This window comes from Rosa chinensis, chromosome 7, assembly GCF_002994745.2.
Source record: "Rosa chinensis cultivar Old Blush chromosome 7, RchiOBHm-V2, whole genome shotgun sequence".
Taxonomy (NCBI): domain Eukaryota; kingdom Viridiplantae; phylum Streptophyta; class Magnoliopsida; order Rosales; family Rosaceae; genus Rosa; species Rosa chinensis.
Genome location: NC_037094.1, coordinates 55,365,477 through 55,437,565, shown reverse-complemented (window position 1 = coordinate 55,437,565; position 72,089 = coordinate 55,365,477). Strand labels below are relative to the sequence as shown.

The following is a 72,089-nucleotide window of genomic DNA, read 5'->3' as shown; positions in this document are numbered from 1 at the left end:
TTAGTAGGACACTAACAGATTGCGAAACCAGATATACTCCAATGAAAAAGCTGTGTCTCACGTTGTACTTCTCAGCATGCAAGTTGCGGCACTACATGTTATCCTTTACTACTTGCATCATCACTCAGACCGACCTAGTCAAGTACATGTCGCGTCCAATTCTACGAGGCCGCATTGGCAACTGGGTATTGGCCTTGTCCGAGTTATCGCTACAATACGTTCCCCAGAAAGCAGTAAAAGGACAGGCCATCGCAGACTTCCTGGCACATCACCCTATCTTGGCTATCCCGACAGTGAGGGAGTTAGAGATAGCGACCGCAACTACCACCCAACCAGATTTGGCGCGCATTCCAGAGTACGCCATATGGTATCAAGCCACAGTCTCCTTACAGCCTTGGGTATTGTTTTTTGACGGCTCAAGAACTGAAACATTAGCAGGGGCAGGAATTGTTCTGGAGAACCCAGCGGGCGATCGTTTCTCTTACTCTTTCCAATTGGAGTTTAAGTGTACAAACAACCAAGCTGAGTATGAGGCCTTTATTATTGGCCTAGAAGTCTTACTGGAACTGGGAGTCAGGGATGTTCAGGTCCGCGGCGACTCCTTACTTGTGATAAATCAGCTCCAAGAGAAATACAGATATGTAAGCTGTTTGCTCGTCCCATATTTGAATCGCACCATCGAGCTGCTGGATCAGTTCGACGACGTGGGTTTAGAGTACATCCCTCGCGAGTGCAACTTCGCAGCCAACGAACTCGCTCAACTGGCTATAGGCATTACATTAAAATACGGGGTTCGCGAGCGCATTCTGAAAGTCGAGCGTCGCACATTGCCTTCATGGCTCATGCGGCTTGATCCGCCTGATGATCCGGTCGTCACGGCCCTAGAGCCTATTGACGTCGATTGGCGCATTCCGTTGATCGATTACCTCAAACAGCCAGACCAGACAGCATACAGGAAGACTCGTTTCCTTGCCTTAAACTACTTCCTCAAGGGTGACGAGCTGCGACGGCATGGGGAAGATGACATAGACTTCCGATGTGTTTATGGCCGCGAAGCGAAACGATTGATGCGCGAAGCACACACAGGAATATGCGGAGCCCATCAAGCGGGACCCAAGATGCGGTGGCTCATCAGAAGACATGGGTATTAATGGCCCAGTATTTTGAAGGACTGTATCGCTTTCGCCAAAGGATGCCAAGACTGTCAGGCAAACGGGCCAGTCCAGCACATTCCCAATATTCCCATGCAACCTATTATTAAACCTTGGCCTGCACGAGGCTGGGCACTGGACTTGATTGGGATGATTCACCCCCACTCTTCTCTCCAACACAAGTTCATCATCGTCGCTACTGATTTCTTCACCAAGTGGGTCGAAGCTGAGCCTTTGAAAGTGGCTTCAGGTCCTACCATTCGTCAATTTATTTTTCAGAACATCATCTGCAGGTTCGGTATCCCGGAAGTGCTTGTTTCAGACAGGGGGGCAGCATTCATGGGAGGTGAGGCCGAGCGACTTGTCAACGACTTGGGCATCCAGTTCGTCCATGGCACTCCATATTACGCTGAATCCAACGATCAAGCGGAGGCCAGTAACAAGATTATTATTACCCTGCTAAAAAAGATGTTGGTTGAAAACCCTCGACAGTGGCACGATACGTTATATGAGACACTATGGGCTTATCGCACCTCCAAGAGGAATCCCACTGCTTCGACTACTTATGCACTAATGTTCGGCCATGATGTCGTTTTATCCTTGGAAATCAATGTTCATTCCTTATGCCGTTTTATCCTTGGAAATCAATGTTCATTCCTTATGCGTGCAAGATCAGCATCACTTGATAGGTGAAGATTATGTCCAGACGATGTGGCAAGAACATGAAGACTTGAGCGAACAGCGCTTAGCGGCTTTGGATAATTTAGTGATGGAAAAACAGCGTATCGCCCGCGCCTACGATAAGAGGACGCGTGGTCGTAGTTACAAAGAGGGAGACCTTGTTTGGAAAGCTTTTTTGCCCTTTGGTGAGAAATTGACCGATCGCGGTATATGGACTCCACGCTGGGAAGGACCCTTTATTATTCACCGCATTTTGGAACGCGGAGATTTTCACCTCAAGGACTTGGATGGAGAAATCCATCACAACCCCATCAACGGGCGGTTCCTGAAGAAATATTACCCTAGTGTTTGGGAGTTCGAAGACCCACCGGCGCAACCTTCGTCCCAGACTGGGGGGCAACCATAGTTTTCATCGGCTCGCATCATCTCTATATTCAGGCCTTCTTTTGTGGCCTTAGTCTCATGTGTTTGCTTCGCCTACGAACACTGGGGGGGGCAACACTCTATACATTTAGGCCTCAGTTGAGGCCTTATTTTTGATTAATTTCCAACTTTTGTTGTAATTCTTTCCTTGACAATGCGAGTTAAGAACATACATGATGGCCTGTACATGAGGCCTTATTTAATAACAATATTTTTATTTGGACTCAAAAGCATTCATTCATAAAGTGGCTTTGCGGCCAAAAGCAGTACAAATTGAAACGGTTACATTTACAATTATAAGGCCAAAAGTGGCTTGAAAAATCATAAGGATTGCAGATCTGCTATGAGTTTCTGGATCTTGTGGCGACAAGGGGAGGTGATGTGATCGCTCATGCACTTCCTCTCTTCACCCACATCCCTCCTCCGATCTAAGTCGCAGCTGCTATCATTTGTACCAGAGGAAGAGGGAAGGAAATAATCCATCACAACCCTTCCAGTTGATTATCCTCCGGGATGGAGATGGTCTTCAGAAGAGCGCGACTCACAACCACATCTACCTCCAGGGGAAAAATGGAAGCCTGACACTCAGACCCCGGAGGTAGGCTGCGGAAGAAGAACAGTCGGCCTCAAAGTGGCCTTCCGCCCTTCTCCCTCTTGCTCCACGCGAGCAGACTGAGGAGAGGAATCCCTCAGAATCTGGTTCTGCCGCGTTAGGAGCGCGACATGTTCTTCAGTCTAACTGAAACCGGTGAATCCCATCCAGATTTCCAGAGACCAAAGACATGCCGCTGGACCTGAGATTAGGCCATAAGACCTCTTCAGGTTTTGAGATTAAGCCATAAGGCCTAGGATTTTTGAGGCTAAGGGTGAGATCGTGAGAAGAAGATTTCAGAAACTGAAGAAAGAGAAGTAAGGATCGTGAAACTATCTCTGGGAAAGCCATATTTGCTTGTGTTTATCACTTCTCCAAAGTACAGGTACTTATAGGGTCAATCATAGTGGCCTTAACCGTGCGATAGGCAGTTGAAATCTTTTCGACGCCATCAATAAGAGTATCAATGGAATTGAATGCTAGGATCTCGGAAATGAAGGAAATTGAAAACGCGTGGGAAGAGGGGCAGTCTTCAAGGAGTTGCAGCCGCTCTGTCATTAAGCCGTTGGGGGAGATTCTGTAGCAGTTCATCTATCTCAATGAACTCGTCCTCAGTAATGGCGTGCCCACGACGAAGAACCCTTTAATACTCCAGAGCCCGCACAGATGCGCCAGGCAGCAGGATTTCAGGACTCAAAAGACGGTGAAGTCCGTCCCTAGCTTCATCTATAACTCCGGGAGGAGTCACCTCAAGTACGCTAGCTAGTCTGTCCAATCTAGAGGAAGGCACAGGCATTGGATTTGGGGCAGCAGCAGTTGGAGCCTCAAGAGGCTCCACAACAGGAACCTCTTCCAGCACCGGCTCGACGTTCACCTCTCCTTCTTCTTCAGGAGCAGCAGGGGCAGGCTCTTGGTTAACCACGTCTTCAGCAGCTGGGTCAGCGGGAGTAGCACCAAGTTCTTCCACAACGATAGCTGTTTCCTTGACAGGACCAGGAGCTTGGGTTTGAGGAGGAATCATGAGAGTGCCCAAAGAATCAGGTAAAGAGTCTGGACATTATGTTGGTTAAAGAGAAACGTACATCTACAGCTGAAGGCTCGCAGAGGATTGCTATCGGCACGAGTTCTTGGGCCACCTCGTCAGGGATTGGATCAGGTGCTATCTCTGCCAGGATAGGTGTGATGTTTGGCTCCTCACGAATTGCATCTGAAAAAGGCAGTCTTTCTTCCACTTCAGGTGAGCTATCATCTATGACTTGTACCGGGATCAGGGCCAGTTGTATATTGGTCGCAGTACTGACGGGAGGTGGAGGATTATTGGAACCAGTGAGCGCTTGAGCTTGTGAAGCAGATGTGCCTTCACCGACGGCTGAGGAGCCTTTCCCAGTTTGTCTTGAGGATCTACGACGAACCTACAAGCGAGGATTGTTATGTGATTGCATGGCATAAAAAGAAAGTTCCAATGTGCATTCTTAGTTTCTTACCAGTCGGTCAGCGATTGGTTCATCTTCCGCCTACGGATCAGTTCGAGGGTCAGAGCGACTGCGGTTGAGGGCCAAGATAGCGGCGATCTGCCAGATTCAAAGGAAAGGATTAGACTCGACTTGATGAGAAAACACTGTTTGTATAATCAACAAAGTTCTTAACATTTGCGGGTCATCCTCGTCGAAAGAGGAACCTTCTACTTCAGGCTCCGTTATCACTGTCTTTTGCTTCCCGGACTGTCCAGTGGCTGGGGAAGCATTCGCCGCGCAGCTGCCAGAAGGTGGCACATTTCCCTGGTGCAGCAAAGTTTGAGTTAAAAGGAAGAGTGAAAGAAGGAATAAAATATGAACTGAGATACTTACATCTTGAGGGGGCTCGCGAATTACGATACCAGCCCGGGCTTGGCGCGGGGTCGCGCCGGTTGCGGAGCCAGCCCAGGAGGAGGCGGAGGTTGTGTAGCGTCTTCAGGGAAGTGATCAAGTAGGTCAATATCAGCAGCATAGGGGCATCTCAATTCCCCAAAAATGGTCGCGAAGAGTTCATCATCCCGCTGGCTCCAACAATTAACGGAAACTTCTGCCCACCATTCCTCGTACCCCTCCTCAGTCCCATCCACAGCGTCGATATCCTTAGCCCAATCAGGAAGATCAACCAGTGTGAGCATGCTTTGTACCGGCACAAGCCCAGAAGGGGGCCCAAATCTACGCCAGGAGGTGTTGTAGTTCCAAGCATCATACAGCGGGAATGACACTAATTGGACGAGGCCGAATTGGCGAGCGAAATGGTTAGGAGCGTAAAGCTCATAGCTAAGTTCCTCAGCAGCAATTCTGATGTCTGAACAGGAGATCACGCGGCGAAAAGCCAAGCGCGCGCGATCGCTGTAGCGAGGAGCGCCAGGGAGGAATCCGTTTTCAAGCAGAGCCGGGAATCTCCTGCACAGTACTGAGTCGCAATAGGGCATCTCATGCAGAAGGTACAGGTATCTAAAGCACTCGGAGTAAGGAGGAGATGAGTACTTTTCTTCGCGGCTAAGCCATTGACCCAAGAGTTGGTCAGCCGGTGGAAGCAGCGGGATGTCATCGCGACGAAAATATGGGAAATAAGTTTGGATCCAAAAGTTAAGAATCCAAAAAGGGCCAGAAATGCTAGTCTCGAAAGGATGCATAGTGGCCTGGTAGAGAGTCTGATAGAGGGCACCCAACACAAGTTGCCCGAGCCTGACACTGCGGCCGTTATAGAGGGCTGTTGCCAAAAGCGTCCAAGCACCAGTGGGTTTGCATGAGGAAATACAGAAGATGAATTTACAGAGCCAGTATTCTAAGAAAGCAATTCCGCCTGTGGCATTGTGCTCCCGGCTGTAATAAGACAGCCACCGTGGGTCGGAGCCGTTGTGGGCGCTGCGACCATGTTGGGCCATGGTCGAGGTGAAAATGATAAAGTCTAATTGGCCATGCAGATAAGGCTCGCCATCAATGGGTAGACCAGTGATGGTGAGGATATCCAGTAAAGTGATAGCCATTTGGCCGAATCGAAAATCAAAGGTGTTTGTGGCGGTATTCCAAAAACACAAAAAGGCAGCGAGCGGTGAACGATTGCCACCACGCGGAAGATGAAAACAGAGATACCTGCCGTGTTCCAGCTAGCTAGATCTCGTGTTCGTGCTTCGCGATTCCAGGAGAGCTCTGCCGCACTGATAGAGGATGGCCAGTGCCCTATCTTGGCTCGATGATTCTGGGCACCCCAACTGGTGAAATCTCCAAGAGTCCTTCGGAGGACCGGGATGGGTCAACGAACGGGCAGGCCATAGAAGGCGATTGAGTCGGCAGGGATAGAGTCTCGCGGCGCTGGGCCCAGTCCAACATGGTGATTTGGGAACTGGAGGAGTAGGGGTCTTTGAATATTGGTATAGAGGCGAATGCAAGCGCCGATGCTGGTTCCCCAAGTGTGGGCGGCCTGTTCATTCAGTTCTTCTTCTTGGTCGATGACTATCTTCTTTGGAGGAGCCATTTCTGGGTTTCTAAGAGGAAGATATTGGCAGTAAGAGGGTTTCTGGGTTTTAGGAGACTAAAAGAGTTTCTAATGTGACAAGTCTGAAGTGGCTGCGGGTTTAAATAAGAAATTTTGTGAGGGAAACGATACGACAGAAAGGCGTTTTCGCATGCGAAAGGATGCAATCCTCATTAATGATATCGTTTCGAGCAATCGGTGTGTCATTTTAGCCCCCTTCAATCAGTTACATTTTCGCGGGCCTGCTTTCGGGGCCTGGGGGGCAATGTTTGAGTCCAAAAGTAATTTTGGCAAGATCCTTTAGTAGATTTAGCACAACGGGCAATAACTGCGGCCCAAAAATAAGTCTGCTTGGGTTTGGGTTAGAGCTTCGCCCATTCTGTAATCCATGAGGAAAACGAAACCTTATTGGAATCAAGTAGCAGAGATTGAATAGGAAACTTCAATCAATAATTCTTCTATAGCAAGGAATAGTCGAAACCCTAGGTATAAATACAAGATTTCAAGGACGAAAGAAAGACCTCTCAAAAATCAATCAATCCCAGCGATTACAAAGCCTCCCCGGAGCAAACCTTCAACCTCGTTGAAACCAGGTGACCGGGCGCCAGTCCTAGTCTCTCCAAGAGCCGACTGTCAGCATCACCAGATCAACCCGGCAACCGTGCTTCCAGTCTTAGTCTCCCCGCGAGCTGACTGCCAGTACTACTGCCACCGATACAACCAGCGAAGCAAGGGTAACGCCCTCGCAACCCAGCGAAGCTAAAGTCAGGCTTTAGCAGAACCCGTGCTTTCTCCCAAACTCCCAGTGATTGCTCTGCTCAGCCTACAACGTTGAGTATCGATTCGGTGACGCGAAGAGATCACATCCGAAGTCCTTATCCGTAAGGCAAGAAGTCCTTTCTCGGAAGGCTAGAGAAGAACTTTGTGGCGAGGTTGGTGCTCTCCTCGTCCACAACGCTTGAAGAAGAAGTCAGGTCAAGGGACTCCCCCGACGACTGCACCCTACGGTGCTGCAAACCAACTGGTTTTGGAGCCAAACAGCAACCACTGTAGAAGAGCTCGTCATCATCCTCAACCTTCAGCCACCATCGTCGTCTTCAACCTCCAAACCTCCATCTTCTACCTCATCGCAGTCATCAATTCCTCATCCTCTATCTTCTTCTATTCTATTCTTTTGCTGGTATGTTTTCCATTGACTTCTCAATTGCTGAGATTTCCGATCGCCGCCGCTGCAACTTGCTCCAGTCTCCTGAATCAATGAATCTAGCTACCTTGCAACGTAGATTACTCGTTTCACATCCAAATTTGATTTTGACGAAATTTGCATTCAGATGTCAACAAATTTCATCTGCAACTCTGTCTCTCACTTCTTCTTCTTTTTTTTGTTTTTTTTTTTTCCTGATTTAGGAGTCAGTTCTACGTTAAGGGAAAGTTTAATATTTAAATTTTGAAATTTTATTTAATTAGATTTTATTGGATATATATCAGATAAATCACGTCTCCTGTCCAATCTTGTGCTGTAGTGCCAAACACAAGATGAGATTTAGCCAATCCATTCCCAATCTAATCTATTCCAGTCATATATCCTTCTCCAATCTAATCGTGTGTGCCAAACACGGCCAAAAGGTATTGTGTTGTTGATAGGTACTATCAGTTGGTCTTCCTCAACTTGTCGGTTAGTGTAACTATAAATTAGTAAATCGTAAATGGTACATAATAACTGAAGGTCAATGTAATCTTTTCGTGGCAAAAGGGCTATTTTTGCCAATATTTTCCAATATTAAATCGTAAATTGGGATCAATAGTAAGTGAGGTACCCACTAAAAGTGACAATTGCTATAATTAATTTGGTGCCCCACAAGGAACGGCTGGGGCTATATATTCTTGTCAAGTCATCGTTGTAATTAACCGAAGCCAAAGTCATAGAATTGTCAAGACATGGTGCATATGATAAAGTGGCTGAGTAAAGAACATGATTCGATTCATAGTAAGCCGATAAGAAATGAGGGACCTAGCTTCTTTTCCAATTGAGGTGCACCAAACCCTTTTTTTTCTTTTCCAATTGCGATTCAGCAGGCTAGCAGCTGTAGTTTTTATTTATCCTGCATTATTATCATTACTAGGTAAAATAGTTAAATTACTCCCTGACTTATACCATGATTATCGATTTATCCCCTGACATTTTAATTTTAATTATTTACACCTTCACTTTACTAATTGTTGCCGATTAACCCATACCGTTAACTTTTAGACATTTCATCCAATTTCTCCTTTAACTTAGTTAGCATGTGAGAAGCATTTTGTCTTTCCAATTGTCTGTCGAAAAAAAATTAAACAAACCAACAATTAATGTCAAATTTTAGGAGAGAGGGATCTGGGGAGAGACGAAATCTGTCACCAACAATCCTTCATTAATATATGAGAGCTTTATTGGACTCTTACCTTGAGTTAATATGTGCCCAAATTATGTTGGACAGTAAATATTATCCTCCATTGATGAGAGAAATGAACCTAGAAAGCCAACAAGCCTTCAAGTGTGATGGAAATATGATGCAAACGACACTTGGTCTATAAAATGGATTATTTGTTCCAATCCTTTTCCAGATTTTAACTTAAACAACTAAGCAAAGATCACACCCACATACATAATGCTGGGTTTGCCAAATTCATTGGCTCCAACAATTGAAGAAGTCCCACATCGAAAAGAACATAAACGTCGAGAAAAGAAGAGAGCACTGCCATTAGGTTTTCTGTACTCATATTGATGGGACCCAACCCAAAATTTCACCTTGAAATCCGAGGTGACCCTGCGAGGTCCATTTTTCAAGAAAATTCAACAAACTTTCCCTAAAAATGGACAACCCTAACCTGGAAAGAAGTAAAACCACACTTCTAACAACCATTCTTATACTCCTGGAGCCACACTGCTCCCCAAATACCATCAACTGCACTTTCACAAATAAACACATTTCAACTTAATAATAATTCCACAGGTTATCAGAGCAATTCTAAAAATAAAGATAAAGATGATGAAAGATCTATAAACCCTACAATGCGGAAGCAATGACAATTATGCCTCAACTCCATGTACACCTGACCTCAACTAATCTAGCCTGCAAACTGGGCATTTGAAACCAAAGGCCCAGGGGAAAGTAATTGAAATACACATTAGAGTGAGTGGATAAAAATAAATAATCAAGATAATTTAAATTAAATAAGCTTTGATACTTTCCCACAAACAAATTATTTCCAAAGTCTCTCGATGCATGCAATATTTATAAAATAAATATCTCGCCACACGAAAGATAGTGAAAACATATCAGCCTTGCTGGTTATATGAAATCGGACTAGCCTCGTTAGTCAAATAACAATATCATACGGGGAAGCAGTTATCACCATACGGGTACAGGAGCCTCTTAGGCTCTACCCTCAAAAGAAAAAAGTTTTTTTTTCTCTCTCTGCCGGCAAACCCCACTGGCCTTCTGCTTGCATGTCCTCACACACAGCAGCTCATTGCCGGCAAAACCCATCAGCCTGAGCTACTGCCCGCACAGCCAAGCAGATCCGCGCAGCCCCGCCTGCTCATCCTCCCTCTGCGCGCACAGCCTACTGCCCCAACGCAGCCTCTGCCCTGCGCACCCAGTCCACATGGGCCTGCAACACCGCCTCCCTTACACCAAGCACTACACCTGAGCCTCACCTGCAGCCTCGACCCACCTGCAGAACCAGATCTCGATCTCGATCTCGACCTCAACGATTGAATCTGCTCCAAAACGAATTCCGGCATTCATCTACCTGCCCAGATCACTGGCATTCATCTTCAGACTACCAGCAGGTTTTTTCGGCGATCCGATCTGCATCTGGTTCTCACACTCCGACCCGACCTGCATCAGCAACCCCGTGCCTGCACAGCCAGCCAGACCCCCATCACCTCACCGGCCTCAGACCAGCGCCTCCACCTTGCATGTCTTAGGATTCACACCGGAGCCTTCGACCCGACCTGCGCCTCGGCGCCTCCGCCCCGATCCCAGCGTGCCTTGCTGCAACGCCCCGAAACCCGCAGCAGTCCTGCCACCACCTGCAATCCAGACAGAGGAGGAAGAAGAGAGGAAAAGAAAAGAAAAGAAAAAAAAGAGAAAAGAGAAAGAAAAAAAGTGAGCCGGCCCAAAGAAAAGGTCCGGCCCAGAGAAAAAGAATCCCAGTCCAATTAAAAAAAAGATAGAAAAAAATCAGGCCCAAAGTAAAGACCTGGCCCAAACAGAACAAATGGCAGGCCCTGCTGCCCAGGAAAAAAAAAAGGGTCCAAAGAACAGACCCAACCCAGAAAAAAAAACAGAAACAAAAAAAAAAAACAAAAAAGAGAAAAAAACAAGGTCCATGACCCATTGCTGAATAGAGAGAGGAAGTGCCCAGTTTTTCTCAAGCCCAAAAACATCGCTACGCACGCCTGTATCAACAAGCGCGTGCATTAGAATTATTATTATTATTTTTTTTCGAAACCAAGTATGTTCTCTTTAATTTATTTAATTTCATACTATGGTATATTTAATTATTTATTTTTTTAAGCATGCTTTGTCATTTATGCTTTATATAATTATCTTTAAGCATGATTATATATTTTATTTTTGAGCATGCCATATATATCTATATATATATTGTTATATATTATTTATGAAATTTTGAAGCATGTTTTTATTTTATTTACGCTTATATAAATTATGTCTACGCATGCCTTGTATTATACTATTGTTTACATTTTATTTTATGCATGATATATTCTTGCTATTATTATATAATTTGCTATGATTATGTGTAGTATATAATTTGTTGTATATTTATGAAATTTGAGCATGCCATGTACTTTATTTCTTATATATGCTATGTTTAAATGTGCTATGCTTATTTTTAGAATGCAATATACAAAAATTGCGTTTTGCCATGATAATGAAAATTCATGCACATTATACACACAAACTTACTGTGATAAAGTATTTTCACATAGCATCGGAAAAAAAATGTGACCATTACGAATCTTGGTCTTGATATCTAATTCATATTTTTGGAAAATAATTCACGTGGATGTCTTTATGACTGCGTAATTTATATCTTCCCTATTGTTTTATGTAGATTGCTGATCCAACTCGACCTAAATTTGACATTTTGGACTCAGACTGACTTGAGTACCACCGTTGGGTTTCCGATGTAGAAACTGCCTTTGTGGCAAGAGATTACACTGCCACCATTACCGACCCCAAAGACAATGGACCGTCTGACAAGGTGAAAGCAAATGCATTAATGTTTCTAAGGCGACATATTGATCCTAGCCTCCGCTGGAATACCTTCAGTTGAAGACACCCAAAGAACTGTGGGATGCCCTTAAGGGACGTTTTGGGAACATTCATGACACATTGCTCCCAGAACTGACTGTTCAGTGGAATGAAATCCGCCTGCTTGACTATAAAAGGGTAAATGACTTCAACAAGGATATGTTGCGCCTAAAAGCACGTCTAAATTTCTGTGGAAAGGAACTCACAGAAGATGATATGATCCAGAAGACTCTTTCCACTTTTCCTACTTCAGCAATTATACTAGCGAACCAGTATAGGCTGGAGTATGATAACAAAAGAATCACAACCTTCAACAAGATGATCAACCTACTGCAAGTAGCTGAGAGGCATAATGAGGTTCTTTTGAACAACAATGCCAGGCCTGTTGGGACAAAGAAAATTCCTGAGGCTAATTATGGCAAAGTGAAAGGTGGAAAGAACCCTAATACAAAGGGGGTTGGACGTGCTGATCCCTACCCACGTGGCAACAATGCACCACGTAGCAAGGGACATGGGGGTCGTGATATGGGCCGTGGATGCCCTCCCAATGTATGGCGCAGAGATGGTGATGCTGGCCTTAGTGGTTATGGAAACAAGGTGCAAAGGGCACCTAAGAACCCTTCAGTCAAACAGAATAGAGTTGGCAATGAACCATGCTATAGGTGTGGAGTCATTGGGCATTGGTACAAGAACTGCCAAGCAAGCAACAGAGTAGCAGCCAATTACAAGAGGTATAGGGAGTCTAAAGAACAAGAGGCTCACTATATGGAAGAAGGAGGCCATGACCCAGACGTCAACCTCACAATTGCAGACTTTAATTGTAACGTCCCGAACTTGAATTTACCGATTTACTAGTCATTTGGACGGTAAACGACCTTTATTTTCACTTTTACTATCGTTTTAGTACTTTTAGTGGCCCTAAAAGTTGACTTTTTGTTCGGGTCAAAATTTGAGAAAATTTCCTTCATGAAAGTTGTAGGGGATGTTAAACCGAACGCGTGCATATGTGGTATGTAGAAATCGGAGTTCGTATGCGAAAGTTATGAGAGAAATAAGGAAGTTACTGTTCATGGTAAATTTGGTATATATATGGAAAGTTACCACTGTAGGTTTCCATTTCTGGAAACCCACAATAATTTTTCTCTCTCTTCTCCCCCGATTTCTCTCTTCATTTCCGTCAGCTTCTTATTCCTCCGTTCGAATCGCCACCGTCCGGCCACCTGACGGCGTGCCACTGGGCAATACAGGATCGTCCCCTTCCGCTGCACACGCCGGTGGTAGTAAATCACGGTGATTTGGCCGGAAAACCCCGAATCGAAGCAAGGTTTCTCACGGGGGCAGTTTGAGCTTTTCCGGCGATTCAGCCATTTCCGGCCGTTTCCGACCACCAAATTAGGTTAGTAGGGGCGCCTCAAGCCTGTGATCATTTCCCCTAAGGTCTTTCACTTCAATTTGCAGCGTGGAGGACGAATCGAAGAAATTCCCAAACCTAGGGTTTTGAATTTTTGGGTTTTTCTTCACTGGTTGATTTCGACTGTTTCAAGGTAAAATTAGATTGTGTTGTAGTTGAGAAAAATGTTGGGCGTGTTGAGTAGTTGTTGCTGCCAAAATTTTGTGACCATCGGAGGTGGTGGCCTCCGGCGCGTGGGCCACTGTAGGTCGTGCGTGGAGCAGGTTTTTAATTTCAATTTTTAGCCTATCAAATTCTATAATTGTTGTAGAGGTTGAAAATGTGATTTTAGTTAATTTTGGGAGAAGTTTGACATGGATTTTGAATTTCCGAAGTTTGGGAGTTTCGGTTGTCGATTTGTGGGAATCCGACCTTCGGATTTCCCTTATTCCGATATGGAATACATTAATCGACGGATGGATATTAATTGTTAAGTTTTGCATGAATCCGGAAAGAAATGGAGATGTTGGAGTACGTAGGGTTTTCAGGATTTGTTTCGAATCGTAAGTATTTATCGAATTGTTGTTTACGGAATATAATTGTGTACAGGACGAGATATCGACCTATCGCTCGACGAGGATCCTTATGCTTGGATACCACGTTAGCCATATACTGTGAGTGGACCTTTGCTTTTAAATAAGGATGCATGCAAATGTTTTTCCCTAATTAATTATTTAATTATTTAATTCCATGTTATTATATTTTGCTTTCGGGAAATTATTGCTGATTTATCTTTATTTTGATTTAGGAAATGGATTAGCGATTTAAATTATTGTTTTAAGTTATCGAGCATATTAATTGGATTTGAGTATTCATTACCATCGATTGGAATTTCAAATTGAAGTTTGTTATGCTCAATTTGAAATTATGATTATGTGATTTTCGATGAAGTATTTTTCCTAGGTAATTTCCGGAATTAAATATTATTTTCATTCGTTGGTATTTGAATTTCCCAAAGGATCTTGGAAAATGGGATTTTTGTTGGGATTCATGAAATTACTTTAACCTTGCATATTGGTTTATGAATTCGAGAATGTTTTGGGTGTGCGGGGCCACGTCCTTGGAACATGTAATTTTTTTGTGAGATAATGGGGAAGCCTTACTGATTTTCGAGTTTTCGTATGGTTTTAAACCACCATACTTGGGTCGTCATATTTATTGCTAGCTAGCCTATTAGTACTCCTCCCTGCTTACTATGTGTTCATGGGTGAGTAGAGCAGAGCATGGGATGCTCCAGAGCGTGGGACACACTGACCCGAGTCTGGGAGGCTTCCTTATTAGTATGGTGAGAACTTTTTCCCCATACTTTTCTACTACTTGACTAGCAGGGCTAGTCTGCTTTTCTTTGTTCAACCAGCGGGGCTGGTCTTATTTTTCTTGAGTAACGGAGTTTCAATCTTTTTACTTGGTTGTTGTGACTAGCGGGGCTAGTTGGTTTTCTTGAACTGAACATCAGTTGGTTTGTGTTTCTTAAGTGTGCATGCATCAGATTTTTAAGAGAATAAATGTGGGAAAGTATGAAATCATTTTTCTTTTAAATTGTTTATTTTTGTCCACTCACGCTAACGTTTTTATCTACTTTCCCCTGGGCCCTTTGGTTTCAAATGCCCAATCTGCATAGTAGGATTCGAGGCATAGCATATGCAGCAGTCGTTTTCATATTGTAGGTTAATCGTTGAACCTACATGTATTATGAATTCCTTCTCTCTTTTAGATTGCTCTGATAACCTGTGGGATAATTATTGTAAAGTTTGGGTTATGTTGTATTGTTCGGATTTTAGTTGTAAATTGTAAATTGTGGAGTTGTTGGATTTTGGGGAGCAGGGTGGCTCCAGGAGATTATGGATGATTTGTTAGAAGTGTGATTGTAATTCTACAGGTTTTGGGTAATCCATTTTTAGGGGTAACTCTGCTGAATTTTCGGTAGAGTTATTTCTAAGGTGTGCCCCACAGGGCCACCTCGGATTTCATGGTGAAATTCGGGGCGGGTCTTGTCATTAATGGCAACAAGGAACTTGCTCAGTCAACCGATGCCTCATATTTTGACTGATCTGCTTTATTTACTTTATTTTCCAAAAATAGTTGTGAAGGCATAATGCCTCATTTTTAATTAAACTATTACTTGGTCTTAAAGTTTATTTCAATAATGGTTTGATGAATTAGAACAAGACCTTGATTTGATTATCGTTGGCTTATTAATAAATTTTGAATTTTATTCTGAAGCACTGAATTTATTCAAATTTATTTCCTATACACATATTTACATGGTTTGAAATAACATTCTATAGATGTAAAGTAATACATCTAGAAAAAGAAAAATTATTAGAATGCAAAGATTATCATTCTACTAAAATAGAAATACTCTAAAGAATATGAGATATGCTCTATATGCACCAAGAGCTAATTGAACCTTGTTAAGTTTCAAAAATATTCGTGCCAACGATTATCATGTAAAAACACACCGTGAGAATGGAACTGAATACCTTTATATTACCTGTAATGAATGTGGAAGGAAACACATCTTAGAGAAACTTATGAGTCAATCTAGTGGAATGTACCTCACTACGATTCGGATCATTGAATCCTATACTGTCACCAATAATGAAATGTGGGACACTGACTCATACAGGCTTTGGCATGACCGCCTAGGGCACCGAGGTCTTTACATGATGATCCGTATTTTAAAGAACTCATATGAACATCCCTTCTTTCGAGTGAAAAAAAAAATGGGAGAAAAATCTGTCACACTGCAAGGTGTCTGTCCTAGTACTGCTCAAATGCAGTTATTGCTTTCTGAAGTACCAGAAGCACTACCTCCCATTATACCTCATTGACTATTTCAAAGGCACATCACTCATTTTTGCAAAGCCTGCTCTTTAGCAAAAACAGGATCGAGACCTTTCTATGCTAAAGATATAAAATAAAACATTCCATTCTTACAAAGAATATAAGGAGATATCTGTAGACTCATCCATCCAGAATGCGGACCATTTTAAGTACTTTATGATTCTGGTGGATACTTCAACACACTGGTCACATGTCGTTTTATTTTCCACAAGAAATGGTATATTTGCAAAACTCCTAGCACAGATTATACGTTTAAGGGCTCACCACCCTGATCACCCTATCAAGTTTATAAGGCTTGATAACGCTGGAGAGTTTACATCAAAAGCATTTGATGATTGTTGCATGTCAATTGGGATCTACGTAGAGTATCTTGTACCCCATGTGCATACACAAAATGGTCTCGCAGAAGCCACCATCGAAAGGCTACAGATGGTGGCTAGGGCATTGGTTATGCGCACCAACCTGCCTATATCTACCTGGGGTTATGCCATATTGCACGCAGCTTTACTTATTCGTTTCAGACCCACAGCTAGCAAACCATTTTCTGTGTACCAGTTGGTAACTGGATATGAGCCTGACATTTCACACTTACGCATATTTGGTTGAGCAGTATACGTGCCTATTGCGCCCCTACAGCGCACCAAAATGGGTCCTCAGAGACGATTAAATATTTATGTTGGATACGAATCCCCAACAAACTATCCGCTATTTGGAACCCTTGACAGGCGATCTCTTTACCGCTAGATTTGTGGATTGTCACTTTGATGAGACAGTCTTCCCGTCGTTAGGGGGAGATAGGAAAAAAGATTTTGGGCTAAATACTGATTACTACCCTGTAGTTTGGGTCCAAAATCAATTCAGTCCCTGAACTTCTAATTTCATCAAAAACACCCCTGCACTTTCTATTTTGATATAATAGGTCCAATTTGTTAGTTTTCCAATAATTGAAGTTATTTAACTTGTTAACGTGGCTCATATATGGCCTATGTTTTATGATGTGGTGTCGAGGTGGCCTGCATAGTCAATTTAAGAGTGAGTCCTACTATAAAATAAATAGTTTTTTAATAAATAATCCAACTATAACTTAAACTCATAACATAATATTAACGAATTGGACTTATTAGATCAAAATTGAAAGTGCAGGGGTGTTATTGATGAAATTAGAAGTCTAGGGACTGAATTGATTTTGGACATAAATCACAGGGTAGTAACTAGTATTTACCAAGGGAACGACAGGAATTGTCGTGGTTTGTCCCCACTCTGTCTCATTTTGATCCCCGCACTTCACAAAGTGAAAGTGAAGTGAAAAGAATAATCGATCTTCAGAACGTAGCAGATTCGAGGCCTGATGCGTTTACTGATATCATAAAAGTGACGAGATCATAAATACCAGTTGCAAATGTGCCTGCAAGGTTAGAAGTCCCCAACAAGGGGCACGGTGCTGCAGATAGAGGCACTACAACGGCACTTAGTGGAGGTGCGGTTGAGGCCGTGGCTCCCCAAAGGAAGAGGGGGAGGCCACTTGGTTCGATTGACACTCACCCAAGGAAGAAGAGGGCGAGTAAGGCACAAACCAATCATCAATGTATAGAATCCCTCTCATGAGATTGTCTCTGGTTATAGTTATGTCCATGAATCAATACTGGAGGACACTCCGATGTTTAAAATGATTCCAGAGAACAAAGAAATCTCAAAGGATTATGAGAGTGCGTATGAGTTGATAGAAAGATCTTCCATACACATTGATGATATATACTGTTGCTTAAGGAATCATAGAGCACGATGATATCGAACCATGCTCTGTTGCAGAATGTCAACAAAGAGCAGATCGGCCTAAACGGAAAGAAGCAATCCAGGTAGAATTAGATTCTCTGACAAAGAGGCAGGTATTTGGTCAGATAGTGCTAACCCCACAAAGTGTAAAGCCTGTAGGACATAAATGAGTCTTTGTCAAAAAGCGTAATGAGAAGAATGAAGTCCTGAGGTACAAGGTTCTCCTTGTGGCGCAAGGTTTCTCACAATGCCCTGGAATTGACTACGAGGAGACATACTCTCCCGTAATGGACGTTATAACGTTCCGCTACTTAGTTAGCTTAGTAGTTTCCGAAGGACTGGAAATGTAGCTCATGGATGTGGTTACTACATATCACTATAGGGATCTAGATTCAGAGATATATATGAAAGTGCCAGATGGCCTTACATTACCCAGGTCAAGTGACTCTAAACCAGGGAGTGCGTTTGCAATTAGGTCGAAACGCTCACTTTACGGATTGAAACAATCCGGGCGGATGTGGTATACTCGTCTAAGTGACTACTTGATTGGGAAGGGATATAAGAATGATGAATTATGCCCCTGCGTATTCATAAAGAAAACAAGTTCCGGATTTGCAATTGTAGCAGTATATGTTGATGATATGAACATAATAGGTACTCTTAATGAAATAAGAGAAACCGCTAGCTATTTGAAATCTGAATTTGAGATGAAGGATCTTGGGAAAACTCGATTCTGTCTAGGCCTTGAACTAGAACACTGAGTTTGTGGAATACTAATCCACTAGTCTGCGTATGTCCAAAAGTCAGGCAATTTAACATGGACAAAGCGCATCCTGCTAGCACTCCCATGATCGGTCGAAGCTTGGATGCAAAGAAAGATCCATTTCGTCCAAAGGAAGATAACGAAGAGGTGTTGGGAGCTGAAATTCCCTATCTAAGTGCAATAGGCGCATTATTGTACTTAGCCCAATGTACTCGACCAGACATTGAATTCTTAGTGAACTTGTTAGCTAGATTTAGCTTAGCGCCAACGCAGCATCATTGGAATGGTATCAAGAATATTTTCTGATACCTAAAAGGAACCATTGACTTGGTACTGTTCTTTCCCTATAGAGAGACAAGAGGGACCGCAGATGGAACTGCAATTCCTAAAGGAAATGTTGATGGCGAAAACGCCACTCACTACACTGAAACGCCAAATGATGTTTTGGTCAGTTTTGTTGATGCTGGATACGTGTCTGATCCACATAAAGATCATTCTCAAATTGGTTATGTATTTACCAATGGGAACACGGCGATATCTTGGAGATCAACCAAGTAAACCCTTGTGGCTACCTCCTCGAACCACTCAGAGATCATTGCTCTACATGAGGCGGTTCGTGAGTGTGTATGGTTAAGAACTATCATTCCACATATTCGAGGGACTAGTGGTTTGAGTTCTACCACTGAAGAGCCTACTTGCATTTATGAAGACAATGCAGCTTGCATCGAACAAATGAAGCTAGGTTATATTAAGGGTGATAACACAAAACACATATCACCAAAGTTGTTCTACAATCAGCAACAATAGTCTCTCTTCAAGATTCAAGTGAATCAAGTAAGGTCTGAGGAGAATGTGGCAGATTTGTTCACCAAATTATTGCCCAAGACCACATTTGAGAAACATGTGAAAAATATAGGAATGTGAAGTCTTTCCAAACTCCCTTGATTAATGCAAGTATCAGGGGGAGGTTTAGACGTCAGGGGGAGTCTAACACACACATGTCAGCCTCAAATGTAGAAGGTGCGTTGTGCTCTTTTCCTTCGACTAAGGTGTATTTTTTGTCCCACAGGGTTTTTATTGTTACTTGGCAAGGTTTTTAGTGAGGCAACAACTCATGCACCATTTCGTCTTTGACTTGGCACAAGGGGGAGTGTTAAAGGAAAAACATATTGTGTGCCTTCGTCAAAGCAACTGATGGAGAGGGAATCAAGGAATCAGTGATTACTATCAATCAGTGCAATTACGGATCAATCAACATTTAGTATCATTAATGTAATTGATATTTCCGTTGTAATTCTATCCCTATATAAAGGGACTATGAAATGAAATGAGTAGACCAATTCCAATTCCAATTTTACTTTTACAAATGATAAATTATAAAATTTTTGTCCAAAAATAAAAAAAAGTTGGAACCTTCGTAGATGTAATGGTTGAAGTTGCCCTTGCCCAGGCGCTGCATGTTGGCCTGTTGGGTATAGATGATTTGTTTACCCTCTTACATCTGGTTCGTGTGGTTCAGTTTCTTTGATCATTCCAAATGATCCCTTGATCCTTTGAGACGAGAAAATTGAATTCATCTAGTTAGTGAGGTGCTGCTGGAGAGTGACAATTGCTATAATTAAAAGCTTGGGGCCTAGGGCTAGATATTTTGTCGGAGCCAAAGCCATAGAATTGGCACCACATTGGGGGGTCGCTCACTTTCACAACATTATTTGGGTGGGGAGGGGAATATTGAATTCAATTACTTCAATATGCATGATTGGGGTGGTAAATAAGATTCGTGATGGTAATTAACTACCGTGGACTGTGGAGCCATGCATCAAGATGACAAAGTGATGGTGTCCCTATATTAACTGATGTAGGACGAGATTTTAGCCAACTTCAACAAAGAATCTCGAAAAGAAAGAAGCGTCTGCACATTAAGAAAAATGATTTGAATATTGAAAATTGGTATTCAAATAGGCTTCTTAATGATGGAATTAATCATAAATTACTCTTTTGGATATATCGGGATTCTCGAGCGAAATCTTGATTGGGATTCCAAATATTTGTTTGCGTAATATTCTTTAATATCTAGGATTTTATTTCTGATTTTGATTTAATTAGGTTTCCTAGTTTTAGTCTATAATAAATTGTTCTTTTTGTTTTCTAGTTGTATTAGGTTTATTCTATGTGCCCTATATAAGGCACGTACATCTTCGATTGTAATTTTGATTCAAGTTATCAATAAAAACCCAAATATTAGAGAAGTTTCTCTATCTTTCTTACGGCAGTGCCCGTAATTGCTAGTGGATTCTAGCTCATCTCATATGGCTTTCGACGCTTGACGGAGCCTCTTACTATCGTGTTCACGCTTCCCGCATCATTAACGAACTCGGTACAAGAAAGAAGATATATAGCTCTACTCTAGCTTGCTTTCGCTGTTTCCACTGATCATGAACCAGTCTGCAACTCGTTCAAGAAATGGCCGAGGCACTCGTCGACCTCCTTGTTGAACAATTGGGTTCAGTTGTTTACCACCAGACAAGTGAAAGGGTAACATTAGTCTTCAATGCTGAGGACGACGTTGACAAGTTCAGAATCACCCTCAAACTTATCCAGAATGTGCTTCACGATGCCGAGAAGAAGCAAGTGTCAGAGCTTGCTGTGAGAGACTGGTTGTATCAGCTCAAAGACGTGTCGTACAAGATGGATGACGTGCTGGACACTTGGAACACTGAAATTGGGAAATGAGAAGCTGAGAAACAAGAAACACAAGGTTCTCATGGGAAGGTACGTTTCTCTTTTCGTTCCAATTGCGTTTGTCTTCCCCAATTGAATGAGGTAACTCGTCGTTATAAGATTGGTAGTGCAATAAAAGATCTAAATGAAGAGTTAACTCAGATTTACGTTGACAAAGACAAGTTTAGCTTTCAATCCACCATGCCAGCTGCTGCAGTTAATTATGTTGAACAACCTAATCCACGACCTATAACTTCATCTTTCGTCGATATATCTACCATATATGGGCGAGAAGTTGAAAAGGAGAGGTTGGTGAGTGACTTGTTAAGGAAGGGGAGGCCCGGCCTTGTCATCCCTATTGTAGGGATGGGGGGATTGGGGAAAACAACTCTTACCCAATTAGTCTTTAAGGATGAAAAAGTTCAAGCTCATTTTGATATCAAAGCATGGGTTTGTGTCTCAGAACCTTTTGATGTCATCAAGATTGCAAAAGAAATCCTTGAACTTGTCAGTATAGAATCCCAAAATAGTTCAATTAGCTTGCAAAAGTTATTAGAAGATACTGAGGAACATATCAAGGACAAGAAGATTCTTCTTGTCCTAGATGATGTGTGGACAGAATACCAAACAAAGTGGGAGAGTTTAAGGTTACTAGTACTAATGCAAACCTGTTCTGAAGGCAGTAGAATTCTAGTGACCACTCGAAAGCAGGAGGTTGCTCAAATGATGAGAGCAACTAGTGACATGATCACTTTGGGGAAGTTGAGTCATTTAGATTATTTGAAACTATTCAATAGTGTTGCATTTCTGGATAGGGAACAAGATAAGTCCAACAAGGGGTTTGGAGATATTGCTGAGAAAATTGTTAGAAAATGTGACGGTTTGCCTTTGGTTCTGAAGACTTTAGGCAGTCTCCTATTGCATAAGCAAACAATTAGAGAATGGGAAGAAGTTCTCAACAGTGAGATATGGAAGGTAAAAGTGGTTCAAGAAGAAGTTTTTCGACCATTATTACTCAGTTATTATGATTTGGCTATGGAGATTAAGAGTTGCCTTATGTATTGTGCTACTTATCCCAAAGATTTTGAGTTCCAAAAAAACACTCTTATCGAGCAGTGGATCTCACTAGGCTATTTGAATATTGGAGGAAACAAAGAAGAGGCAACACAAGGTAGAGAAGTTTTTACTAAGTTAGTAATGCGATGTTTCTTCCAAGATTTCAGGCAAGATGCACTTACCAAGGAAATTGTTGGCTGCAAAATGCATGATATTGTGCATGATTTTGTACAATATCTTACCCAGAATGAGTGTCTTACTATGGAGGCTAAGGGTACCCATGGAATAGAGACACCGAGTGCAAATGATAGGGTTCACCATTTGACCGTAATGTCAGCACTCGAGGATCTACTTCCATCTTTTATATCAAAATTAGGGAATGGCAAAATTTTGCGTACCCTGACAACTTTTGGTTCAAATATTACTGCCATAGAGTCAGATTTGATTTCACAGTTGAAACGTCTAAGGACTTTGAATTTGAGTGACAACAACATGCAGCAGTTGCCGGAGGAGATTGGTGATTTGATACATTTGAGATATCTTAATTTGTCTTATAATGATAATTTGAGGAGATTACCCGACATCGTGTGTAATTTGTACAATTTGCAAACTTTGAGGCTTGATTACTGCCCCCTTGAAGAGTTGCCAGACAATATGGGAAGTTGATTAACTTGAAGCACCTTCATGTTGAGTATTGTTATTTGCTTCACTACTTACCAAAAGGGGTTAGGCGTATAAGGAATTTGCGCACACTAGACGGCATTCCATATGTTTATTGTAGTGAAGATGCCGAAGCATTGACATTAGGAGATCTGAGAATGATGAATCAGCTTCGCTGTCTTGACATCAGTATTTCAAGGGTTGGGGAGAATGCTGGAAGTGAGGCCGAGAAAGCAGAATTGAATCAAAAACTTCATCTTTTTCTTTGTCTGTGGGACAGCGACAAGGACGCTAGTGCTGGAGTAATGAATGCCATGCGACCACATGAAAATTTGGACTCTTTGGTAATTTACTATTATCAGGGCCTCACCTGGCCCAATTGGATGACGACGTCGTATTTAACCAGACTGACATTCTTGCATGTTAGTTACAGCTGCTCCTCTGTTTTGCCTCCTCTCGGGAAACTGCCGTCCCTTAAAGTTGTAAAGCTAATGGCCATGTTTTGTCAGGAAGAGATTGGAGCTGAATTTTACGGAGTAGAAGAAGAAACATCATCATCATCATCCTTTCCCAGTTTGGAAACACTCTTTCTTGGCGAATAGCGGAGTTTAGAAAAGTGGGAATTAGGTGGAAAGGCAGAAGAGGAGGGTTCTTCTAATTCCCCAATGAAATCAATTTCAATAATGCCACGCCTTTCTTCCTTACATATTTTGGAGTGTTCTGGACTGAAACAACTGCCAGACTTCCTCCTGCATAATGCACCACTGCAGAATCTTCTCATCGATCGTTGTAAGAGCCTTCCTGCCTGCAGCCTTCCTGACGCGTTCATCTCTCGCATCCCAAACGTCACAATTGATGGATCTGGAGTTGATCCCTTTCTCAAAGGAAATAAAATAGATACTGAAGAAATATTATGGTATGTAATTAATTGATGAATGTATATATATATATATATATATATATATATATATATATTCATGTATTCCTGCACCATATTTTGTTTTTTAATTGTGACCTTTGTTTATTTATGTTCTTTGGAATCTTCAGATACTCGCTAGCCGAGACGCACTGATTGATTTCAAGTTAAAGATTTGAAGCACCCTATAGGAGGCTGTTCAAACCTGCCTCAAGTTTGCAGTGGCTAGATTATTGCCCAAGACATGATGACGTTACTTAGGTAGGATCAGACACTAGTTGTATGCATCTTTCTGGACTAGAGTTTCACGCTTTTGTAATGTAGTATAAAATTCATTTTTTTTTTTGGTAGAATTAAATCTTACAAAAAGTTATGTACAGGTAGCTTTAGGCATAACTGACTCCAAATCACAATGATCGATGAGGTTCTGCAAATGGAGCAACTAAGGTTTGAGAAATTTGCTTTTGTAATGTTAATATTGCACCTTCTTATTCAATCCTATGAGTATATATGCTGGTTTCTGATTTCTTTTACCCTCCAAACATAAATTTTATTAGCTCCAACTTGAGAAATGAATTCCATCTTGATCAACCCATTCTATGCACTATGCAGGAGGATTGCTGAGCTGATTTGACTGATTGATGTGATTTTCATGAGAGGTAATATATCATTGTGTATCTGAAGTAACCCTTCGTAAGAGTTCAAAAATCTTGATGAATTCTAGTATTATAATACATAACTGTACCGTTAATTTAATGAAAGTTTCCGGTTGTGGACAACTCAATGAACTCTCATACTTGTAATTTGATGAAGATAATTTGGGAGAGAACTCATGTGTGTACTGTATCTTTAAATTTATAAAACTTGAAATCTTATTTTCTATTTGTATCTGTCAATGTTGCATGTCCATATATAATATCACAAGCTACTTTTATTTACGGTCAGGACTGTTCCTTGAATGAGGATATGAACACAATGGCACCTCCATATCAAGAGGATAAAAGTATTGAAGAAAATGAAAGAGATCCTTTGTGAAAGGTTTTCTGGTATTACATCGTGAAGAAAGCATATTACAAGCTAAAACTATATATACAAGATGAAAGCAGATTGCAGCAAAGTGGAAAGCATCTATGTACAGCACGAAAGCAGATTGCAGCAAAGTGGAAAGGAAGGTGGTATGTGTACTGGAACGTGGACAGCAGCTATGTAAAGGAAGGTGGACAACAAAGTAGACAACATGTGATATAACAGCTATGTACTGTTCAGAAAGTGGACAGCAACAAAGTAGACAACATGTGATATATTCCAATATTCCAATACTCCCCCTCAAGCTGGATCAAGGAGGTTCATTGAGCCAAGCTTGCCAAGAATTCGATGGAACTGAGCAGTGGAGAGAGATTTGGTGAAAATATCAGCCAGCTGGTCATGACTTCGAGTGTAATGAGTATCAATAATTTTGGATTGAACTTGAGCTCGAATATAATGGCAATCAACCTCGATGTGCTTAGTTCTTTCATGAAAGACTGGATTAGAAGCAATGTGCATTGCAGCTTGATTGTCACAGAAAAGGGACATTGGTTGACTAGTAGGGAACCCCAAATCAGAGAGGAGACCTTTTAGCCAAATAAGCTCACAAGCAGTGGAGGCCATAGCTCGGTATTCAGCTTCTGCACTAGAACGAGCAACAACAGTTTGCTTCTTGCTCTTCCAAGTAACCAGGTTACCACCAACAAATGTGCAGAAGCCAGTAGTGGATTTACGATCAAGAGAGTTGCCTGCCCAATCAGCATCAGTGTATCCCATTATGTGAGTGTCTCCATTGTTTTTCATCAAAATGCCTCTACCAACGGAACCTTTGAGATAACGAAGGATTCTCTTTACAATGTGAAGATGAGCCAAAGTTGGAGCATGCATGAATTGGCTGACAATGCTTACAGCGTAAGCAATGTCAGGTCTAGTGATCGTGAGATAAATAAGCTTACCAACTAATCTTTGATAGACAGCTAGATTACAGGGAGACTCACTTGATGCATCAAGTTGCAGCTTACTATCAAGGGGAGTGCGGGCTGGTTTGCAATCCTTCATATCTGCATCTTGCAGCAAATCAAGAACATACTTTCTTTGGTTAAGAAAGAGGCCTTTATGAGAAGTAGCCATTTCGATACCAAGAAAATATTTAAGAATCCCTAAATCTTTGATAGCAAACCTGTTTCGAAGCGATTGTTTAAGCAACTCAATCTCTTCAGCATTGTCACCTGTTACGATTAAATCATCAACATAGATAAGCACCAGAAGTTTACTGGTTGAGCCAATGCGAATGAACAATGAAGAATCTGCATTGCTTCTGTGAAAACCGACTTCATCAAGTACTGAACTAAGTTTGGCATACCATGCACGTGGAGATTGTTTTAAGCCATAGATGGCTTTGTGAAGCCTGCACACTATATTAGGATCATGAGATTGAGAATGACCGGGAGGTAACCTCATATAGACTTCCTCTTCAAGATCACCATGTAACAAAGCATTTTTGACATCCATTTGGTAGAGAGGCCAGGCATGATTAGTTGCAACTAATAACAAAACTCTTACTGTGTTCATTTTAGCAACAGGAGCAAAGGTTTCCTTGTAATCTACCCCATATGTTTGAGTAAAACCACGAGCCACTAAACGAGCTTTATGTCTCTCCACCGTGCCATCAGAGTGAAACTTGGTCTTATAAACCCATCTACAACCTACAGCTTTCTTCCCTTTAGGAATTCGAACAATACTCCAAGTATTATTATCATTGAGAGCTTGAAGTTCATCTGTCATAGCCTGCTTCCATTCAGCAAGATGATTGGCTGCCTCAAAACTTTGAGGTTCATGAGTATTATCAATGGCACTCAGAAATGCAGAATGAGCAGATGAAAATTTATTATAAGAGATGAAGTGTGTCATCGGATACCTTGCATTGTAGGTTACATAGTCATTGAGCTTTGATGGAGGACCTCGTTCTCGTGGAGGGCTTCTACGAAGAACAACTGCAGATGGAGAAGTGGACTCATCAACAGATTGCATATCAATCTCTAGATCAGAAAGGACAGCTGGAACTTCTTGAACTGGAACAGCAGGATTGATAGACGGATTGCAATCCTCAACAGTAGGGAGAGCTGGAGCTTCTTGAACTGGAACAACAGGATTTATAGAAGGATTGCAATCCTCAACAATAGGGAGATTTGGACTTGGGAACAGATCAGATAGGAACTCCCCCTGTCCAATATCACATGATTTCCTTGTGAAATAAGGAGTAACTTCATCAAATCTTACATCCCTAGAGACAATGAGTTTCCTAGTAGCATGATTGTAGCATTTATACCCTTTTTGAGTAGATGAATATCCTAGGAAAACACATTTATCAGCTCTAGGATCAAGTTTATCACGTTGATGAGCTTGAATATGAACGAAGCATGTGCAGCCAAAGACTTTCAAGTGAGACAGATCAATCTTTCTACCTTTCAACACTTCAAGAGGAGATTTGAAACCAAGCACTCTGCTAGGTAATCTATTGATGAGATATGTGGCAGTGAGAACACTTTGAGACCAAAATTTTTTGGGAACATTCATTTGAAACATAAGAGCTCCAGTTTTTTCAAGAATGTCTCGATTTTTCCTCTCGGCAATCCCATTCTGTTGAGGAGTACCAACACAGCTAGTTTGATACACAATGCCTTGTGAGCTCAAGTACTGTGACATGTTATTGGATATATACTCAGAACCATTATCAGATCGTAAAATATGAACAGATGATGAAAATTGAGTGATGATAAGTTTATGAAAATCCTTAAAAACATCCACAACTTCACTTTTTAGTTTCAAAAGATACAACCAAGTAATCCTCGTAAAATCATCTACAAATGTTACAAAATACTTAAATCCATCATAGGACTCAAGAACTGGACCCCAAATGTCTGAATGCAGAATTTCGAAAGGGTTACTAGCCCTAGACAGAGAAGAAGTAAATGGAAATCTAGAGGATTTTGACAAATGGCAGACATCACATTGATTAACTGCCTTGTGCATATTAGGGAACAAAAAAGACAACACATTCTCAGATGGATGAGCCAAACGCTGATGCCAAAGATGATGATCTTGAGCTAAACTAGTTTGAAAAACCTTGGAGGTAAAGGAGTTTTTTGACAGGTAATAAAGTCCATTCAAGAAGAAACCTTCACCAATGGTCTTCTTGGTGATGAGATCCTGAAATATAACCTTATGTGGAGAGAAAATGACAAGACATTGCAAGGTATGTATAATTCTTCCAACGGATAAAAGTTGAAAAGGAAAGGAAGGAACATAATTAAAGAGCAATTGAATCAATGAGACTGGAAAGTAATTTTAGTTTTCCTTTCCCTAAAACAGAAACACTTTGGCCATTTGCTACTGATACTTTAGAAGGGGTGGACAATTTTTCAAAATCATGCAAGTTTTTAAGCTTATTTGTCATGTGATCCGAAGCTCCTGAGTCTATAATCCAATAATCATCCACTGCACAAACATTTAGAGCAGTTGAGAAAGATTTTAGAATACCTGAGGCTTCTTCATGTGGGACACAATCAGTTTCTGCAAGAAAGCCAGCAAATTTTTCAAGGAGTGGAGTGTGGCTTTCACTCCCAGTTATAGCTGATTCTTCTTTTTCACCATGCATCTGCCTCTTGTTGAGATAGGCAGCAAATTCATTAATCAAAGCAGCGGGATTGGAGGTGAAATTCATCATACTCCCAGTAAAAGAAGCACAGAGTCAGGCTTTGAATTCCTGCTCTGATACCATGAAGAAAATGAAAGAGATCCTTTGTGAAAGGTTTTCTGGTATTACATCGTGAAGAAAGCATATTACAAGCTAAAACTATATATACAAGATGAAAGCAGATTGCAGCAAAGTGGAAAGCATCTATGTACAGCACGAAAGCAGATTGCAGCAAAGTGGAAAGGAAGGTGGTATGTGTACTGGAACGTGGACAGCAGCTATGTACAGGAAGGTGGACAACAAAGTAGACAACATGTGATATAACAGCTATGTACTGTTCAGAAAGTGGACAACAACAAAGTAGACAACATGTGATATATTCCAATATTCCAATAAGTATCACATCAATTGAGCATCATCAAGGGTCTTGCTTTTTAAGGCACTGACAGAAGCCAAGAGCATACTCCAGGGTTGAAGATCTTACTGGTTGCTTATGATACTTTTTATGCCTCTTCCAATAGTACGGGCTCAGCAATAAACTCCCTCTCTTTAGAAAGGTATATTTTTCAGATTTTACACTACCAGAACTTCACATGTCTAATTTAAACTGCAACTACGAAAAACAGCTCGGAGTGAGTGATTAGAAACTACTAATACATTTAGCGGATATAAATTAAATGTCCCTTGTGTCTGTATGACCAGAATAGAGATGCTGGTTGCTTAACTAGAAAAAATGAATTATATGCAGGACCTGTCTGAAGCAGTGATGCTAGCAAGGAAAACTGTCTACCATTGTCATCGGTTTGAACAGTGGATGAGGCTTACCTAAAATAGGTAATATCTCTGCTGAAGGCTTGAAGTCCACTTGCTAGATATTTTTCAGATTTGAATTGATGTCACTACATAAATTCAGTATTTGATTTCCGTGGATTTTCTTATCCTATTGGGCCTGAAGTTTATAGCATGGAAGAACTGATCTCATTCAAATTCACCAAAAGGACAAATGTAGGGGATATTAAATGAGGGCTGCGGCTCAAAACAGCTTGGACATGGTGAAAACTGACATGGAAATCCTGTTGGAGTCCAGTGGAATCAAATTCTGGTAAAAATAATCACAAAAAAGCGGAAGAAAGGATGACACAGGCTTCGTCAGCAGTGGAACACTAGGCTGAAGTCTAAAAGCCAGAAAGGTATATATTTCGTCTATCATAAGGTCGTGCATGCACTACAAGTCTTTTCCAATGCTCTGGATTCTTTAAGTTTCTGTATTTGAGATTAGGAGAAGCTTATGTAAAATTAGATGCAAACTATATAAATTTGTAATGATGATTTTTTGGCAGGTCAGACCTCAAAGTAGCAGTGGAGCAGCATAACATGACACTCAGGTAATGCATGCAAAACTCTGTGAATTACCTTCAATTATGGACCGTGGAATTCATAATATTGTAAGTGAATACAAACAAATTCTTCTGCTATGGATCTGATATAAATAAAAATATACTGTGTAGGAAATGTAGAAGCATGGAGAGACTCCAAGATCGCATCGGAGTTGTCAAGCTGGTGATTAATCATTAATGAGATAAGGTACTACGAACTATAAGCTAGATATACCTCTGTATCACCATGCAAGGTTTATATGTGTTTGTGGTGCGGCTGGGATTTAGCTTGCATGACATTTTAATATGGTGACATTATTTCTAGATGTCCTGTGCTTTCTTTATCAATTTAATCAAGTCTTAAAACTTTGTTTGGGTGAGAGCGACTGCAGGTTGTGAGTTTAGTTGCAATTGCTAAAGAAGGCATTTGGGTCTATATTTTCTATTAAACTTCATCAGTCATCGGTATTCGAAGAGCAATTTGTCATATGATGTAGGCTATATCTTCCTAAATTTGTCCTGTATTCATGTTGGTTACTTTAGATTTTTCTATGCAATGCAACTCCATGATAAATTGAATTTCAAGGCACACATTCTGAATTTTGTGTTGGGGATTTTACTTTTTAACTTGTTCCTAAAAACTTCGTCTTTAATTATTTGTATGTGCGACAAGACTGTTATGTTTCAACGTGTTCAAAGATTCCAGCGTCTCTTTCATCAAGTTAGATGGGAAGGCTGCTGTAATCTATGGTCATTGTTATGGAGAGGGCAGAAGAAAAGAGTGTTCCAAACTTACGAAACCTCCAAATTTGAGATGCATGGTTATAACAAAATGCATGGTCATGGAAGTATCATTATATGTTGATCTTACTATGATCAACTATCCAAGGATTTGGTTATAACAATATCTGGTTGTATTTTTCAAGTTGCAAGTAAGTGCAATGAGTGTAACTATTACTCTTTTAAGATCCCTCTGCTGTTATTGTGAAGTGTAATTCACACATATTTTACTTATTTGGAACACAAATAAGAACTTTTACATCTGTTATAAGGTTGTCCATTAATAGCTCTTTGCAGAGCTATGAATTCCTGTAAATCCCCATAATTACTTATTCTGAAATTTATTTCTTGGCAGCAAATGATGCAAAGTCATGCTTACCCCTCAAAGTTGCAATGCTGGGTTCCTCAAGACATGATGACTATCTGGTACTCCTTATGCTATGATATATGTCCCATTTCATATACAATATATATCACCTGTACACAAGTACCTCATGCATGTATCTTCTGTATGCAAAAATCAAACCAAGTTTATGAGCAGGACAGAATGGGGAAAGGAATTGAATTAGTGCTGTCAAGCTGATTAGCACTATGGTAAATTCAGTAAGTGCTAAACCGAATTCTAATTGTTTAAATTACAAAACAATAAATATAATTGCATCTTGGATCTCGATTGGCAGATTATGCTTGAATTCTGGAATCCATTTGACTGATTGATGTAGGAGCTGATAGCGTTTTACCTTAACTAGGTAATTTCTCATCAATACATGAAGTAATCCTGTTTAAGGGTTTAAAGGCGGCAATACTCATTTTCAAATTCTGATACTCTTAGTTGGATTTTTCTTTTTCCCTTTAGATAGTGGCTGCCTCGGAACACCGGAAAGAATATGTACATGTGCATGCCCCAAAGTGTAAATTGAAATCACTTCTGAGATTCCATCAAGTGACACAAACGCTACATGAGATTTGGTGTATTTTGATATATACTTTAATTCTGTCAGATTTATTTTCAGAAAGTCCGTTTGAGAAATGCTTGTAATAAACAAATTTAGCAACCTTTATTTGAATGTAAAAGCAACTAGACAATACTTTGGTAGTTTGTTCATTCTTACTCTTTTGAAATGATCAACATTGGAGCGTGGGATATTCCTCTATCTGAGTGAGGGATTGGTACCCAGGGTTGTCATTCAAATTGATTCTGTTGCCTTTTACAGGAAATGGCATGCATAGGCGTTTGAACTCTGCAGTGGAAGCTGAAGCGGCTGTTGAGAATTTCAAACTTGTTGTTTTGTCAAACCACCAGCATATCACTTGTGGCTGACATTCATAAACTCTGCACTTCCTTTCTGATGGAGTTTGGACTAGTATTCATGAATGAAGCTAATATCGCTGCTAGTACTTATGCTGCAAATTAAGCTTGCTAAACCGAGGTGCACTGAAGGTGGTGTCCATGAACCTCCAACTTCCCTGTGTTTACATTGTATTCATTTTTTCTTTGATGAAATCTGATTTCAGACCAAAACCAGGCTTGCCAGGAGACCCATTAGAAGTAGTTTTCTATATTTAATCCTTTTGGTATTACTACTGATATTTCCATATGATCTGGTAGAAATTTTTTTTCCTCAAGCTAATCTGATTTCTTGATGAATAAAGAGCTGTTCTTATCAGAAAAAAAAAAAATGATAAACGACCATTGTTAGACCACCTAGTTGAAAAATGACCACTGCTACCACACACGTTAAGGTTGTGAAGTCTGGCAACTAAACAATAGTCCTCGCTTCCCCCACTATTAAGGTCTAATGGTTCCGAGAAAGCAATAGACGTTCTAGTTGAACCCAGCTACCTAACATCTAGTTTCTGTCCATTCCATTGCCATTACCCTCCCCCAGTACCACACTTGCATTATGGTCTCCATGTGTTGTAGGGTGACAGCACTACCATGGTACTTTAGATTATCTTTTCTAATTATCTCCTTGTAAGTTGTAATGGCTTCACAAAGTCGTCTTGAAACTTCAAAGTAATTACCATTGGTAAACAATGTTGGCTTAACTGCAAACTCTGTTTGTTTGTCCAACTCAAAACAGCTGGAGCTTCACAAAGATGGGGGTGCCTTCATGTAATCGGCCTAGAAATTGAGAGTTCACAGAGAGCTGTTTAGAAAAAGGAAAAAAACAAAGATGGGGTTGAAGGGTTATGCTGCGTGCGTGATTGCTTGCCTTCGTAGTGGGTAACCTAGTTATTCTCTCTATCAAACTCAAGGTTCTATCCATTACTTCCTTTACAAGAAAGTCTTTTTATTTTTTTATATTTTTTTTATCCTTATTGTGGCCGCACCATAGATCAGTATTTCTTGATCTTTGCAATTCATTCAATTCTTACTTGATATTTTTCTGATTCTTAATTGTGAACCAATTAATTCCCAACTCCAGAAATGCGATAAAGATGCATAAAATACGAGAAGTAAAAGCGAAAGGGTCGTGCAGATTCTTTTGTGTGATTTACGACTATCATGAATGGGGTAAAGTCAGAAGTTCGAGAAGATTGGGAGATTTTCTGATTATATTTCTTCTCTAAGAAGAGAGTATATATACATCAGATACATCAAATCCTATTACAAAAAGAGGATATTATTACAAAAGGAATATTCCTAATATAATGGCATGATTCACGCCAGCATTGCAGCATTGTCTGCCATCCAGCATTCCAGGATTGTCGGCCATCTTTGTCGGTAGGACTCACGCCAACACTCCCCCTCAAGTTGGTGCATACAGATCACAGATGCCCAACTTGTCAAGTGAGTCATAAAAGGCTTTACTTGATAGAGCCTTTGTAAGAATATCTGCCAATTGCTCTTCAGTAGGAACGAAGGGAAACAAAATGATATGTCCATCCAGCTTCTCTTTAATGAAGTGTCGATGTACCTCCACATGTTTCGTGCGATCATGTTGAACTGGATTGTGAGAAATTTCAATTGCAGCCTTATTATCACAATAAAGCGGCATAGCCTTTTGTTGCTTGAAGCCCAAATCTCTCAACAAATTTCTCAACCACAACATCTCACAAAGTCCTCGGGCTATTCCTCTATACTCTGCTTCTGCACTGGAGCGAGCCACCACCTTTTGTTTCTTGCTCTTCCAAGTAACCAAGTTACCACCCACAAACGTGAAGTATCCCGAAGTAGACCTACGATCTGTAATATTACCTGCCCAGTCTGCATCTGTGTATCCAAAAACATCCAAGTGATTGTGTTTTGAAAAGATTAATCCTTTCCCTGGAGCAGACTTTAAATACTGTAAAATACGAAACACAGCATCCATATGGACCTCACTGGGATTGTGCATAAACTGACTCACCACACTAACTGCATAGGCTAAATCTGGTCTAGTGTGGGACAAATAAATCAACCGTCCAACTAACCTCTGGTATCTCCCTTTATTTGTAGGTACTTGGTCCAAGTACTCTGCTAACCGATGATTCTGCTCGATAGGAGTATCAACAGGTCTACAATCCAGCATACCTGTTTCTGCCAACAAGTCTAAGACATACTTCCTTTGACTCAACACAATACAATCCTTCCCACGAGCAACTTCAATTCCCAAGAAATATTTCAAATTACCCAAATCTTTCATCTCAAATTCAGAAGATAACTGATCTTGTAACCTTTGAATCTCCTCAATATCATCACCTATCACAACCATGTCATCAACATAAATAATCAAGGTAGTCACCTTACCACACCGATGTTCAAGGAATAAGGTGTGATCTGAATTGCTCTGTCGGTATCCAATTTTCTTCATGAACTTGGTGAACCGGCCAAACCAAGCTCTGGGAGACTGCTTTAAGCCATAAAGCGACTTCTTCAATTTGCACACCACCTGTTCTCCAGTGGAAGTACCATATCCAGGAGGCAAATCCATATAAACTTCTTCATGCAGGTCACCATGCAAGAATGCATTCTTAACATCAAATTGTTGCAAAGACCAATCAAGATTAGCAGCTAACGAAAGAAGTACCCGAATTGTGTTAATTTTGGCCACTGGTGCAAATGTCTCATCGTAATCCACTCCATACTTCTGAGTATAGCCTTTAGCCACTAATCTTGCCTTGTACCGGTCCACTGAACCATCTGAATTATGTTTCACTGTATACACCCACCTACAACCAACTGTCTTCTTCCCGGGTGGTAATGATACTAACTCCCACGTACAATTCTTCTCAAGAGCATCCATCTCGACTGTCATTGCTTTCATCCACTTCTCATCCTTCATGGCATCCTGCACTTTACTAGGAAGAGACACAGAAGATAATTGATTCACAAAGGTTGCATACGGTTTAGATAACCTATGGGTCGACACATATTTAGCAACAGGGTATCTAGCCTTAGCACTTAGAGTAGGTTCATAGTGTTTCGGAGGCTGACCACGGGTTGAACGACTGGGCAAGATTTTGGTGGGAACACTACCTGGCACAGAAGAACTATTAGACAAGGAAAGACTAGGACATACCTCGGATGATTGAACAGGTGAGACTGTTGAAGGAGAGGGAGAGACGGAAGAATTGTTTAAAACACCATCAGAAGACTGCAGGACATTATCGGAAACAGGGTCTGAAACGACCTCTCCCGCCGGCTGGTCTGACTGATCCGGTTGACCAGTCGGTAACTCATTGCCCAAAGATTCTTCTCCTGCCAGACCCCTGTTTTCTGTTTCTAACTCGGACGATGGGTTGGTAGAGCTTCTATCCTCCTTTTCTAGCTCCGTTCCTAAATATTCCAACCTTGAGAACTCAGATGCCTGACTCCCATCTTGCCCATTGAACAAATCTTCATAATAATAAGAATTCTCCCTCTGACGAGGAGTCACAGAAGGCAAGAAATAGCAAGCATCTTCATTGAAAGTAACATCCATGGTGACATAAAATTTCTGGGATTCAGGATGATAACATTTGTAACCTTTTTGATGAGACCCATACCCAACAAACACACACTTAACGGCTCTAGCATCCAATTTTGACCTTTGATTCTTATACAGATGAACATAGGCAACACAACCAGAGACACGAGCAGGAAGAGTATTAGATGATGGGATAGAAACATAGTTAGACAAGACCTCAAGTGGGACACGACCTTGAAGAGGGGCAGATGGAAGACGATTAATAAGATGAGAAGCACACAAAACGGCCTCTCCCCAAAGGTACTTAGGCATGTTAGCACTAAGTAAAAGAGACCGAGCCATATCTAGAAGGTGATGATTTTTTCGTTCAGATACCCCATTTTGCTCAGGTGTCTGTGGACAAGAACTTTGATGGATTATGCCGTGGTGTTGGAAATATTCTTGAAAAGAATGATTAACAAATTCACCCCCATTATCGGAACGAAAAACCTTAATATGAGCATCATATTGAGTACGAACAAGACTATGAAAAGCTGTAAAGGCAGAGAAAACAGAATCTTTGGACTTTAATAAAACAACCCAGGACAATCGGGTAAAGTCATCGATGAATAATACAAAATATCGCATTCCAGAAAGGGTAGAATGTTTAGAAGGACCCCACACATCTGAATGAATTAACTCAAAAGGCTTAGTACTAGAATGAAAGCTCGAAGGATAACTAGACCTATGACTCTTAGCCAAAACGCAAGTTTCACAATGCAAGCTAGAATCACTTATTCCCAAAAATAACGAAGGCATGGACTTTTTCATAACTCCAAAAGATGGATGACCCAAACGTCTGTGCCATAACCATACCTCACTCAATCGATCAGAACTCAATGTCAGGGCCAAAGGCTGTTCCAGTGCTTATGTTTGTCCTGCGTACATGCAATCCAAGTGAAACAATCTCCCCCTCAGGTCTCCCTTGCCAATGATCACTCGATTGCATAGATTTTGAAAAACAACATACATTGGATAAAAGGTGACAGAGCACTTATTCTGTGAATTCAATTGAGATACAGATAAAAGATGATGAGACAACGAAGGCACATAAAGGACATCATGTAAAACAATGGACGGTGTAACCTGAATAGACCCAATGCCTAAGACTGGAAAAGATGCACCATTTGCATTAGAAACATGAGATACAGAAGGAGATGACATAGACACAAAGAAAGACTTGTTGTAGGTCATATGATCAGACGCACCAGAATCAATTATCCATGTATCACTACCAGTAAAGTCAGAAGCATGTAAAGTGATACCAATTTTACCTCGAGTTTCCTTAGTCAATGAAACAATATTCTTAGAGAGGTCTTGCCCTTCAACACTGTAGAAATCAGGTTCTGGCACCTGTTGGATTGCAACTTTGTCTCTCTGACTTCTACTCCCTCCAGTATTGCCCCCTCCACTCCAACCAGAATTGTTGGAATGAAATCTTTGCAACTTAGGACATTGATTCTTGAAATGACCAACTTCCTTACAATAGTTACAAGCCATTTGCAATTTTTTGTTTTTTGGTTTTTGTTGTTTTTTTTTTTTTTTTTTTTTTGAAATACTGATAATGAGAATGAAGGATGGGCGTTGGAAAGGTCGTGAGAGAGAGAACCAAAGTGATGGGCGTTTGAGCCGACCAGATACCAAAGTGAGAGAGAGAACTGGGAAAGGTGTTGTACGGCAAAACTGGGTGGTGTTGGAAAGTTTAATAAAATAAAAAAAATAAGTGGAAAGTGTGGAATGAGTTGGTGGTATATGGGTAAGTGGGTGGTGTTATCAAAAAAGTGTTATCAAAAAAGTGGGAGAATCAAGAATCATGACAGGCCCATTTCTCAATTATGCCTTTTTTTTTTTTTTTTTTTTTCTTTCTTCCTTTTCTCTCTCTCCCTCTGTTCTTCTTTATTTCTCCCTCCTCTCTCTCTTCTCTTGCTCAGTCGACCAACCCAAGCCTCAGCCCTCCTTCTCTCTCTGTATACATTGGGTTGAAAGTATATCTTGATTGTGACAGCGTGGATCTTGATTGTGGATCTTTGGGTCGAGCTCTGCACATCGTCGGGTTTGGAGGCAGAGAGAAGCTGCGGTGGTCGAGCTGCTGCTGCACTGAGGAGGAGCTGCTTCAGAAGGCTGCAGTTGCGGTGGAGCTGAGTCGGAGCTGCTGCGCTGAGGCGGAGTTGAACGGAGCCAGTCGAGCTCGGTAGGAGCAAGAGGTATGATCTAAAACCGATTAATTAACCAAAAGAGCACAAAGATTAATCGGTCAAAAGAAAACAGTGGCTCTATTATTTGTGTTTCCGGTTTGGTTGGGATTTCGGTTGGGGTTTCAGATAGTGTTTGATCAGAAGAAGGGAGTTAACCAAAAGAACCTGTAGGAACCCGAAAGAACCTGATCTGTATTAACCAAAAGGACCCAAAAAACAAGAAAAAAACTAGACAGAGTCCAAATTGAATCTCTGCTCTGATACCAAGTCAGAAAGAACGAGAAGATTGGGAGATTTTCTGATTATATTTCTTCTCTAAGAAGAGAGTATATATACATCAGATACATCAAATCCTATTACAAAAAGAGGATATTATTACAAAAGGAATATTCCTAATATAATGGCATGATTCACGCCAGCATTGCAGCATTGTCTGCCATCCAGCATTCCAGGATTGTCGGCCATCTTTGTCGGTAGGACTCACGCCAACAGGTAATTCGATCAAAAAGTAGCTGCATGTGGAGCCATAGAGATGCCAAAGTGATGGTGTCCCTCCCCGAAAGAAACGAACTGGGTACAAGAAAGGGAATTCAGAGATATATAGCTAGCTGTCGTTGATACTCCTCTAGCTTGCTTTCGCTTTTTTCCGCTGATCCTGAACCAATCTCCAAATCGATCAAGAAATGGCTGAGGCACTCGTCAACCTCCTTGTTGAACAATTGGGTTCAGTTGTTTACCACCACACAAGTGAAGGGGTGAAACTGGTTTTGAAAGCTAAGAAGGACGTTGACAAGTTCAGACGCACCCTCAAACGTATCCAGAATGTGCTTCACGATGCTGAGAAGAGGCAAGTGTCGGATCCCGCGGTGAGAGACTGGTTGGATGAGCTCAAAGACGTGTCGTACAAGATGGATGACGTGCTGGACGCTTGGAACACTGAAATTGGGAAACGAGAAGCTGAGAAACAAGAAACACAAGGTTCTTCTGATGTGGACGTACGTTTCTCATTTCATTCCAATTGCTTTTGTCTGGCCCGATTGAATGAGGTAACTCGTCGTTATAAGATTGGTAGTGCAATAAAAGATCTGAATGAAGAGTTAACTCAGATTGACGTTGACAAAAACAAGTTTAGCTTTCAATCCACCATGCCTGCTGCTCTAGTTAATGTTGAACAACCTAATCCAAGGCCTATAACTTCATCTTTCGTCGATATATCGACCATATATGGACGAGAAGTTGAAAAAGAGAGGCTGGTGAGTGAGTTGTTAAGGAAGGGGAGGCACGGCCTTGTCATCCCCATTGTAGGGATGGGAGGATTGGGGAAAACAACTCTTTCCCAATTAGTCGTTAAGGATCCACGAGTTCAAGCCCATTTTGATATCAAAGAATGGGTTTGTGTCTCAGACCCTTTTGATGTCATCAAGATTGCAAAAGAAATCCTTGAACTTGTCAGTAGAAAATCTCAAAATTGTTCAAATGTCTTGCAAAAGTTATTAGAAGACATTGAGGAACATATCAAGGACAAGAAGATTCTTCTTGTCCTTGATGATGTGTGGACAGAAGACCAAACAAAGTGGGAGAGTTTAAGGTTACCAGTACTAATGAAAACCTGTTCTGAAGGCAGTAGAATTTTGGTGACCACTCGAAAGCAGGAGATTGCTCGAATGATGAGAGCAACCAATGACATGATCACCTTGGGGAAGTTGAGTCATTTAGATTCTTTGGACCTATTCTATAATGTTGCATTTCTGGATAGGGAACAAGATAAGTCCAACAAGGGGTTTGGAGATATTGCTGAGAAAATTGTTAGAAAATGTGACGGTTTGCCTTTGGTTCTGAAGACTTTAGGTAGTCTTCTATTGCATAAGCAAACAATTAGAGAATGGGAAGAAGTTCTCAATAGTGAGATATGGAAAGTAAAAGTGGTTCAAGAAGAAGTTTTTCGACCATTATTACTTAGTTATTATGATTTGGCTCCGGAGATTAAGTGTTGCCTTTTGTATTGTGCTACTTATCCCAAAGATTTTGAGTTCAGAAAAGAAATTCTTATTGAGCAATGGATGTCACAAGGCCATCTTAATGTTGGAGAAAACAAAGAAGAGGCAACACAAGGTAGAGAAGTTTTTACTAAGTTAGTAATGCGATGCTTCTTCCAAGATTTTAGGCAAGATGCACTTACTAATGAAATTATAGGCTGCAAAATGCATGATATTGTGCATGATTTTGTACAATATCTAACCCAGAATGAGTGTCTTACTATGGTGGCTACGGGTACCCGTGGAACAGAGACATTGAGTGCAAATGATAGGGTTCGCCATTTGACCTTAATATCAGCACTCGATGATCTACTTCAATCTTTTATATCAAAATTTGCGAATAGCAAAATATTGCGTACCCTGGCAACTTTTAGTTCAAGTATTACTGCCATAGAGTCGGATTTGATTTCACAGTTGAAACGTCTAAGGACTTTGAATTTGAGTCACAACAAGATCCGGCAGTTGCCAGAAAAGATTGGTGATTTGATACATTTGAGATATCTTGATTTGTCTTATAGTAGTAATTTGAGTAGATTACCCGATGGGGTGTGTAACTTGTACAATTTGCAAACTTTGAGGCTTTATAACTGCCAGTACCTTGAAGAGTTGCCCGACAATATGGGGAAGTTGATTAACTTGAAGCACCTTCATGTTGGTTATTGTGAATCGCTTTGGTACTTACCAAAAGGGATTGGGAGTATAAAGAATTTGCGGACACTAGACGGCGACCCATCTGTTCATTGTAGTGAAGTTGCCGAAGCATTGTCATTAGGAGATCTGAGAATGATGAATCAGCTTCGCCGTCTTGAAATCTGTACTTCAAGTTTTGGGGAAAATGCTGCGAGTGAGGCCGAGAAAGCAGAATTGAATCAAAAACTTAATCTTTCTTATTTACGACTTTATCTGCGGTACGAACCCAACATCGAGGCAAACAGAGTAATGATTGCTTTGCGACCACATGAAAATTTGGACTGTTTGGTAATTTCGGGGTATCATGGCCCCACCTGGCCCAATTGGATGACGACGCCGTATTTAACCAGATTGACAGTCAAAGCAACCTCTCTGTTTTGCCTCCTCTTGGGAAGCTACCGTCCCTTAAAGTAGTAAAGCTAATATTCATAGTTGAACTGGAAGAGATTGGAGCTGAATTTTACGGAGTAGAAGAAGAAACATCATCATCATCATCCTTCCCCAGTTTGGAAACTCTCTTTCTTGGCGGCTTGTTTAGTTTAGAAAAGTGGGAATTAGGTGGAAAGGCAGAAGAGGAGGGTTCTTCTAATTCCCAAATGAAATCAATTTCAATAATGCCACGCCTTTCTTCCTTGCATGTTGTGGAGTGTCCTGAACTAAAACAACTGCCAGACTTCCTCCTGCAAAATGCACCACTGCAGAATCTTCTCATCGATAACTGTGTCTGTGACAGCTTTGGCAGCCTTCCTGACGAGTTCGTCTCTCGCATCCCAAACATCACAATTACTGAAAGCCCATATGGAGTTGTCTTTCTCAAAGGAAGAAAAATAGATACTGAAGAAATGGATGCTTGGAAACGCTGGTATGTTTTTTTTTTTTTTAAAACAGAGGATTAGCCTAGACGGCTCATCCCCCATTGAAGATTATTTCGATTAAAAGTAAAGAAAGGAACAAAGGGAGGAGGGGACATAAAACCAAACCTCCTCCAAAGAAAACAGCATAAAGCCAAAAACTCCTCCAAAGAGAACCAAAGGAAGAGAAAGCAAATGCTAAGTACAAGAAAAAGCGTAACTAACGAACACGAAAATTAGGCAACCCCAAGGAGTCCTTCCGACAATGAGAACGAATAAGATCTGGGGGTATGTCCCACCAGGTTAAACCAGTAGAAGAAAGACCCATGTTAGCAAGAGCATCTGCAGCTTGGTTTCCCTCACGATAGATGTGTGAACAACGAAATTGCATCTGAGAGATACGATGCAAACAATTATGCCACTCAATTCTTAGCTGCCAAGGTACCAAGTGAGGAGAATGAAGGTATGAAAGGATAAGAGCCGAGTAATTGATGAATGTGTGTGTGTACATGTATTCCCGCGCCATATTTAGTGTTTTTAATCGTTACGTTCTTTGGAATCTTCAGGTAATCGCTAGCCGAGACGTACTGATAGATTTCAAGTTAAAGATTTGAAGCACCCAATTGGAGGCTGTTCAAACCTGCCTCAAGTTTGCTGTGGCTAGATTGCCCAGGACATTATGACACTTTGGTAGGATCAGACTCTAGTTGTATGCATCATTCTGGACTAGAGTTTCACACTTTATGTCGGATAAAATTCTTTTTTTTTTTTTTTTTTGTGGAATCATCTTACAAAAAGTTATATACAGGTAGCTTTAAACATAACTGACTCAGAATCATAATGATCGATGAGGTTCTACAAATGGAACAAATGTAGCTGAGCAACTAAGGTTTGAGAAATTTGCTTTTGTAATGTTAATATTGCACCTTCTTATTCAATCCTATGAGTATATATGCTGGCTTCTGATTTCTTCTACCCTCCAAACATAAATTTGATTAGCTCCAACTTGAGAAATGAATTCCGTCTTGATCAACCCATTCTATGCACCATGCAGGAGGATTGCTGAGCTGTGATACACCACTCGGGAAACTTGTCTTGCATTGAGGCATCCATTTGACTGACTGATGTGCTTTTCATGATTCTGCCTAAATTATTGGTAATATATCATTCTGTATCTGAAGTAACCATTTGTAAGAATTCAAAAAGCTTGATGAATGCTAGTATTATAATACACAGTTGCACCATTAATTTAATGAAGGTTTCCAATTGTGGACAACTCAATGAACTCTCATACTTGTAATTCGATGAACATAATTTGGGAGAGAACTCATGTGTCTGCTGTATCTTCAAATTTATAAAACTTGGAATCTTATTTTTCTAATTGCTGATGTCAACGTACCAACCTATAATGTTGCAGGTCCATATTTAAGATCACAAGTTCCTTTTGTTACGGTCAGGAGTATAAAATATTACCAAGATTTATGTACAGGCTAAACTGAAGCATAACGGACACAGAATCAAATTAGTTTTTGAAGTTGTTCAGTTGGCAGCTAATCAATGAGGTTCTACAAATGGAGAAAGGTAACAGAGAAACTAAGGTTTGAGCTAATAATCTAATATTATGAAATAATGTTAACGTTGCACCTTCTTACTGCCATCCTATGACTACATATGCTGGTTTCTGATTTCTTCAACTGTCCATGCATAAATTTAACCATAACTTGAGAAATGCATTCTGTCCTGATCAACATATTCTATGCAGGAGGATTCTCAAGCAGTGACGCACCATTTCGGAAACTGTCTTGCATCATCACATCGATTTGACTGTTAATATGCGTTTTACAATTCTGCCAGAAGTATAGGTAATGAGAGTTTAAAACTGATAAATGCTCCTTATAATGCACAGTTGTACTATTAAGATATGAAGATTTCCATATGTGAACAATTTAATAAACTCTTATATTTGTAACGTGATGAACCTACTTTTTGAGAAAACTCGTGTCTATTGTATCTTTGATTTATAATGCAACCTAATTTCAAAAAATGCTGGTTGCTTAACTAGAAAAAATGAAATTCATCTTGATCAGCACATGCATTTTATGCAGGACTTGTCTGAAGCAGTGATGCACTAGCAAGGAGAACTATCTGGTATTCTTTCATCCATTTGATCAGTGGATGAAGCTTACCTAAACTAGGTAATATCTCATTTGAAGGTTTGAATATTCACTTGCCAGTTAGTTTACATATTCAAATTAATGTCCCTAGATTAATTCAGTATATGATTTCCATGGTTCTTATCCTATTGGGTTGAACTTTTTACAGCATGGAAGAGAGGGGAAGAGTGGATGTGACCCAAACTGAGCTAATTCAAATTCAACCAAAGGACAAATGATGTAGGGGATGTTCAATGAGGGTTCTGGATCAAAGCAGCTTGGACATGAGTTGAATCCTGGAGAAGATTCACAAATGTGAGGAAGAACAGCGTGACAGGGGCTTCGTCAGCAAAGGAACAGTAAGCTGAAGTCCCAAAAGCTGCAAGGTTTAAATTTCTTCTCTCACAAGAACGAGGGACTTGTTCTAGTAATACCAGGATTGTTAAGCACCTATAAATTATTAGAGAGATGGTTCCCTAGGAGATTTTAGTTTTATAGAGGAATGATGGTGAGTTTTTTCTTGGGTGTAATTTGGGCTTTTTATTGAGAGGGGTTGAGGAGTGAGATTACCTAGAGTGGTTTATGATTGTAGTATTCTTCATTAGTGGATTCATCATCATCATGGTCCCTCGAGGATGTAGGCAATTTGGCCGAACCTCGTTAACTTACTGTGTTATGGACTTATGGTTTATTATCATGCATGTGTTAGTTTTTGCTTGCATTAACTTGACCAATTTGAAATAAGTTGAACTGAGTGCACCGAAGGACTTAAAGAATCTCCTCGATCTAGATTTTTGGTTCTTAAGGATATTGAAAATTATCAGTTCGCAAAGAAAATGAAACATAATTGTTGAACACTGAGTTAAGGGATTAAAGAGTTCATATTTGGTCACAGAGTTTGGTCTTGATCTCATGTGACAATTTTGAGCAGAATAACCTAGGGGCTTATTCAAAATTTCATCCTAGAAATTCCAAATGAATTTAAATCTAACAGAATTAGATTGTCATCATCATGAATCATACTATGACTTCCACATGTCTGTAGCACAGAACCTTTGGGGACAAGTATCAGATCAACGTATTAAATCCGTGAGGCCGCGAGGTATGCCCACCACCTGTTTGATTAATTCTCTTTAGTTTTCAATTGCAGATTTGCCTTACGTTGCACTAAAATTATGACACACACATTTTCAGGCTGTGAAGTCTTGCAATTGAACCAAAGTCCTGTCTCATCCCACTCCCCAAATAAGGCCTAATGGTTCTGAAAAAGCAACAGACCTTGTAGCTGATCACAAGTACAAGATTAGTGAAGTATATAGAGATGGGAAAGGGTCTGTGATTACCAAGCTTTGTTGTCTTAATTGCGTCAGATGGGATTTGATGACCTGAAACAGTGGGAAGAGTTATGGGACAGAAAGTCTGAATTGAATTCGCTTTCAAGTTCCACCGAGTCCAAGGGCCACATGAGATTTGGATGTCCTGTTTTTATCCATCCGTACACTACAGTCGTTCAGGGTTTCTTTCTAATATTAGTTCTGTAGAAATTACTGTAAAATTTAAAAAAAAAAAAAAAAAGTCACCTAAAGATGCAAGATGGATGTTATGGAAGTCTCATTATTTGTTGATGTTGCAAATGGTATTCATCGACTCCTTTGGGTAATTGCTCAAGTGTCAAATGTACTTTCGAATTTACAAATGTTGGAATCTTATTTGTCTAATTTCATTCGAGTGTTGTATATATTAGGGATGGATATCAGGGTCAGGACTCAGGACTGCTCCACGAATGCTTGTGAACAGAGAATACCACTTGAGCATCAAACAGGGTCTTGTTTTTTCTACATCAATAAAACTTCTGTCGTGTGCTCATTTGACTGATTGGTGAGGCTCCTAACATAACGCCGTAATTTTTCATCTGCATAGAAATAGGATTATGTCATATTCGTATGGCTCAGCAGAAGATCACTAGAGGAGTACAATCTTTTCATTCTTGATGGCTTACACTTTCAGAGTTCCAGTAGGTTCCAGAGAAGGTAGAAGAGTACCCCGTAATTACGGCATCTCAAACTTCAGTTTCATTATCTGTATAAATGGTGAATCATCAAAAGCGATTTTGGTAAGTGCAAATCTCTCTAATGTACTTCTCAATTTCAAAAAGTTGGAATATTATTTGTCTAATTGGGATATTCCAACCTTTTATGGCACGTTTACTTACATGGAATTGAAAATAATTATGAATCGGATACAAGTGGAATGGGAGAAGAAATGAATCGGTATTGATTCCGGAGGAATGATTCCTAAACTCATCTCCCCCCTTCGTAATCGAATTCCTGAGTATTCAGGAATCGATTCCTGATAAAGAGGTGGGACCTACATCCATTCCGATTCCTTCATGTGTTAGTAAACGCAGGAATTCTTTTACCCGGAATCATTCCGATTCCTTTATGTGTTAGTAAACGCAGGAATGTTTTTACCCCGTAATCATTCCCTCTCATTCCAAGTAAGTAAACATGCCCTTAATGTTATATAATTTAGGTATGGATATAAATATGGGTCATGAACTCATGACTTCCCCATGAATGCCTGTGAACAGACAATACCGGTTTTCTTTATATGACATTGGTGGAAGCGACTAGTATATTGCAGAGACAATAGTAGCTTTATGGATGTTTACATAAGGCTGTCCACTGTTTGAAGGGCTCTGATGTAATGCCCCGTACCTATTAATTACTTTTTACCGTGGTTGACCGAGGAGTGACTTTTTCTTTAGCCCGGTAAATTAGGAAATTTATTTGAGATTGTCGTAGAATACGCAAAATCGAGTTCGTGGACACGTAGTTTGTTTAAATTGGATTTATATCGGAAAAGTTATGACCAAAAATAGAAATTTCTATTTTTGGCATGACTTTTGTTTGTGAGTTTCTTTTAGTAGAAAGCAAGAAATAAAACAGATGGAAGAGAGAGAAAGGGAAAGAATCAGAAAAAAATTAAAAGGAAAGAGAGAGAGCACGGGTAGAACCCGAGTCACCCCCTCCCATTTTCTTTTTTCTTCTTCCGTCGCTGCTCTTCCCTTCTCCGGCGAATTCGTCGCCGTCCGGCCACCCCAAGACGCATCGTTGGGCACGGCGTGATCCTCTCTTCCTTCTCCTTCTAGCTATGTAAGTTTTTCACCATGGGTATCATTAGTTTTTGAGTTTTGAAGAGAATTTGCAGAAAAGGGGAAAACCGGAGTTTGGCTCCCATCTCGGTTTTCCGGCGATTTCCGGTCGAATTTCTTTGGGTTTTGGTTGTTGGTGAGTTGCTGAATGAGTTCCTAACCTTGTTGCAGCTTGTTTTGGGCTGTGGAGGAAGAATTGAAGGTGTTTGGGGACGTGAACAGTAGCGTGAACAGTTCCATCCGAGTTCTTGAGTTTGGGTTTGGAATTTCCAGCTTTTTCTGCTTGTTTTGGATGTGATTGCAGGTATAGAATTGTTGGGGGTGTTGTGGAGATAATTTTGAGCTAAATAGGTTGACTGGAATTGGATTCCACCTTTGATGTTTTGTGTTAAACTTGAGGATTGTTTGGTTTGAGTTTTTTTTTGGAATTTTGGTGTAGTTATTGTTATTTTGGATAGTATGGATTATAAATTTTATGGGTGAATCTCTTGATAATTTACTATCAATGTTATTGTGAAATTGTTCTATTTTGTGGAGGAGTTTGGAATGGAGATTGTGTTTTGGAAAAGAAAATTTAGAGAGGAGTTAAATTTTAGAGATGGAATTGTGAGTGGAAATGGGGAAAATTAAGATTGAATGTGGAAATGTTTGGAAAGGATTTTTATGATAATTGGTGGTATTTTTGTGATGAAGGAAGTGAGATTAAATTGATTTAGTTATCGAACGGTCCTTGTGAAGGTTTAGATTAAGTGAAGTCATTGAATGGTTAAGGAATCGATTGAGTGGTTATGAGTTAGAGGGCATTGAGATTGTAAGGAATTATAGAATTTAATTCCGAATAGAAGTGTGGAATTTTATAATAATTTGTGATTAATAGACGCTTATTCCGAGGGGAATGGGTTGTTTTGAGAGTATTTCATTGTATGGTCAATTATATCCTATTCTATTGTGACAGGACGTACTGAGCCCTCGAGCGAGGAGGACACAGACAGGCAGCAGGGTTAGCTGCGGGATTTAATTGTGAGTGGACCTTTATTTTTATTTAAATAATTCATGCAGCATGGTATTAAATTTTGAAATGTGATTTTATGGAAAGAAAAGGATTAAAAAGGAAACAGTTGACAAGGAGGCCAGTTCGGCGCATGCGTATCTTACCTAGTTGGCAGTCCCTTCTAGGTAATAGTCTGGTCGGCAGTCCCTTTCAGACTACAGCTCGGGTGGCAGTCCCACCCGATGCGTCATCTGGTCGGCAGTCCCTTCCAGATGACTTGAGGTAGTTAGTCGGCAGTCCCTTCTACTACCTGTGGCTAGTTGGCAGTCCCAACTATTCACCGCCTCCTACTCCGGTTGGCAGTCCCTTCCGATGCGTCATCAGGTGGCAGTCCCTCCCCGATGGCATGAGATGCCTAGGAAGCAGTCCTTCCTAGTCATCAAATGAGTTTCATGGAAAAGGATTTGAGTTGGAACTTCATAGGATTTGGCTGCATGATGGTTTTGTTAAAAAGAGAAATGGGGAAGCATACCATAAATTGTTTTGACTCTCAATTCAGTTTTGTCCACTCACTCTAATGGATTTTATATGTTTTCCCCTGGGCCCTTCGTTTTCAAATGCCCAGATTTCAGATTTGCAGAGATTGCGTCCAGGCTCAAGAACTTGGGAATCAGCGCTTCCGTTTTTGTCCGTAGGTTATTACTTAACCTACCTTGTATGATATCGGCTTAGTTTAGTGTTGCTCTGATAAACCTTTTCTTTGAAGTTTGATGGATGTTGTTGTATGGGTTGTTGTTGCTTACGGAGGATTATGTTGGAATTTGAGCTTTTCGGATGTAATATATGTGCATGGATTGTTAATTTGATATAGTAGGTTGAGTAGAAGTTGTAGTTAAAATTATGTCCAGGTTTGTGAAATTTTGGGTAGCCCATTTTTAGGGGAGGTTCTGCCGAATTTTTCGGTAGGATTTCGCTTAAAGTGGGCCCCGCAGGCTCGTATCCAGGTAAGTGGGGCGATTCCTGGGTCGGGTCCTGTCATCTGATATCTTTAGTAAGGCCTCGTTTGGTTTATGGAATGAATTTTTTAGAAAAGTTGTTTCTTTGTATTTCCATCGAGAAGAGAAATTAAGATTTCTAGTTCCTACAAATGTGTTTGGTAATAGTAAGGTAGAATCAATAAGTAATAGAATATTTGAATAAAATTAGTATTTATTTTTTTATAAAATTATTTTAACCATACAAATAGTGTAATAAATTGTAACCAAAAAAAAATAGTGTAATAAATGTTAGAAAAGTTTAATAAATGCTAGAAAATTAGAAAAGAAAATGGTTCCTTAGGAGAATGGAAGGATTCATTTTCCTTCTTATTTTCCCTTGCAAGAGGAATCATTTTCCTAGCCTTGCACTTACCAAATATAGGAAAGTAAACACTTTTCCTTTTCCGAGCTTAAAATCCTTGAAACAAAAAGGTCTAAGTTTCTGACCTTAGAATTATATGTAGCTTAATCTGAACATTTTCGGCGATTTATAATAAAATAAAATAGCATTTATTTTATTAGGGATGCTTAATCATGTAAACAGACAATACCACTTAAAAATAATTGTCATATGAAAATGGTAAATCATGCTAACTGGAAATTAATTAAAGCAAGTCATCTGTCACGATGTATGCAGAAAAGAGGCGTTATGCAAAGAACCATTTATTTCTTGGTGCACAAATTTCTCCCTGGGGAATTTGAAGGATACGAGTGAGGCGCAGATGGCTCGCTTGTCGAATAAGAAGCTTTATAATTTGGAGCTACTTTTTAAATCAGATGACAAGCAGAGCCATGTACAAGTCTTGGAGGCGTTACGGCCGCACCACCGAGCTTAGTTGGATGATATCCTTACAGAATTTGAGATCATTTTCGCTTGAGCACTGGGATAGACGTGTGTTTTTGCCTCCTCTTGGAAAATTGCCCTTCCTTGAAAAACTATCAGTAACTCGATTGGAGAAAATGAAGACAGTTGGAGATGAATTTCTGGGCAACCGAAACTCTTCCTCATCCTCTGTTTCATTCCCAGATTGAAACAACTCACCTTCAGCGGTATGAGTGTGTGGGAACAGTGGGAAGGAGTTGGAAAGACAGAAATCGGTGGTGATGAAATTACAATTATGCCATGCCTTGTGTCCTTCACAATTGCCATGCCTTGTGTCCTTCACAATTGAGAATCGCCCTAAGCTGACGAACCTGCCACTCTTCCTACAAAGCACACCGGTCACGATTATTTACGTCAGTTGTTGTCGTCGTCAGAGTATTATGATACCTGTCATGCCCGACAACTGTGACGTCAACATAGGGTTACGATTGAGATGCAACCACTTTGCTAGCGTTGAATTTGGAAGCAGGTACCCTGAAATTTTATTCCACATTTTCTTTGTACTATGAAAACTAGTAAAATTCATTAAAGAACGCACTAGAATCATCGTTTTTCCCTTTCTGGCAAAATAGTGTGATTAGACAAAAGAATTACATGTACAAAATATACTAGCCTAGGAAGACATACTTCATTGCATTCATGCCGGTAGATTTGCTCACTTAATGAACAGTTTTAAGGGACTGTGAGGGATAAATGCATCTCAAACACATGTATTAAATATAAAAGCAAAAATTATAACAACTTAAAACTTTGTATTTATTTTCAGCCGTCAGATTCACTTGTCCCTCATAGTCCCTTAAAAATTGTCTCTTAGGTGAGCAGACATTTTCATGCCAGGTTTATATTTACTGAGCTTCGCTCCTCAAATTCTTGGAAGGACTGACAGTGATGTCACAACTATAGAACACTAAGCTGAAGAAGAAACACAGTATGAGCATAGTTTCTCATCATTTAGCTAGTCATCATATCATCTCTTTTTCGTCAACCTTCAATCCCGCTCAAGCTATGGCTTTACATTTCTGGTTCCATTTGTTCAAGTTACAGGCAAGTTGAAAGCAGTTTAATTATAATATGTACAAAACTAGTGATAGTTATTTGTTAATTCACACATTTTAAACCTTTTTGGAACTCATAAAGGAACTTTCTTTTACCAAAGGTCAAGCATGCGCCAAGTCTTTTGCAATGCGCTAGATTCTATAAGTTTATGTATTTGAGACTATGAGCAGCTTATGAGAATCAAACCATATTGATCTGTAGACATGATTTTTTGCAGAAAATGTTGCAAGAGCACCCTTTTGGCAGGTCAGACCTCAGAGTAGCAGTGGAGCAGCAGAACATGACACTCAGTTATCTTTATGGTATGCAAAAGTCTGTAAAAACCTTTAACTACCTACTATGAAGTTCATATTCTTGTAATCCATTACAAAGTAATTCTTCAGCTATGAATCTGATATAGATCAAAATTTATTGTGTAGGCAATGTAGATGCATGGAGACTCCAAAATTGCATGAGAGTTGTCTAGCTTTGTGATTAATCACTAAAGAGATCAGGTACTAATAACCATAAGCTAGAAATACCAATGTATCACTATGCAAGATTTATACGTGTTTGTGATGTGGCTGAAAGGTTGGCATTAGCTTGTAGGTCATTTTTATATGAACAATTATTAGGTTCACCCTTAGGATGAATAAGCAAATTCACCATCTTTTTCGATTAACGCATAATAACTTTATAATTTTCTAATCTAACCATTCATGTTGTATAATATAATATAAAGATTAGCTCTGTAAAAAATAAATTAAATTGAAGACATTTTAGTTATTCATTTCTATGAAATATATGAACCGAGTAATAGTAAGTAAGTGTTGTTAGAACTATCCATTTGTTTGATTCAATTAGATAATTAAATGATTTCCGATTCGATTGATTTTTTACAGAGATGATTTTTAAAGGATAATTTAAGATATAGACCGTTGGATTATAAATTTATTAAGTAAAAACATGTTAATCGACAACAGGGGTGAATATACCTATTCACCGGAGGGGTAAACCTAAGAATTGTTCTTTTTATATGGTGTCAACATTACTTATTCTAGATATCCTGTGCTTTCCTTATAAATTTAATTAAGTCTTAAATTACAAAACATACTTATCAATTTAATTAAGTCTTAAATTACAAAACATAGATATGATTGCATCTTGGATCTTGATTGGCAGATTATGCTTGCATTCTGGAATCTATTCGATTGATTGATGCAGGTACTGATCGGTTTTCCCTTAACTAGGTAATTTCTCACAATACATGAAGTAGTAAATTGAAATCACATTTGAGATTCCATGAAGTGACACAAAACTCCATGAGGGTTGGTGTATTTTGATATATACTTTAATTCTGTCTGATTTATTTTCAGAAAATTCGTCAGAGAAATGCTTGTAATCCTTTATTTGAGTGTAAAACCAACAAGACAATACTTTGGCGATTTGTTTCATTCTCTCTCTCTTGAAATGATAAACATTGGAGCATGGGATATACCTGTTTGAGCCCAAAAGTATTTTTGGCAAGATCGTTTGGTGGATTTGACCCAGTGGGCCGATACCTGCGGCCCAAAAATAAACCTACTTGGGTTTAGGATATAGCTTCGCCCATTCCGTGATCCATAAGGAAAACGAAACCTTATTGGAATCAAGTAGCAAAAATTGAATAGGAAACTTCAATTTATAATCCTTCTATAGCAAGGAACAGTCAAAACCCTAGGTGTATAAATACCAGGGTTAAGGGACAAAGGAATGACGTCTCTCGAATCAATCAATCCCAGCGATTATAAAGCTTCCTCAGAGCAAACGTTCAACCTTGTTGAAACCCGGCGACCGTACTTCCGGTCCTAGTCTCTCCAAGAGCCGACTGCCAGTGCTACTGCCACCGATACTACCAGCGAAGCAAAGGTAATGCCCCCGCAACCCAGCGAAGCTAAAGTCACGCTTTAGCAAAACCCGTGCTTTCTTCAAACTTCCCAGTGATTTCTCTGCTCAGCCTACAACTTTGAGTATTGACTTGGTTCATAAACTCTTCGCAAACGTACGAATCGTTGTCAAGTAAGAGAAGTATTAAAACCTTGATTATCGTACCTCGGGGATTAGGTGTTGGACCTAACCGAGGTAATTAGCGCTAAAATAACTTAAAAGCATACAATGAAAAATAAAAATAAAATAAAATAAAGTAAATAATATTCACAAGGCACCAAGCCTAGGCAATGCTCGGCTTAGCTCATACTAAGCCTAATCAAAGCCACTAACTTGTAGCCCAAATGAGTTATGCACAATGGAAGGTAGAATTTTGTTTGGGAGTTTTGAATTGGGAATTAACTAAATTAAATGCAAACTAAAATAAAAGCAAACAACTAATTATCAAGAAAGAAATTAAAATTCGGATTTCAAGTTAATGAGAACATGGGAGCGTCATCAGGTGATTCACACTTACTATCTTGCAAATATCGATACTAATTTCACAAATGCATGCATTTCCTATATGTGTCGAATCCCGTATCTAGTACCGGTTAAGACTACTAAACCAATTATCATTTCGGTACATTGACTATGCTGGTTAAGGCCACAATCAACTCTCTAACTTGGGCATTACGCTGGTTAAGGTCGCAATATCTAAAATTAGAGGCCTAGAGAGCAAGATAATAGAAACCCAAGCAAGCTTAGCTACAATTAAGCTAGCTAATGGTCACCACACTTAAATCCTAGATGCAACAAGACCAATAAGTCGTCAATTTATCAAGCTACTCATCACAATTGCCCACAATATAATTTCAAAGGGTGACAAGGCCTAGAAACATGCTTCTAAGGACCAATAAATTCGGATTTAAAGCATACACAATGGAAATTGCATTTATTAAAATTAAAGCATCAATATTTATACAAGATAAGTTAGGGCTTCACAACCCTAACTCCCAAAATTAAACTACTCACTCATAATTAAAACAAGATTTAACATCAAAACCATGTACAATTAAAATATATGAGAAGAGAGAGGATAAGGTTTGCTTAATTTCAACAATGTTAAAAAGCAAAGAAAACTAAGCTAGCTTGAATCCTCCTAACTACCCAAAATGAAATTAAGGTCTTGATGATTTTCCTTGATGAAATTTGAGAATACCCCAATAATTTAATGTGGAAGAGTGAGTGAAATGGGAGAGTGGGTGAGAGAGTTATGGAAAAGTGGTAATTAGGGGTGGTGTGCGGCTGTAGAGAAGAAGAAAGAGAAAATGGATCTGGGGAGAGTAAAATGGATCTGCCTCTGCTGCAGGTGAGGAAGAGGTAAATAAATAAATTGGGTGGTCGGCCACTGTATCGTGTGTGAAAAGATGGATAAGGCCTTGTGCTCTTGTGGTCTTAGTGGTACGTGTCGGTTAGGAAAGAACGAATGAAACTGATGCAGTGTGCGTGAAAGAGAAAAGAATGAGGGATTGGCTGCCACGTTTCAAGCTTGGATTGGTGCCTACCAATTAAACCAATCTGCACGTGCATGGTTTTATTAATTAACCAATAGTTAGGTTAATTAAATTGGGCAATTAAACCAACGTGCATGGTTGGCTCATGGCTGATAATTAAACTTTAGTTTAATTAAACAAAGCTTAACTGCTGCTTCTTTCTACATTTTATTTTATTTTATTATTATTTTGTTTTTCTTTCTTTCTTCATAATCTCCTTCCCATCAGGACATAATTGCACACACTATTTTTGGGTCATCGGGTTCCGCCTTCTCGTTGACGTTGATCAAGGTTGACCGTGTCGACAATTTTCGTCCTTTTGTCGAAAACTCCAATTAGCTCAAATTTCGCACAATTTCTTCCATAATCCACAACTCCGCTTATTTACTACAAAATAAATAAAAAATGGATTAATTACATAATAATTGACATGAGGATTAGCTTAATTATAGTGTTTTAGATATAATTACACCTATATAAATGCGTGTAATCAATTATCAATTCGGTGACGCGAAGAGATCACATCCAAAGTCCTTATCCGTAAGGCAGAAGGTCCTTTTTCGGAAGGCTAGAGAAGAATCTTATGGTGAGGTTGGTGCTCTCCTCGTCCACAATGCTTGAAAAAGAAGTCAGGTCAAGGGACTCCCCCGACGACTGCACCCCGCGGTGCTAGCAGGCCTGCGCACAAGCTCAAAAGAGACAGTTTGCACGCCAACTGGTTTTGGAGCCAAACATTTTGGCACGCCCAGTGGGACCACAATAGTGTCTTTTCATGAACGTAACCATTGGGAAGTCTAGCGAAAACCCTTACCAAAAGGTTTACGCTAACTGTTCAAAGCATAAGACCTCTAGTTACAGACAGCATTCTCGCGCAGACTGTCGTGGTCTTTCTGAAGAACAAGTGACTCAAAGATTTTCCCGTCATTCCCAATCACCCAACATGTCAACTGAACGGGAAGAGAATCACCCGACCACTACTGAGGGTCAGAGTGTCACTACTAATCAGGCCAGCGAGCCTGTTATCGCCACCACTATCTCCAATACAGTGGAAAGTGGAGAAAGACAGGCTTTCATTGCAAAGCCTATTCCAGAGGGAGCGACCTCCGAGGTAAGGTTCGCGATCATCATGGAGAATATTGAAAATCATCGCAAGAAGATAGCCGCTGATTTTGAAAGGGAGACCGCGAAGACAGATCAACTCATACGTGAACTAGACCAGCGCATTACCCGACATGCAGAAGATACTAAACAACAGATCGCACAATTAGAGAATGCAGTAAGGGCCCATGCTATAGGTATAGCTAGCGAGCAGAATCAGTGCCAGAGAGAAATCATGGAGGCTATCACGAACCAAACCAAGCAGACCGCGTCAGCTATGGCAAGTCTTCGTAAGGATGGCGCTAACCTCGCAACAGAACTGAACTAGGCTAGAAAAGTGTTGAACAAAGCCTTAGGGGATCCTAACGCTATCCTCGGTTCCCTTGGCTAGCCGTATGGTTCGGGCAAGTACGTGCCGCCTAATCAGCGAGAGAAGGCTAGCAGCAATACTGCTACCTCTTCCGCTGCCGTTGCTGCTACACCGTTGAAAAATAAAGAGCAAACTTTGGTTATCGGCGACAGCAAAGAAAAGGCCACCTCGCCATGCGGACAGACCACCAGACAGAAGAATCACGCCTCGAAAGTTGTTGTAACTACATCCAACTCTGCTACATTCGTTCAGTACGACAGTGATGGGGCAGAGAACGTATACTAGGAACTACCAGGAAGTTATTACGGGATTGACCAGACTGGCAACCCGATTAAGATAACAGCCTTGTCAAAGGAGATGCCTATGCCAACAATGACTCTTCAGCAACGAGCTACAACCCACGTTGTACATGTAGGAGAGGGGCCGGCGACTGTAAACCAAGCAATACCTTTGCAGGCTACTCACCAGACTGTGGCGACACCACCTCCTCCTCCGGGTCCAGAATATGTAAGACGTGAAGAGGTAGAAGAGATGATCAGGTTGGCTAATCCTAGGGCCCAACCGGATGGGGTCTATGAGAGACCTTTCCCACCTCATATCATGCTCGCACCCTTTCCTAGGGGCTATAAAAATATCATATTTTCTACTTTTTCAGGGGAAGACACCGAGGATGCAGCAACCCATCTGGCCAGGTTTAGGGTACAGTGCGGCCAATAACAGAATGATGATATCCTCAAATGCAGAATCTTTGGTACTTCTCTTTCGGGGGCTGCCTTCAGATGGTTTTCCAAGCTTCGACCAGGAATAGTGGCGGATTGGCCTACGATGGAAATGCTTTTCCGAGAAACTTTCAGAACCATTGAGCCTGAGGTGGACTTGGCTTCTCTCACTCAGATGGCCCAGCAGCCTACAGAGTTCGCTGTGGCCTATCTTCAGCGCTTTCAAATTCAGAAAGCCAAGCTGAACGTCATCCTGCCTGAAAAGAGTTAGTCAAGCTGGCGGTCAAGGGTTTGGAACCACGTCAACGAAAGAAGCAACATGGCAGCATGATCTAGTCAATGGGAGAACTCATCACAGAGGTTTCTGAATGAGACAAAATTATTCTGTCATAACAGGGGATACTTTTGGGGATCCAAATGAGACAAAATTATATGAGTTGGAAGCCCCAGATTTCTACTTCATTTCTACCAAAGGGTTTCTGAATGTGACCCCTGTAGCTTCTTGTATTCAGGTTTGAATGGACGAAGGTCATTCTGTCAGCATTTTGCCAGTTTTCTGTAATTTTTTTGCTAACTTTGCAGGTCTCTATTTTCTACAACCCTTGGAGTTTGACTGCGTGGCACATATGTATGGAAATCCCTGAATATGAACTTTCATCTCCAAGTGGAACCTTTGGATTCCGGTTCTTACTGGATGAGCTATGAACCTCGGAAACAGGGATGCTGCAAGGTTTTAGCTGAAATCAGTTTGTGAAAAGTGATGTTTCCTAATGACTTTGAGCATTATTGGAGTATCTTTGGCGCATTTGGCATAGAGCTTGCCCTAGACTTATAGCCTTGAGGTTGATATCCAAAGATCATTAGCATTGGGAGGTCTACAAGAGGGAGCATTCTCTACTCTTCTTAACTACATTTGTTTGTGTTGTGTTTTCTCTTTCCTTCCATACTTAACTATATCATTGCATGATTATGTCTAGATCAAACATTGAGGACAATGTTTAGTTTAAGCGTGGGGGGAAGGAATTTGAAACTTTTTGTTATTTTCAATCAAAAAAATCAAACAAATGAAAAAAGAATTAAAAAAAAAGAGTCTAGTTTTAGGTTTTATTTTTCAATGAGTCTTAGGAGTCTTCCAACTCTATGATGAGCATGAACTTTCGGATTTATATTTTGGTCACAAAAGAATTGCAGGCATGTGTTAGATTCTTGATTTCAAATAATTGTTAATAGATTTTGATGATTATTGTGCTTGATTTATATACATTGATGGTTGGATTAATGTAACACTTGAGAATTGATGGATGCATGCTATGACAGGTTAAACATGATTTAAGCCCTTGTGAGCTTTTGAGCCTGTATATGTGCTATTTCTTTTCTGAGTGCTGAGTATAGAATCATCTTATTTTCTTGACGAGGATTTTGCATGATCTCATGTTTTATTCATCTTGGTTGAGACTCGGATTCGACTTGCATATTTTATAAGGAAAAATGCTAGAACTTGCCCCAAAGCCTCTTGAAGTGTATGGTTGAATTGCATGATGGATGGGAAGGGACAAAGGCACTAGGATTACCATCATAGCCAAATTAACCTGTGTCCCTTTTATGCACACAAGATGTGCAATCCCCTAGTTAACCCCCTTGAGCCTACATTAAGCCTTTTGTTTCATCACCACAAATTCCTTAACCCTAAGCTTAGTATAGATGTATCATTACCCTATCCTAAGGAATTAGTGGAGCAAATATTTTTAGAGATATATTTGTGTTCGAGGTACTTTTGTAAGCAAGTGTGGGGGTAAGACTTGTCCATAAAAAAAAAAAATATATATATATATATATATGTATGCCGAAAAGACAAAAAAGAAAAGTATACTACAAAAGCAAAAAAAAAAAGGTGTGAATGGATTTTAGTCCCCCTTTTGTGAATAAGGAGTTTATTTTGGATTGAAGGCCTGTTCAAGAAAATTTGGCCTTTGTCCTATTTCATAAGTGTTAGAAGTAAGGTTTAGAATGAAGCAAAGGCCAAAGAAGACGACATCTGGCCTTGAAAAAAATTATTTGCTTCATGTTTGAAGATAGATTACCTTGAGGAGTTCCAAGATTCTTTTATCTCTTATGTTTCTAGTGCTCCACTAGGTTCTTTAGGATTTTTGAATTTTCCTTCTTTTTCTTTCTTCTAACCTTAACCCTGGGCCCCATTACAACCCTGAATAAAGACATTGTTGATCTTTGAAGTTGTGCATTCGATTTGTGGAGACTTGTGTGGAGGGGTGAGCATATGGTGTCACTGGCCTTTCGTCCGAGTCTTGGCGTTCCAATCATGGGATCATATGTAAAAAAAATTCAGAAAAAGCCTTTCTTTCTTATTATTATATGTGAGCTATTTGTTTGTCTTATTACATCATTCCTCTCACATATAACTTGAGCGAAATATATGCTTATACATCAAGTCAGAAAATCATGAGTGAAAATAAATTAAGAGCATCTTTGTGAGAAATTGAGTTGACGTGTGTTTGACCCATGAATAAGTTGGTTCTCCTTTGTTGCACTAGTTTGATTGTTCATGTATTATAACTTTTGCACTATGGTTATCAAAATAAATTAGCTTTTAAGTGAGGTTGTGAATTCTAACATGTGATTGCTTGAATATTGTTGACCATACTTGTGGGCATTATAAGTTCTCTGAGCATTATAAGTTCTCTGAGATGTTTGGAAGATTTTAGGTCCGTGTCTTTTGTTCTAGTTAGTTCTTTGTTTGCTAGGGACTAGCAAAGTCTAAGTGTGGGGGTATTTGATAAGAGCATATTTATACAATGTTAATAGCGTTAATCTTTGTACTTTCTTTGTTAGTTTAGTGTATTTTCTAGTTATTTACTCTGTTTATTTGTTTTATGGGTATCTTGGAGCAAAGTAGAAGAAAGGAAGCTAAATCAGTAAATCTGCCTGTGCAGATCAGTCAACTTCGAATTGGGATATTCACCTGTCACCATCTCCACATGATCAACAAACTCAAGAGTTTCTTGTATGGAGGGAACAAATGTAAAGCTCGAATGTGGCAAGTAATGGTCAGGTGGTCGGCCATGTGATAAAATTAGAGGCCGTCTATAGGAGATTTGCTGGACTCCTCTTCTAAGCAATCCTCCATGTCATCCTTGTATTCTTGATCTTTATGAGCTATGATGATTGCTTCCGGCACTTGGTACTCATTCGCATGAAGATGAACCTTACTTTCTTTAATGTAAAATTCCTCGTTTGTCAAGGACTCTTCAATATCACTATCTTCATATGCTTCAAGCTTGGTTGTATGGTGTGACACATAATCCTCACACGTCCCAACCTCAAGTTTCTTTTCATAGGGCTCATCCAAATCTGTATCCTCATCCTCATCCAAATTTGACTCATGGAATACATTATGAGGTTGAGGTAAGGCTGTGACTTCAAGGGATTGCCCTAAAGTTGTAGTAAGTGTAGGAGGGCACTCCATAAGTACCTTGGCCTCCAAAGGCTCATTAGCTTCTGCCCAATCTTCTTCCTCACTCGTCAATACCTCATGATATGACTCTTGAACGCAACATTGTATTTCCCGCTCCTCTGTTTCTTGGTTCAAAGAATTAATAATTTGCTGGATATGTTGCTCAATATTCTCCACGGCTTTGTCCATATTCCTTGATGATTCTTCCGCACTTTTCGCAACTGCTTATACAATTGCCTCAAGGGAGGGCTTCATTGGATCAACCAAGAGGATTGGTACTTGATCTTCGTATGACAGCTACATGAATGAATCAATATTGTGATGATAAGGATCATACATAGGGACTTGATAAGGTTGCCATGAGTTGAACGCTTCCGAATTCCATGAAGAGTTATCATTAGTCCAACCATTGTTGTAAATGCTTGAGTTGGGATCCTCCCACATTACTGTAGGTTGCTCGAAATAATCTTGGTATTGCAGTCCACAAACAAAACAAAACAAAAACTAAGTTAGTATATTACAAAATTGAAAAACACAAAAACAAAACAGATTAGCAATTAAGGAAAACAATCCCCGGCGACACGACGCCAAAAATTGATACGTCTAAAAGATGCACAACTTAAACCTTGCACTCAAATATCATCGTTGGTAATATAGTGATCAAGCAAGGGTCATTACCCGCTGAAGATTGTTCCTAAACTGCTAACCAAATGTCACAAACTACTCTAACCAAATGTCATAAATTAATTAACTAACCTAGACTCGATGGAATTTTCTGAAAATTTTAAAGGACACTAAAGACACATTGAATAACAAGTATACAAAATTTCAGAACAATAGGAGTTGATTTGATATATGAAATAATTCACGTAAAACTGAACACAGTAAGATAACAAAGCAGAAACAGATTTTATAGCTTTAAACTATTGATAGAAACAAAGCTAAGGACTCATTCTCCACCACCAAACACACCCAATCATATCAAATCTCAGTTATGGAATCTTAATTCTCAATTGAATTTACCCGAAGTTAACTCACAAGCTCGAATTAACCCATTACCCTTTCTTAGTTCCTTGTTAAGTGAATACAAGCTCACCACTTAATCTATTTCCGATTATGCAACCTAGACACAAGCTCGCTCAGTTTAACATATCAAAATCATTAAGCAAGAAAAGGGTTTGGATAAATCTAGGGTCACAAGTACATTGGTAGTCTTGCTAAACCTAGGGTTTGAGTCACATGTAATTCAAGAAAACATTTTGCTACTCAATTGGAATCAACACACGACATATACGAATCTAGTGTTACTCCTAGCATTAGAACCCTAACCTATTCATTTAGTTGCGACCTAAACAAACAAGCAAAGATTCATCTTGTAGACACGGTGAAACAAACACTCAATTGATAATGTAGAAAACCAAAAACTGAATTGTCATCAATATGAATTGAACATGTTTGGGGCTTTGAAATCGCCCCTAGCTACAAAAGTATTTAGCTAGAGATAGTCATGAACAAAACAAAAACTAGAAGAAAGGAAAAGGAAGAGATGGCGGCTAGTTGATGGCAGAAGATGTCGTTCTTTCTTTCTCTTGTGCGGCCCTCTCCACGTCCAAACTGATCACGTCCCTCTTTTATTGCTTAGGTTAGGAGATTTTCACTTCTTTTCCTTTTAGGAATCAAGTAGCTTCTCCTTTAAGATTCCTGATAATTTTCACCCATAAAAAATATGTCATATATCTCTAATAAACAGAGATATTCAGTTAATACTCGTCGGTGGGCTTCTAAAAGGAATTCGGGCCTCAAATCATGGATTTCCGTCAAAGTGTCAGATTCTCGGACTGCTCGACCTTGCTGTACTAAATCGGCCATAACTTCTTGTAGAAAAATGATATGAATGAACCGTTAAAAGTTATGGAAACTAGACATCCAAGGCTTTCCAAGCATATAAAGTTCATTGTCTAGTTCGTTCTGACCTGCTCTCAGTTTTATGTCCAAGTTGACTGATCTGCACAGGCATATTTACTGATTTAGCTTCCTTTTTTCTACTTTGCTCCAAGATACCTATAAAACAAATAAACAAAGTAAATAACTAGAAAATACACTAAAGTAACAAAGAAAGTACAGAGATTAACGCTTTTAACATTGCATAAATATGCTCTTATCAGTAGGCAGCTTTGAACATCTCCTTAGAGAAACAGACGCAAGGAAGAATGCATCTAGAGGGAGATACGTACCAGGAAAACATCGTACCGTGGCGGCCCTGAGCTACCAGACGGCTACTTATGACCCTTACTATCATCATCACAGTGAAGAAGTGGTTCAGGATGACGACGAGGAAGAGGAGAATGATATCGCTGCTTATGAATTAACCGGGAGGAAGAATCCAGCCTTGAAGCAACTGAAAATTTCCAAAGAACCTGTCAAGCTCAAATCGATGGCCTTCACCAAACCTGAGTTCGCGACATATACATATGATGCCAATAAGGCACATGAGATTCTGGACGAAATGATTGCCACGAAGATGGTGAAGACCGACTTTGGACCTTTTCCTCGACCAGAACAATTGAAAGGGAAGTACTGCAAGTTTCACAACTTGTGGAATCACAACACCGCGGACTGTGCGAAGCTCAAAGACCAGATTCAGGTATGGCTTAATAATGGCAGTTTGCAGGTGGAAGCTCCAGTAACGGCAGCATCGTTAATGGACCTAGACCCTTTTCCTGACACTAGGATCAATATGGTAGATATGAACTGGACCAAGCAGAACCAGAGGAAATCAATTTTGGATTTGAGTACAAAGGAATGAGAGGGAAAATCTGCCGAGGATGAGACCCCTGCAAAGAAGAAAGCTCAACCAGTTGGTCAAGCCTCACCCGTGGTCCTATGCTTGCGATGCAAAGAAGAGTGTGGCATCCAAGTGTCGCATGAAGAGGTCGAGCAAACATTTCGCTTTGGCTCTCTACCGCCCGTCGGATGGACTTCGTCATCGCGAAACTATCAACCTTCTAGCCCGAGAGAAAAAGAGAAAATGGAGTCACCACCATCCCCAAAGGACTCCAATTTGTTCAAGAAGATGAGAGCGGCCGCGGTTGATCAGAAACATGAAGAGAAGGCCACGAACAAGCGTAAAGACGCGTTGACCAAGCCTTACATCCCGCCTGTGCCAGCCGCCACAATCAAGGAAGGAAAATGGTACACCAGGGAAAAGGGGAAGGCAGTGGAAATAAGCACTTCCAAGAAGAGGAAACTGCAGCGCAGGTTTGGGGAAGCCAAGCGCGCGCTAGAGGCTCTGGACCAGGGCCTGATTAAGCCTTCACAACTGGTCAAATCACCTGAGCAGTATAAAAAAGAGATGGAGGCACTAGCTGCTAAACAGTTAATGGCTCTCCGCAGCCTTAGAAAATAAGCGAGTTCGCTAACAGGAGCATCTAAGCGCAGTGTTTTTTGCAGGATTACTGAGGAGAGAACACCTCCGATAGCTCAAAGGAGATCTCGCCGACTCGGCGACCACATGTCAGGCGTAGGTTATTTCGCGAAGAACCGGAAACCAAATCTTCGGTCTTTGAGAGACTAGGGGGCAAGGACAAGACTACCGATACCTTACAGTGGAGACCAAAAAAGGTCCAGAGCGTAGTAGTCGCTCCCCCAGATGTATGCATGGCAAGGGAACCGAAACCAGACTCCCCTAAGCAGGCTCCTGTGGTACAGGAACACGAGCAATATGAGGTAAAAGGCCTTACAGAAGAATCGTTGGTGGACCGTTTGGCTAAACAATTCAACGCGGACACCCCTGTCGATGAACCCAAGCTTAACCTGGGAGATGACATGGAGGAGACAGATATGACTGACACATCTTGCAACATAGTTTACGTTCTCCGCGTGAGGTATGCACTACCGGTCGCTGCTCAGGACTGTGTGGAAGCTGAGGTAGGGAATGCGCAGCCTTTGCAGATCACATCGGTAGCCACGACACATGTGGTAGAGGCCGTCCTTCAAGAGACGGATGATGCTCAGAGCAAAGGATCCTTCATGAGCTTCACTAAGCCAACGCCTGCTATGGTCCAACACATGAGACCTCTATATATCACAACAGAAGTTGGCGGTACCAAAGTTAGTAAGATCATGATTGATACCGGAGCCGCCGTTAATGTCGTCACTACCAGGACCATGCACTTGCTCGGGATCAAGAGGGAGAAAATCCAGTCTACATCCCTCACGCTCAAGAATTTTGCGGGAACTGTAACAAAGACCTTAGGCTTACTTTTCTTACATATCAAGGTTGGCCCAGCAGAGGGAGTTATGCTTTCTTTGTGACGGATTGCTATGCGGCCTACAGTGCTATTCTGGGCAGAGATTGGATCCACAGGAGTTACTACGTGCCGTCAACTCTCCATCAGGAGTTAATTATGTGGAACAAGGATACAAATAAAGCTGAGGTGATCAAAGTGGATCCTCGTCCATTCCCAGTTTCCGCGAATTATGTAGATGCCGGGTACTATTTGGAGCCTATCACTCCATTGCAGGTCAGTGGCATTGAGGACAAAGGCCGCCCCACTGGGGTGACAGCCTCTGAATTGGCATAGTGGGGGCTTACGCTTGCAAAAGAAGGCTTAGAGAGGCCTGGCCACGCTGTGCCCAAACCTCTAAATGATTAATGGATTATGACCTCCCAGAGGAAGCAATAGAGGCCTTCCACTCGCTGTACGAAAGACTATCATCGTATTTAGTGGAAAAAGAGGCCTATGATCGAGTCGCGACCTTAGAGGTCGTCAATGAAGAATTCTTTGATCAAGAACAAGAGAATGAAGGGGATATTCAGCTAGCCCCGGCAGCGCTGGACAATACACCTCCTAAAGTCAGAGACCCTACCGAGAAAGTTAATCTTGGAATAGCAAGTAAGCCTATGGAAGTAGCTATCAGCGCTTACGTAAAGCCTGGCGAGAAATAGAAGCTCACTGACTTATTGCTAGAATTCAAAGACTGCTTCGTGGAGAAGTATGAAGACATGCCCGGCCTGTCACCGGACTTGGTTTGCCATCAACTGCCAACACTTCCTGACAAGAGACCTGTGAAACAAGAATCACGAAGAATGAATTCAGAAACCCAAGTCCTCGTTAAGGAGGAAGTCGAAAAGATGCATAAATTGGGCATTATCAAAGTAGCCAAATATAATCAGTGGCTATCTAATATAATGCCTGTTCGCAAGAAGAATGGCAAGATGAGGGTCTGCGTAGACTACAGTGACCTTAATCTCGCTACACCTAAAGACGTCTACCCCATGCCAGTCGCGGATATGTTAGTAGACGCCGTAGCAGGACATGAATTGTTGTCCTTCATGGATGGCACCGTAGAGTATCACCAGATTCCGGTTGCAGAAGAAGACAAACATAAAACCGCTTTCCGCTGTCCCGGGTTCGCGGGCGTTTTTGAATATGTGGTCATGCCCTTTGGACTGAAAAATGCTGGAGCAACGTATCAAAGAGCCATGAACCTCATCTTCCACGACATCCTAGGGAAGATTTTAGAGGTTTACATCGATGACGTAGTTGTGAAGTCTCCGAAGAGAGGAGACCACATCGCAGATCTCAGAAAGGTATTCAAGCGCATGTGATGGCACAAGCTCAGAATGAATCCTGCTAAATGTGTTTTTGGGGTTCAAGCAGGAGATTTTCTGGGATTCATTGTCCATTAGAGAGGGATTGAAGTCCCTGAAGACAAGGCAAGCGCCGTCATCAATGCATCCCCGCCGCGAACGAGAAAGGAATTGCAGCGTTTGCTGGGTAAGATCAACTTTCTGAGACGTTTCATCTCTAACTCTGCAGGTAAAATCCAGCCTTTCTCGCCATTGCTGAAGCTACAGGGGCAGAATGAGTTTGTATGGGAGACTAAGCATCAAGAGGCTTTCGACAGAATCAAGGCCTACCTGGCGAACCTGCCAGTGCTTGTTCCCTCGAGGGCTAGATTTCCATTGAAGTTATATATCTCAGTAGCTGAGGCTTCCATTGGCAGTTTACTCACCCAGGATGATGAGGGAGGCGTTGAGCACGCCATTTTCTACCTCAGCCGAACACTGACAGATTACGAGACAAGGTATACTCCTATGGAAAAGCTGTGTCTTACATTGTACTTCTCAGCGTGCAAGTTGCGACACTACATGCTATCCTTTACTACCTACATCATCGCTCAAACCGACCTGGTCAAGTACATGTTGTCGCGACCTATTCTGAGAGGCCGCATTGGCAAGTGTGTACTGCCCTTTCTGAATTTTTGCTGCAATATGTGCCTCAAAAAGCTGTAAAGGGACAGGCCATCGCAGACTTCCTGGCACATCATCCTATGATGGATATACCCACAATGAAGGAGTTAGAGATAGCGACCGCAACTACAACTCGACCAGATTTGGCGCGCATTCCAGAGTACGCAGTATGGTATCAAGCCACAGTCTCTTTGCAGCCCTGGATATTGTTTATTGATGGCTCAAGGACTGAAACATTGGTAGGGGCAGGGATTGTTCTGGAGAATCCAGTGGGCGATCGTTTCTCTTACTCTTTCCAATTGGAGTTTAAGTGTACGAACAATCAGGCAGAGTATGAGGCCCTTATTATCGGGCTAGAGGTCTTACTAGAATTGGGAGTCAGAGATGTTCAGATCCGAGGCGACTCTCAACTCGTGATAAATCAGCTTCAAGAAAAATACAGATGTGTAAGCTGGTTGCTCGTACCATATTTGAATCGCGCTATTGAGCTTCTGGATCAATTTGATGAAGCGGATTTGGAGTATATCCCTCGCGAGCGCAATTTCGCAGCCAATGAAATTGCTTAGCTGGCTACAGGCATTTCATTGAAGTATGGGGTTCGCGAGCGCATTCTGAAAGTCGAGCGTCGCACGCTGCCTTCATGGCTCGCGCGGCCTGACCCTCCGGATGATCCGGTCGTCGCGGTGCTAGAACCTATTGACGTCGATTGGCGCATTCCGTTGATTGATTACCACAAATGACCAGATCCTACAGCAGATAGGAAGATTCGCTTTCTTGTCTTAAATTACTTCCTCAGGGGTGATGAGCTGCGACGACAAGGGGAAGATGGCATAGACTTCCGGTGTGTCTATGGCCGCGAAGCAAAACGATTAATGCGCGAAGCTCACATAGGAATATGCGGAGCTCAAAAAGCAGGACCTAAGATGCGCTGGCTCATTAGGAGACATGGTTATTACTGGCCCAGCATTTTGAAGGATTGTATTACATTCGCCAAAGGGTGCCAAGACTGTCAAGCACATGGTCCAGTCCAGCATATGCCTAATATTCCCATGCAACCTATTATCAAGCCTTGGCCTGCGTAAGGTTGGGCATTGGACCTGATTGGGATGATTCACCCCCACTCTTCTCTCCAACATAAGTTCATCATCGTGGCCACTGATTTCTTCACCAAGTGGGTTGAAGCTGAACCTTTGAAGGAGGCCTCCGGTGCCACCATTCCCAAATTCATTTTTCATAACATTATCTGCAGGTTTGGTATCCCCGAGGTGCTCGTTTCAGACCGGGGGGCAGCATTCATGGGAGGTGCGGTCGAGCAACTTGTCAACGATTTAGGCATCCAGTTCATCCATAGTACTCCATATTATGCTTAGTCCAACGGTCAAGCGGAGGCTAGTAACAAGATTATTATTACCCTGTTAAAGAAGATGTTGGTTGAAAACCCTCGCCAGTGGCATGACACGTTGTATGAGACATTATGGGCTTACCGCACCTCTAAGAGGAATCCCACCGCTACGACACCTTATGCACTAATGTTTGGCCATGATGCAGTTTTACCCTTGGAAATCAACGTTCATTCCTTACGCGTACAAGAGCAGCATCACTTGATCGGTGAAGATTATGTCTAGGCGATGTGGCAAGAAAACAAAGATTTGAGCGAGCAGCGCTTAGCTGCTTTGGATAATTTAGTGATGGAGAAACAGCGTATCTCCCGCACCTATGATAAGAGGACGCGTGGCCGTAGTTACAAAGAGGGGGACCTCGTTTGGAAAGCTGTTTTGCCTTTTGGAGAGAAATTGACCGGTCGCGGTAAGTGGACTCCGCGATGGGAAGGACCCTTTGTTGTCCACCGTATCATGGAGCGCGGGGCTTTTTACCTCAGAGACTTAGATGGCGACATCCATCGCAACCCCATTAACGGGCGATTCCTGAAGAAATATTACCCTGGTGTTTGGGAGTTCGAAGATCCACCTGATCTACCTTCTTCCCAGACAGGGGGCAACCGTAGTCTTCATCGGCTCGCATCATCTGTCTAGATTCAGGCCTTTTCTTGTGGCCTTCGTCTCATGTATTTGCATCACCTATGAACACTAGGGGGCAACACTCTATACATCCAGGCCTTAGTTGAGGCCTTATTCAATATTTAATTTCAATCTATTCAATTTTAATTTGTTTTTATTTATCCTTGACAATGTGTTTTGAGAATATACATGATGGCCTATACATGAGGCTTTATTTCATATTTCATAACAGATTTTTGCATTGTGCTCGAAGAAACATTCATTCATAAAGTGGCTTTGCGGCCAAAAGCAGTACAAAGTGCAGATCGATCTGATTACACTTGAAATTATAAGGCCAAATGTGGCTTAAAAATCATAAGGATTGCAGATCTTCTAAGAGTTTCTGGATCTTGTGGCGAGGAGGCTGTGGTATGACCACTCGGGCTCTTCCTTTCTTTGCCCACATCCTCTTCCGATCTGAGTCGCAGCTGCTATCATCTGTACCAGAGAAAGAGGGAAATGGAATAATTCATCATACCCCTTCCAGGTGATTATCCTCCGGGATGAAGATGGTCTTCAGAGAGCGTAACTCACAACCACTTCTACCTCTAGGGGAAAAACGGAAGCCTCATAGTCAGACCCCGGAGGTAGACCACGGAAGAAGAACGGTCAGCCTCAAAGTGGCCTTCCGCCTCTCTCCCTCCTGTTCCACGCGGACAATCGGAGGAGACGGATCCCTCAGAATCTGGTTCCGCCGCGTTAGGAGCATGGCGTGTTCTTCCGTCTAACTGAAACTGGTGAATTCCAGCCGGATTTTCAGAGACCAAAGACATGCCATTGGACCTGAGATTAGGCCATCAGGCCTACCCAAGTTCTGAGATTAAGCCATGAAGCTTAGGAATTTGAGGCTAGGGGTGAGATAGTGGGGAGAAGATTTCAAAAACTGAAGAAAGAGAAGTAAGGCTTGTGAAATTATCTCTGGAAAAGCCATAGTTTCTTGGCTTTGTCACTTCTCCAAAGTACAGGTATTTATAGCTCCAGTCACCTCAACCGTGCGATGGGCAGTTGAAGTACTTTCAACACCATCAATAAGAGTATCAATGGAATTGAATGCTATGATCTCGAAAGTGAAGGAAGTTGAAAACGCATGGGAAGCGGGGCAGTCTTCAAGAAAGTAACTGCCTCACTTAGAGATTATCCTTTCAACAGTTTCAATATCAATAAAGGTGCGATGAACTACTTGAAATTTGGAGTAATATTTGGGCCAAGCAAAGTGGGATAAATATTTAACTTGTTAATAATAATAATAATGTTCATACAAAAGGGGCCTAACACAAGAGGCCTAAAGTTTTCGGCCCGCATGGGTCAAACGAAGTAAATGTTCGTCCAAGCGAAAACTGGCATCGGTAGCAGCTCGCTCCGCTTGTCGGGTTGCTTCGCGAGCTTGAGCTAGGTTTTGAGACAATGCTTTGAAGGCCGCTAGGGGTTGCTCTAGCAAGGGTTCCTCATGCTCAAGCCGGGCAGTCACAGCAGTCAATTGGGCTTGAAGTTCTTGGATTTGGGACCAAAGATGATTTTGCGTGATCCGCAAGTCTCTAACAAGGATAGCCCTATCTCCTAAGAAGTCGCGAGAGGTATCCGTTTGTTGAGCGAGGCCCCGATAATGGGCCTGGGCTTGCCTGGCTTGCGCAGTCGCGGCCGCTCTTTCATTAATCCGCTGGGGAAGATTCTGTAGCAATTCGTCTATCTCGGTGAACTCGTTCTCAGTGATGGTTCGCTCGCAACGAAGAACCCTCAAGTACTCCAGAGCCCTGACGGAAGTGCCAGGTAGTAAGATATCGGGACTCAAAAGACTTTGGAGTCCGTCCCTGGCTTCATCTATAACTCCTGGAGGAGCCACCTCAAGTACGCGAGCTAGCCTTTCCAGTCTGGAAGGAGGTTTAGGCAGTGGATCTAGGGCAGCAGCAGCGGTAGGAGCTTCATGAGGCTCCACAACAGGAACCGCTTCCAGCCCCGGTTCGACATTCATCCCTTCTCCTGCTTCAGGAGCATGGGGGCCAGGCTCTTGGTTAACCACATCTTCACCGGCCGGGTCAGCGAGATTGGCACCAATAACTTCCACAGCAGCGACTACTTCCTCAACAGGACTAAGATTCTGGTTTTAAGGAAGAGTCATTAGAATGCCCAAAGAATAAGATGAGAATCAGGACACCATGCTTGTTAAGAGAACGTACCTCTGCGGCCGAAGGCTCGTGAAGGATTGTTATCGGCGCAGGTTCTCAAGCCGCCTCACAGGGAATTGGGTCAGGCGCTATCAGTGCCAGGACATGTGTGGCGCTTGGCTCCTCATGAGGTGTATCCGAATGAGGCATTCTCTCTTTCGATTCAGGCGAGCTATCATCTATGACCTGCACTGGGATTGGGGCCAATTGCATATCGCTCGTAACGTTGGCAGGAGGTGGGGGATTATCGGAACCTGTGGGCGCTTGGGCCTGTGAAGCAAATGTGCCTTCACCAGCGACCGAGGAGCCTTCCCCAGTTTGTCTTGAGGACCTGTGGCGAACCTGCGAGCAAGGATTGTTATATGATTGCACAAAATGAGAAGTAAATTCTAACGTGCATTTTTAGTTTCTTACCAATCGATCAGCGATTGGTTCATCTTCTTCCCACAGGTCAGCTCGAGGGCCAGAGCGACTGCGTTTACGGGCCAAGGCAGCGGCAATCTGCCAGGATCAAAGGATTAGACTTGACTTGGGAAGAAAGCATTGTTTTAAAACAAAAAGGTTCTTACCGTTTGAGGATTATCATCGTCGGAAGAGGAAGCTTCAATTTCAGGCTCCGTTATTACCATCTTCTACTTTCAAGACTAGTCAGTGGCTGGAGAAGCACTAACTGTGCGACTGCCAGAAGGTGGCACATTTCCCTGATGCAGCAAAGATTGAGTTAAAAGGGAAGAGTGAAGGAAGGGATAAAATATAAACCAAGATACTCACCTCTGGGGGGGGCTCACGAATTACGATACCAGCCTGAGCCTGGTGCTGGGCTCACACCGGTTGCGTTGCCGGAGGAGGCAGAGATCATGGAGCATCCTCAGAAAGCGAGCAAGCAGCTCGATGTTAGCAGCATAGGGATTTTTCAGTTCCCCAAAGATGGTCGCGAAGAGTTCGTCGTCCCGTTGACTCCAGCAATTGACGGAAACCTCTGCCCACCATTCCTCGTATCCTTCCTTAGTCCCATCCACAGCGTCGATGACCTTAGCCCAATCGGGATGATCAACCAGTGTGAGCATGCTTTGTGCCGGCAAAGGCCTGGAGGGGGGCCCGAATCTACACCAAGAAGTGTTGTAGTTCCAGGCCTCGTACAGAGGGAATGGCACTAATTGGACTAGGCCGAATTGGCGAGTGAAGTGGTTAGGAGCGTAAAGTTTATAACTAAGTTCTTCGGCAGCAATCCTAATGTCTGAGCAGGAGATAGCGCGGCGGAAAGCCAAGCGCGCGCAATCGATGTAGTTAGGAGCGCCAGGAAGGAATCCGTTTTCAAGCGGAGCTGGGAATTTTCTACCCAGTACTAATTCGCAATAGGGCATCTCATCCAGAAGGTACAGATATGTAAAGCATTCGGAGTAAGGAGGAGATGAGTACCTTTCCTCGCGGCTGAACCACTGACCCAAGAGTTGATCAGCCGGTGGAAGCAACGGGATGTCATCGCGATGGAAAAATGGAAAATAAGTTTGGATCCAGAAGTCTAAGATCCAAAAGGGGCCAGAGATGCTTGTCTCAAAAGGGTGCATAGTGGCCTAGTACAGAGTGCGATAAAGGGCTCCTAACACCGGTTGCCAAAGCCCGACACCTCGGCCGTTGTAGAGGGCTGTCGCCAGAAGAGTCCAAGCACCAGTGGGCTTACAGGAGGAGGTACAGAAGATGAATTTACAGAGCCAGTACTCCAAGAAAGCAATTCCGCTGGTCGCATTGTGCTCCCGGCTATAATAAGACAGCCACCGTGGATAAAAGCCACTATGAGCGCTGCGACCAT

General features: G+C 41.2%; 2 protein-coding genes and 2 long non-coding RNA genes across 5 annotated transcripts; all 4 read left to right on the top strand.

Annotated features, from left to right (window-relative positions):
- The first annotated feature begins 21,421 nt into the window (after nucleotides 1–21,421).
- On the top strand, nucleotides 21,422–22,942 carry LOC112178204 (putative disease resistance protein RGA1). Its single transcript, XM_024316392.1, has one exon. The coding sequence runs from the start codon at nucleotides 21,422–21,424 to the stop codon at nucleotides 22,940–22,942; it is 1,521 nt and encodes a 506-aa protein (XP_024172160.1).
- Nucleotides 22,943–29,020: 6,078 nt separating this feature from the next.
- On the top strand, nucleotides 29,021–32,304 carry LOC112176123. Of its 2 annotated transcripts, none has more exons than XR_005804263.1 (9): nucleotides 29,021–29,132; nucleotides 29,324–29,409; nucleotides 29,574–29,765; nucleotides 29,916–29,960; nucleotides 30,084–30,159; nucleotides 31,087–31,157; nucleotides 31,262–31,334; nucleotides 31,412–31,480; nucleotides 31,946–32,304. It is a non-coding gene; the product is annotated as an uncharacterized LOC112176123 (long non-coding RNA). The 2 variants fall into 2 exon arrangements; XR_005804262.1 differs by having other exon boundaries at nucleotides 31,588–32,304.
- Nucleotides 32,305–33,136: 832 nt separating this feature from the next.
- LOC112178203 (putative disease resistance protein RGA3) lies at nucleotides 33,137–41,950 on the top strand. The gene is made up of 2 exons (XM_024316391.2): nucleotides 33,137–33,249; nucleotides 38,350–41,950. Exon 2 carries the CDS (start codon nucleotides 38,541–38,543, stop codon nucleotides 40,995–40,997), a length of 2,457 nt encoding a protein of 818 aa, XP_024172159.1. The 5' UTR covers nucleotides 33,137–33,249; nucleotides 38,350–38,540; the 3' UTR covers nucleotides 40,998–41,950.
- Nucleotides 41,951–46,384: 4,434 nt separating this feature from the next.
- LOC112180770 lies at nucleotides 46,385–47,757 on the top strand. Its single transcript, XR_002928471.2, has 3 exons — nucleotides 46,385–46,742; nucleotides 46,913–47,045; nucleotides 47,697–47,757. It is a non-coding gene; the product is annotated as an uncharacterized LOC112180770 (long non-coding RNA).
- Nucleotides 47,758–72,089: the final 24,332 nt, after the last annotated feature.

What these genes read in the sequence shown, in the direction of transcription:
- LOC112178204 (XM_024316392.1), top strand. Translation starts at nt 21,422, where the DNA reads ATGCCAGCTGCTGCAGTTAATTATGTTGAACAACCTAATCCACGACCT.
- LOC112178203 (XM_024316391.2), top strand. Translation starts at nt 38,541, where the DNA reads ATGGCTGAGGCACTCGTCAACCTCCTTGTTGAACAATTGGGTTCAGTT.